General features: G+C 36.5%; 3 protein-coding genes across 3 annotated transcripts; all 3 read left to right on the plus strand.

The window, feature by feature from the left end:
* Positions 1 to 2,657: 2,657 nt before the first annotated feature.
* Positions 2,658 to 35,920, plus strand: LOC140137585 (secreted frizzled-related protein 3-like). Its single transcript, XM_072159310.1, has 7 exons — positions 2,658 to 4,475; positions 21,090 to 21,224; positions 22,229 to 22,300; positions 27,624 to 27,736; positions 29,792 to 29,953; positions 31,386 to 31,559; positions 33,057 to 35,920. The coding sequence occupies exons 1-6, from the start codon at positions 3,998 to 4,000 to the stop codon at positions 31,557 to 31,559; spliced, it is 1,134 nt and encodes a 377-aa protein (XP_072015411.1). The 5' UTR covers positions 2,658 to 3,997; the 3' UTR covers positions 33,057 to 35,920.
* Positions 35,921 to 42,993: 7,073 nt separating this feature from the next.
* On the plus strand, positions 42,994 to 54,705 carry LOC140137586 (uncharacterized). The gene is made up of 2 exons (XM_072159311.1): positions 42,994 to 43,102; positions 49,710 to 54,705. The coding sequence occupies exon 2, from the start codon at positions 49,923 to 49,925 to the stop codon at positions 51,933 to 51,935; it is 2,013 nt and encodes a 670-aa protein (XP_072015412.1). The 5' UTR covers positions 42,994 to 43,102; positions 49,710 to 49,922; the 3' UTR covers positions 51,936 to 54,705.
* On the plus strand, positions 43,362 to 43,907 carry LOC140137121 (uncharacterized). Its single transcript, XM_072158777.1, has one exon. It carries the CDS (start codon positions 43,362 to 43,364, stop codon positions 43,905 to 43,907), a length of 546 nt encoding a protein of 181 aa, XP_072014878.1.
* Positions 54,706 to 72,089: the final 17,384 nt, after the last annotated feature.

Below are 72,089 nucleotides of genomic sequence, written 5' to 3' on the forward strand. Positions count from 1 at the left end.
AAACTAATCAGGAAATGTAAGAAAAAAGAAGCTAAAATAATGAGAACAGAATTAAATAAAAAAAACATGGAAATGGGAAATCACAAGCAGCAAATAAACAAAGAAGCTAAAGGGAAATGTAAGAAAGAACAGATTTAGAAAATAATGGGAACAAGGTTAAAAAAATAAATAACATGGAAACGGAAAATCATAAGCTAAAGAAACTAAAAAAGAAAGTGTAAGAAGAGACAGGTTTAGAAAAATAAAATGTACCTTTTCAATGATTCTACCTGTTCAGTAATTATTCCTGTTATGGTGAACGCTCCCATCTAGCGGGGACCCGCGCGAAGCGCGGGTATCCCGCTAGTCTTACTATAAATAGGGGAATGTTGTATGTGTGTCCACGCAAAAGCTCCGTCAGTTTCGATCCAAATGTCGCCAAATTCACACGGATAATAGAGGAATATACCACAATGTGTTTAAAGTTTATTTGGTTGAAAACGGTCAAGTATTGGCCTCAAAATAAGTAAAAAGTGAGTTTTTCGGGCAAATTTATAGCGGTAGTTTGTTTACGGCCTATGCCAACCAACGCGTCCACATGTCTAGCATAAACCGCGCCGTTAGCGCGTCGGCGTACACGACGCGCGCCGCTTGACATGCACGCACGGGTGCCGCGAGTGCGCTTAGCCAACTTATGCACGGGGTTATGGTGATACGGGATAATGGGATAACGGGATTCACGGGCCTACGAAGACATAAATATCGTAAGGGTACGGGAGGGAAGAAAGAAGGGCACAAAATGGTAGGCCTACTTTGGATGGATTATAGGTCCTACGGGTACGGGGCTGTGGTTTAGGGTACGGGATGGGGTTACTAGATTACCAAGATGATTCGGAAGGAATGAGGAATTTTCAATGAGTCTACATGTACAGTAATTCCTCCTGTTTGAGTGAACGCTTCCATTTACTCATCTAGCGGGGACCCGCGCGAAGCGCGGGTGTCCCGCTAGTATTTCAAATTTCACATATTTGACATATCTTATGTAGGCCTAAGTGGATCTGGTGGCAACTAGATCCAACTATGTTATAAGGAAATGCTCTTTTAATAAAAAATATGTAAAAACCATTTAATACTTTCTAGTACATTTTTGCTACTAAACAGTAAACACACGCGAAATGCTTTCTTTTTCAGAAGACACGCGCATGCTCAAGATTAATATACCCACAAACGTCAATCATTATTTGATTGACGATGTAGCAACACTTTTAAAAACAATAATTGATGACAGTTAAGTGCTATTGAATAATTAGGTGTGAAAACAAAAGAGTTGTAACTGGATCATTAACACTAATAGTTTATGTATTGATGAATAGGTCATATTATATGGATGTACTCACAGCGTGTAAGCTGTTACCATAGGCTATGTGATTTCACTACAGGCATGACAGGCGGGCTACCAAACATTCATAGTACGAGCCTGTACAAATTTATGCTCCGTGGAATTTTGTTTAACATTTTTTTTTATTAAAACATCAAATTTGTTAAGAGGTTTTTTTTTAAATTATTGAAAAATATTTGAAAACTTTTATTCGAACTGCCGGAAACCGTATAGATTTACATAATTTTACACTAAATCAAGTATTAAAATATCATTAAAATGCCCCACCCTGGTTCCATACTTCCATGATATCTTATAACTTATGAACTTATGGCTTTTCTCAATATTTGAAATATAAATAAAGCAAACACACCCCTACACACCCCAACATGCACAAACCTACCGATGATGGTATAAGAGCTCTTGATCGATTTCTTTTGATCTTCACCCCAACGAAATGTCGCGTTTTCTTCCTACACTCTTAACGGGTTCCAAGTAGAACCTAAAATGGTTCTTAATTAATTAATTAAGCTGTCATGTGTGTAGAACCTCAAATAGATCAACAAAGAACTAAAAAGGTTCTGCAAAGGTCAGAAAGAACAATTTTAGCCATGCACTCGGAAAAAGGTTCTGTAGAAGCCAAAGAGAACCATTTTGGGGTTCTTTCAATTTGTTAGAACCCTAGCTGTCCTGATGTAGAACCTCTAGAACCATTTTCTCTATGAAGTAGTGTACATATTAAATACAGCCGTATATCTCAGTTTGGTCTCACATTTACACGTCCAAAACACCCTCGGCTAAGGAACTTCCCACAACGTTCATGAGCTTCAGGTATCCGCATCCGATCTCCATTTACTCCGGTGTGCCAAAACATCATCATCACACCTTATATACCTTTATGTGCCAAGTTGTCAACACAATCCTACCCTTACAACGTCGTCTCAGATTGGTGATAAATCGCCTGATTATTAAGTCAACAGCATCTTGTCTCCCGCAATCTAAATACCTACCACTGCTCTTGTATATTACATTATAAACATTGAATCCTGATTGACAGCTGCTTCTGAAATTGAACTTTTTCGTTATTTTGATCTTTTACTCTTTCAAAATAACTTTCTTATGGATGACTTCTTTATTATTGCAATTTAATAATAACTTTTTGAGATTCACACATTCATATTAATGTATTTTTTGAAAAAATAACCAGAATCTAGGGATGTTATTGGAATCTAGAAACACCGATAGTGTATAACGGACAGATGTCAATCATGGTGATTTGACACTTGAAGGCTAGAAGCCTAAGAGACTATGATGTTAAGGGCGGAGATGTTGATTGTTGGACCTATAAATTCCGTCACGTCAAGTGTGGCACTTAGCTATTCATCATCTTAAACTAAAATAAAGACATGCGACGGACCGTGTAAATGACATGTTGAAGTTTACTTGGCTGAAGACAGGGAACATTTTTTCCACCTGGTTAACCCTCCTCGAAGCCGTTCTAAATCTACGTAAATCTTGCCGGGAGAGCTTTTACAACAATTCAACAGATTGGTAATGCAGACGAGAAATTAATTTGGCGGAAAACAACACAAATATGTTTTCTTTTTTCACAGTAATACCTATTGACTGAAAGCACGTGGACGTGGTGACCCTTTTCCCGTTTTATACGCAAGTCTTTTTCAGCCTTTTGCTTTCTTTCTGGTGTATGACCGAACAAATCGGCAACCACATTTTTACGCTCAGTTTAAGCGGTAAGAATGACATCGGACTGGATGTGGCAAGCTAAGGTGTTTACTCTATTGGTATAGACGCATGAATTGAAATATTACCAGGAAACCAGGTTTGGATTGCCGACTACTCGTCTAAACATTAGTATGGATTCATCATTTTCGACAGCTGTCACGTTTTGGCCTGGCTGGCAAGATATGTTTTGATATAGCTGTCTGTTTTTAAAGGAGGCATCTGTGTTATTCAAAACATTGTAAACTGAGTTTTTAGAGAACGAAACAACGAACCACGTCTGAAAGGAAATAGTTTTTGTATACGGTATCTGTCGCTATTTATCATCAGATGTGGATAGAATACAACAACATCATCAGACGTTGAGAAATAAATTTTGTGATGATATTTTAATTGGTAAGAAAGTTTGCATTATGAATATCTTCGTGCGCATGACGGTTTAGGAACCATCAGTAGCGGATTTTAGAGTTCGTCGATAAGGCCTATAAGATTCTTAACATCTTTAAGGATATATAACTTAACGTGATTCTAATGAGGCGTCTGATTCTGTCTTTTAAGTACACCAAAAGCACTTGAATGATGAAGTGTACTCGATGAATATGACTCGCTCTGTCTAGTCGCGCCATATGATGAGTGCATTAGGGTAAATCTGGTCATATCACGATATTTCTGTGAATGGAATTAAGACACCTTTCAGCATCATCGTCTTATCATCATAGTTGAATTTGAGGAAGACGTGTATGTGGAAAGATACATGACTGGAAAATAAATTTCAATACCAATACATGATGCGTCGTTAGAACTAAGGAGAGTCAACTTACCGCGTACTGTTATACTCTGGTATATTTGGAATAATACTTGTTTCTTGAAAGAATTAAAAAATAACAACTTTGGAACAAAATGGCCGGCAACAATTATATCTGCAATACTGCAATGGTGACAATGATCACATTATTGTTTTTAAACCTATATATTTCTGGTGTGGACTCCGCTGCTTGTGAGCCAATCAAACTACCTATGTGTCACGGTATGCCATATAACATGACCAGAATGCCAAATTTATTATATCACAGTACACAAGAAAATGCCAAATTAGCTATTGAACAATTTGAAGGATTGGTTAGTATCAATTGCAGCAGAGTGTTGTTGTTTTTTCTTTGTACAATGTATGCACCAATATGTACTTTAGATTTCCAAATGGACGCCATTCCTCCTTGTAGGAGTGTATGTATGCAGGCTCGAGCGGGATGTGAACCTATAATGAAAAGATATAACGTCTCATGGCCAAGTTATCTTGCATGCGAGCCGCTACCAGAATATGACAGAGGCGTGTGTATCTCACCAGAAGCTATTGTCAACTCACCACCTGAAGTTATCGGTAAGTGCATTCATTTGTTTTATCTGGGTATTTGCCGGGGGTATTTGCTAAAATAATTTTGAGCCAAAATAGCCTCTTTCCATTGACACAGTCCATTAACCCCCATTAAATATTGATAGCTCAACTTTGACATTGAGTTGTGGAGTACGAATGTTTGTACCCAAAATATTGAAAGTCATTTTGTGGCTGTACAAACATACCGTAAATAATCGATAATAAGCATGTGTGTTACAGATATTTATAAATTAAAAGAAAAAGTTTAACAAACTTCCCTAAAAATTCGTTCTTGTCCGAGTAACTTGTTAATAGGTACATGCTTATTATCGATATGTTACGGTATGAGGGTTGAAGAGTTGTGTCCTGAGAGACGAAGCTAGAAGCTAGGTATTTTCGTCTCAGGCTAGAAGAGCATATCGTTTATCTTCCGGTTTGATTCGATTGAGAAAAGATAAAATACCAGTTTAAAAGATTATCATAAAAAAATCATGACAATTGACCCGTTATGAATTATTTTTATAATTTCCCTCTATGAGACTAATGGACGCTTAATTATAGGTGTCTGTGTGATAAACATGTGCATCTATATTTGTATTTCGACATTACCATGATTATTACACATGTCTATCCCAGTTATTTAGTAGTTGACTTGAAAGTATTCTAATTAAAATTGGTATAAAAGCAAGGTGATCTTCTTAGCTCCTGAACACATTGCATGAAGAACAACGCTCCGATAATCGAGCATTGTTTGTAATAAGATAATAGTCAACTTTGGTTCGATTTTGAGGTTGTTTTATGTGACACATAAAAGCCCGATATTAAAATACAAATAGGACTATCATAGATTCATATCCATGATAATGTTCTGTTCGAAGCCACTACGTACACTCTAAAAGTTTTAAAACTATGCAATGCCTAAACTTTTAAATGTAAATTAATACAAACTAATGCGTAGTGTTCAACAGTTAATGTTGACACTGTTTTTAGAGTGTAGCATTTAAATAGAAGCTTTAAAATGTCACATAAATATGGATACTTATCTTAATGTGTTATGCTATATGTGTCCTGTGGATTTAGCCATTTCTTCAGAAATATTTTTCTGTCTCAAAATTTAACATGTTTAAACAGAATACTGATATGTATTACTCATGGTAAAGAAATCGCGTCTTTTTGTCTAAATCGTGACTTTGAAGTTGGCAAATCTTCCTTGGAAACTAAATATCCCTACGTTTCACCTGTTAAGACGTTACCTCATCTGGCATCAAATACAGTGAAATTGATGACTTACACTATACATGCTATAAGCACTGTATAAGTCTTAAAGGTAAGTATTGTCCTAGTTATACAGGTAATATAATACCGTCAACTTCACCGAGTCTTTATCCAGTCAATATGAGAATTCAAACAGCAAGTTCGACTTCAACAAAACCCAACAAAAGCTATATTGTATAAGCATACTCTGATATATTTTTTGAAATTGAACTTTTTGAATAGAACAAAAACCCGATTGAGTTCAGGTATTGGCCATGTTGCTGGAGGTAGAAAGCCATATATATACACTTGGTTTCCTAAATGGGTTGTGGTGTTTATAAGGATATGTATTGAATGAATGGTGTTTCCTTCTATTACTACGAGCTAAGATTTTATTATATTATTACTTTTTAGTATTTCAAGATTTCAACAGATATATCGCTGTGAACATATCCAGCTATATCCTGACAGCACTATTGACCAGCTTGGAAGCCACGGAGTTCAGCACATAGCTTATCATTGCGCCTTACAGATTGGTCCTATCCACAGTGGTACACTTAGTTTATCGACACTCCTTAATTAATCATAAATCAATTTAGAATTATTAAGGGACGCATCTCATTAAGGACGCAGTACCTTATTCAACCTATGTAAAATTAACGCATTGAAGAGCTAAGATCACAGAAATTAAGGTGCAATAATAATATTACCGGTTTGTTCACAGTATTGCGCAGTTTAATTGGTAAAAGGTTGCATCAACATGATCAATGCTAGTAGTAGAAGAACAAAATAATTAAGTCATGTACCTAAAACATGCCAATTAAAACAAATAGTTTTAAACAATGCCAAAACCGTAACTTAAGCATGGAACATGGTTAAGTGACATTGATGCTCCTGTGTAAAACTACTGACATGATCAAACATTGTACATGCAGAATTCCGAGGTTATAACTTGGTCCAGCGATATTATTCAATTTTAATACCAAACAAGCTAGCTACAAGAGCATTATATATCATGCATGCTTGTGCAACATATTTTCAGCTGATCGTATAATGTATTCGTCTCATCAAGTCTAGGATCTTAAAGTGCCATAGGAGACCAATTGATATTAGGGATTGCATGCAACTAGGTTAGGACAAGACGACCATACATGTTGAGTCAACGACCGACCGCCTTGACAAATCATTTTGAGCTAGCCATGTCTCATCTCCGATGGCAATAGCCAATAACCTCCATTGAACAGCATAGCTGAAATTTTGACCTCATGCTGTGGAACATGAGTTTTTGTAGCCAACGCATCCAAAGGTCATTATTTTAGTGTAGATATATATTGATGTTAAGGAACTGTGTTCTAGAGATTGTCTTGTTTGTAACAAATGCGCGGATATTCTCAATATCATTCACAGAAAAATACACATAGAGAAAGTCTTGTTCGTTTTGATATTAAAGAAATAATATATATTTAATATTTTCTGTCACGGATCAAGGGCTTGAAATATGCAGGATGCGTGCTCTTAAGATATTGCTTTATTATTGAAACGAAAAATCGTTCGAGATGATATGACAGATCATGAGTTAGTTAACGTAATCGCGGTAATTGCCAAATTATTGTTAATGTTTGATCAAAGTTGAACGTGTTGTGATGAGAAGACTGAGAAGCTCACAAGCTGTATAAGTATTAATCTGAATAATAAAATTGCTTCGTGCGGGCCGGGGATCGTGCATGGTACAATAATATGTTACAAATTTCACAAGATGTATTCATGGTGTTGTTGAAATATAAAAGGTTGCTTCAAATCAAGTAAAGTATACAATGTAGAATCACGAAATAATTGAGGCATCATTAAACTTAATCTCGAAGTCCTATGTTCCAATATCTGTGGTCCAGCACAGATCCTGTTTCCAGGATCTGTGGGTCCAGCGATATTATTCAATTTTAATACCAAACAAGCTAGCTATAAGAGCATTATATATCATGCTTGTGTAACATATTTTCAGCTGATCGTATAATGTATTCGTCTCATCAAGTATAGGATCTTAAAGTGCCATAGGAGACCAATTGATTATTAGGGATTGCATGCAACTAGGTTAGGACAAGACGACCATACATGTTGAGTCAACGACCGACCGCCTTGACAAATCATTTTGTGTTAGCCATGTCTCATCTCCGATGGCAATAGCCAATAACCTCCATTGAACATCATAGCTGAAATTTTGACCTCATGTTGTGGAACACGAGTTTTTTGTAGCCAACACAACCAAAAGTCATTATTTTAGTGTATAGAAGTGTATTGATGTTAAGAAACGGTGTCCCAGAGATTGTCTTGTTTTAGCAAATGCGTGAATAACCTGGAACAGTGGAACACGAGTTTTTGTTGCCAACGCATCCACAGGTCATTATTTTAGTGTAGAAGTATATTGATGTAAAAGGAACTGTGTCCTATAGAGATTGTCTTGTTTGTAGCAAATGCGCGGATAATCTCAATATCATTTACAGAAAAATGCACACAGAGAAAGTCTTGTTCGTTTTGATATTAAAGAAATAATATCTATTTAATATTTTCTATCACGGATCAAGGGCTTGAAATATGCAGGATGCGTACTCTTAAGGGGGTACTACACCCCTGTGGTAAATTCGTGACTATTTTTGCATTTTTCTGAAAAACTAATAACACACTGGTAACAAAAGTTATGTATATTATTGGGGCAAGGAATCCAATTACTACACTGAAATTTCAGTGACTAAAGATAAACGGTTCAGTTTATATGATAGAAAATGAGGTACATTCTAGCGGTACCTCTTTTCTTATCACAAATAACGAACCGCTTGTCTTGGGTCACTGAAATTCCAGTGTAGTAATTGGATTCCTTGCCCCTATAATATAACTTTTGTTGCCACTGTGTTATTAGTTTTTGAGAAAAATGCAAAAATAGACACAAATTTATCGAGGGGTGTAGTACCCCCCTTGCTTTATTATTGAAACGAAAAATCATTCGAGATGATATGACAGATCATGAGTTAGTTAACGTAATCACGGTAATTGTCAAATTATTGTTAATGTTTGATAAAAGTTGAACGTGTTGTGATGAGAAGGCTGAGAAGCTGTATAAGTATTAATGTGAATAATAAAATTGCTTCGTGCGGACCGGGGATCGTGCATGGTACAATGTTACAAATTTCACAAGATGTATAATTCACGGTGTTGTAGAAATGTAAAAGGTTGCTTCAAATTAAGTAAAGTAACTAAATCTTGAAGTCCTAAGTTACCTAATTCACTATTGCTCCTGTCTAAAAGTATCACACATGGAGAATTCCGAGGTATTAGGCTATATGTTCCAATATCTGTGGTCCAGCGATATTATTCAATTTTAATACCAAACAAGCTAGCTATAAGAGCATTATATATCACTAGGCGGTTACCCGTATTTGGCGGTTCTCGGCTGTCGCGATTACCTGGCTGATGGTGACTGTACTCACCAACTTTTATGCCCATAGGACAGTTTTTAATAATTTAACATCAGATGACCCCTTGTGACCTCGAAATGACCTTCCAAAATTTGGCTCTAAATGTTGACTGTACCTACCACGTTTCATGCCCATACCACAGTTTTTAGTAATTTGACCTTGGATGACCCCAAAATGACCGTCCAAAAATTTGACTCTAAAAGTTGACTGTATCTCCGAGAAAATAGGCGGACAGACAGACAGACAGACAGACAGACAGACAGAGTCACAGACTACCAGTATTATTATATAGATGCTTGTGCAACATATTTTCAGCTGATCGTATAATATATTCGTCTCATCAAATGTATGCTTTTGATGGTCTAGGGTGTATTCATTGAAAGTTGTGTTGAAGTGAATCGGGATTGGTGATGTTTTTGTCATGAAACAATATGTTGCACAAAAGATGACCAATTCATGACATGCGACCAGATAAGCTTTTATAATTATGTGCAATATAATTCTGAATATTATATGTTTTTCTTATGTTTATTTCTTGTAATATGTATTTTAATAACTTTTATGTATAATATTAGTAAATAATTTTTTGATGTTTTAATATATATTGTAAAAAGTGACGCAATTTGGCTATTTGCCACGATGTTATTTTCAATAAATATGAAATGAAATGAAATCAAGTCTAGGATCTTAAAGTGCCATAGGAGACCAATTGATATTAGGGATTGCATGCAACTAGGTTAGGACAAGACGACCAAACATGTTGAGTCAACGACCGACCGCCTTGTCAAATCATTTTGAGCTAGCCATGTCTCATCTCCGATGGCAATAGCCAATAACCTCCATTGAACATCATAGCTGAAATTTTGACCTCAAGTTGTGGAACACGAGTTTTTGTAGCCAACGCATCCACAGGTCATTATTTTAGTGTAGAAGTATATTGATGTTAAGAAACGGTGTCCTATAGAGATTGTCTTGTTTGTAGCAAATGCGCGGATAATCTCAATATCATTTACAGAAAAAGGCACACAGAGAAAGTCTTGTTCGTTTTGATATTAAAGAAATAATATATACATTTTAATATTTTCTGTCCGGGGATCGTGCATGGTACAATAATATGTTACAAATTTCACAAGAGGTATTCATGGTCATGATCAAGGGCTTGAAATATGCAGGATGCGTACTCTTAAGATATTGCTTTTATTATTGAAACGAAAAATCGTTCGAGTGACAGATCATGAGTTAGTTAACGTAATCGCGGTAATTGCCAAATTATTGTTAATGTTTGATAAAAGTTGAACGTGTTGTGATGAGAAGACTGAGAAGCTGTATAAGTATTAATCTGAATAATAAAATTGCTTCGTGCGGGCCGGGGATCGTGCATGGTACAATAATATGTTACAAATTTCACAAGATGTATTCATGGTGTTGTTGAAATGTAAAAGGTAATTGCTTCAAATCAAGTAAAGTATACAATGTAGAATCACGAAATAATTGAGGCATCATTAAACTAAATATCGAAGTCCATATGTCATGTGTATGTTCCAATATCTGTGGTCCAACACAGATCCTGTTTCCAGGATCTGTGGGTCCGGCGATATTATTCAATTTTAATACCAAACAAGCTAGCTATAAGAGCATTATATATCATGCTTGTGCAACATATTTTCAGCTGATCGTATAATGTATTCGTCTCATCAAGTGTAGGATCTTAAAGTGCCATAGGAGACCAATTGATATTAGGGATTGCATGCAACTAGGTTAGAACAAGACGACCATACATGTTGAGTCAACGACCGACTGCCTTGACAAATCATTTTGTGTTAGCCATGTCTCATCTCCGATGGCAATAGTCAATAACTTCCATTCAACAGCATAGCTGAAATTTTGATCTCAAGTTGTGGAACACGAGTTTTTGTAGCCAACACATCCAAAGATCATGTTAAGGAACTGTGTTCTAGAGATTGCCTTGTTTGTAGCAAATGCGCGAATAACCTCAATATCATTTACAGAAAAATGCACACAGAGAAAGTCTTGTTCGTTTTGATGTTAAAGAAATAATATATATTTAATATTTTCTGTCACGGATCAAGGGCTTGAAATATGCAGGATGCGTGCTCTTAAGATATTGCTTTATTATTGAAACGAAAAATCGTTCGAGATGATATGACAGATCATGAGTTAGTTAACGTAATCGCGGTAATTGCCAAATTATTGTCAATGATAAAAGTTGAACGTGTTGAGAAGAGTTGTTACACAATGGTATGGGTAACTGAATAATGAAATTTGATCGTGCCCGTACTTTTCCTGTTTTGATTCTCAATTCTTCCAACTGTCCAATGCTTGTAAATATTATTATTATTGTAAATACCACATAATATTAAAGGTACAACCGCATAAACCAAATATGCTAAAAATTTTGAACACCTTTGTCTTGATATAAATAATGATTGAGTCACACTAATGTCACTTCAGGGCATTAATGGTATTCATGGTCATGTTGGTGGAAACGTTTGTGTCTGCCATGACGAAGTTTAATGGAGCAAGTTCAAATTAAATTTAGGTTAACCACATTGCAACATATTTTAAAAAAAAAAAAAAAACAAGTGTCCTTTGTATACATGAAGAATGTGTAGACGCACACTAACGATGGAAAGGAAAACCTAAAAATATCACATCATCATCACCATCATCATCATCATCATCATCATCATCATCATCATCGACATCATCATCCTCTTCATCATCGGCATCATCATCATCATCATCATCATCATCATCATCATCATCATCATCATCATCATCATCATCCTCTTCATCATCGGCATCATCATCATCATCTTCCTCGTCGCTATCATCCGCATCCTCCTCCTCCTCCTCCTCCTCCTCATCATCACCATCATTATAATCATAATTGTTCATATTGACTTGATCAACATCCGGAGGTCATCATCCTTGTAATTGTCACAAAAAGAACATAATATATAATTGAAAATGCTTAGTATATCGACAAAAATGGCCATTTTGAGGCACAAAATGAGACATAAATTATGATACAACTTGCTCTTTAATGGTTTGAGACACTACGAGTACTCAGACATACTTAAATGACGATGACAGAACCAGTCTTGGGACCACTGCAATTAACATTTAAAACGTCAAACCAAATCAAAGAGCATGATGAACAAATCGGTCACGTTTAGCCCGAAATAGATTTGTTTTAAATCCCGATCAGAGAGAGGTGATTTTCCGCAGCCGGCCACACCCTTGAGTAAAAGCAGTTGCAACTGACAATTTTAATACAGCTTTGAAAGTGATGAGTCTAATTTGTATATCTGGCTGTGTAATTGGCTTAAGGCTACAGAATCAAGAAAGCCAATTCATTTCTGAAGTCCAGTCTCTATCACTTACAATCTTGTAAGCATACGAGAAAATCCACGCGAAAATCCCATTAACTAAATCATGAGATACATTGACCGAGTTGGATAATAGAAACCGGTGCATGGATACAAATTCATCTCATCAGATTATTTTAAAACTGACATGTCGCATTGAGGACATTAGCCTAATTTTTCTTTGCATTACATTTCTCTGAGGTATTAATAGGTAGTTTTATAGCATAGACTCTCAATAAAGTCTACATGGATCTATGTACAATTGGTATGTTGTTAAAGTAACACTTTGCAGTCTCATTTTTTCAAATTCAAGTTTCTGAAAATGGACGCTATTTAAGGTTAGCAACTATTTTAAACTGTTGCAATTTGGTAGTTCACAGCATCTTGTAAATGGTAGTGAGCTTATGCAAAAATTGCATTGATCATTTCATAGCGAGTGTGTAGAAGGATTCAAATATCACAGATATACTTTTATAGGTGATGTGGTTTTTGAGTTATGCTGCAAAGAGGGCTGAAACAACAATACATAACTCATTAACAACAATAAATCAAGCAAGTTTTCAAAGTATATGATTTGTAGAGTGAACTTTTGCAAAACATCAAAGTGTTATTTTTCAATAATGTATTGATATAGATAATGAAAATTGATTTTTGGCTGCTTCGACCAACAATAATCTCGTCTACCCTTAAAGTAACACTTTGCAGTCTCACTTCTTCAAATTTAAGTTTCTGAAAATGAAAGATATTTGCAACAGCTTGGGTAGGGCAAAAATGATGTCAGAGGTCATGCAAAGGTCATTTAAAGATGGTAATTTGTAAATTTGGTGAGTGCAACAAACTTAATTTTTATCCATGGTTATTTTCATTCTAGAAGCGGAATGGATAGATGGGTGGGTGTGTTGCCCGGTGTGTTGTTTGGAATATTGTGCTTGGTTGGGTGTGTGAGTGATTCGGAATATTGTTCTATATGGAACTTCGTACATTTACGCATCTCTAGCCAGCAACGATAATCAATTATGAATTGAGAATGCGAAATCTTAACAAACTGGCCAGATCGCTGGATCCTAATGCCTACTTGCTTAGGTCGACTTGTCTTCTATAGTTCTCGGAGTCCGTTGATGGCTCTCCAAACAACTATGTTCTACATGCAGTTCCTAATGTCTTGTCTCTCTATCCCAGTATCCTCGTGTTGTTTAATATAGTTCTTCCGTGGTAAATTGTCCTCTTGATTTTTATAAGGCTGCCACAGTGCCACTCGAACAGGAAAAACTCTATAAGCTGCCTCTGTTTTACTTCTGGCACAGTGTCCAGTGAATCTCAGCCTTTTTGTTTTCAGTCTTTCGGAGATTGGGGAGAGGTTGCAGTACAGCTCCTTATTGGTGGTGTGCGACTGCCACGTAACATTAAGCATATTAAGCATGTTAGGTGTTTTTCTCAATAGTCTTGTGTAACAACCGTCAAGTGCCTTCCTAAACTTCGATGTAATTGTTCAGGTTTCTGCACCATACATAAGGAGTTAAGGGGGTACTACACCCCTGTGGTAAATTTGTGTCTATTTTTGCATTTTTCTCAAAAAAATAATAACACACTGGTAACAAAACTTATGTATATTACTGGGGCAAGGAATCCAATTACTACACTGAAATTTCAGTGACTCAAGACAAGCGGTTCAGTATATATGCTAGGAAATGAGGTACGTCCTAGCGGTACCTCATTCCTTATCATAAAAAACGAACCGCTTGTCTTGAGTCACTGAAATTCCAGTGTAGTAATTGGATGTCTTGCCCCTATAATATACAGAACTTTTGTTACCACTGTGTTATTAGAGAAAAATGCAAAAACAGACACAAATTTATCGAGGGGTGTAGTACCCCCTTAAGGAGTTCCTTAAAAGTTGGCCATGTATAGTCTCGACCTAGATTTAAATCTCAGTGATGCCATTTCGATAAATCTAACACCATTTTACGAAATTTGAGATAATGTTTAATATAATTTGATCATGGTTTAAAGATTATTGTTTACATAAATGGTGTAGATTTCCATTCTTTAAAATGCTGCGGTTGATTATCTTAAAGACTTTAATCTGCAAAGTCATGTTAAACATTTTAAAATCGCTGCATGCAATATTTTGTAACACGAGAAAATAAAGAAAGGCTTTAATATGAATCGATTAATCCTTGCACTAATGTGCTTCGTTGTTAAAATAAGATATTTATCTTAATCAATATTTTATTGAAAAACAACACTTTGATGTTTTGCAAAAGTTCATTCTACAAATCATATACTTCGAAAACTTGCATGATTTATTGTTGTTAATGAGTTATGTACGTTTTACAAAGTCTTGTTGTTTCAGCTCACTTTACAACATAACTCAAGAACCACAGGACCTACAAAAGTATATCTGTGATATTTGAATTCTTCTACACGCTCGCTATGAAATGATCAATGCAATATTTGACAAAGCTCACTACCATTCGCAAGATGCTGTGAACTACCAAATCGCAACAGTTGAAAATAGTTGCTATAACCTTAAAGGCCTATCAACGGCTTTTGTCTAAATACGCCACCATTCCACCAAACCATCAACAATTATAGTTTTAGTATACTTTTATTCTATAACTTCATTTTTTGATGTCAGATTGTTTTTCTCGTTTGCTATTTGCCTGCATCAGTAGCATATCTCTAATACTTGTTCCAAAAATGCAAATTTTGTCATGGTGTTCTAGTTCAGCTCACCGCTGAATAGGCATTTGAGCACACAATTACCTTTTTTACCGGACCCACATTTTCATAGTCTGAACAGTTAGGACGCGGGACTACCAATTCTTTAGAAATGCATAGTCGCGCTAAAAGTCGATCGATACATGTTAAAATCAGCACAATTCAGAGATACACCTTTTTGCTATGAAATTTATTTTCTCGGTCAAATATAAAGCAATATTTTTTTTTCTTCAGTAATGTCAGTTAAAGACATAGTGCTTGGATATACATTTTTTTAAATCCTGATGTTAAAATTCAAGCATCATATTTTGTCTTTTAGTGTGATATTTTTGATTTTTATAGGCCTTTAGTTCGCCCGTGACGTGAGCTTTTTACGGAATTCACTTTTTAGCGTCTCAAACTAATATAGTTTGCTAAAGAAAGATATTTCCCAACTCTGTAAAGCACATCGTGTGGGTCTATATATTATAGTTTTGTCAGAATTTCCGTTTTTATTTTACCCTTTTTCCCTTCATGCTCCGAAAATGTCAAACTCAGTACTTTATCTCCAACAACCAGCAGAAATAATCGATATTTCAATTGTTGTCAACCAGCAGTCAGAATTAATAGGTAAATTTTCACGGGAAAATTTTCTGGACACGTGACACCCATGGGCGCAGACATATTAGCATTATGGAATGTGACCCCGAGCACAGCGGGAGTTCTTCCAATGTATTTGAATAGGAAGAATTCCTACTTTGATGCAAAATAAGTTACTTGTCGCAAGTTAATAATATTATGGTAAGAGTTTCCGTAGATAAATATTTTTTTCGTAGATAGATATTTTGGAAATTACGTTTTGATAATATTGTGAAGAAATTAAGATAACATAATATTTAATAAATTTGCAATGCACAAATTTCTATCAAAATTGCGGTCAAAAATACTATTCCAATTCAAAATTACTAAGACTTGAATAGCGAGGTCACCGCCGGGGGTCAGAGATCAGGCTGGAGGTTACACTCACATTGATACGCATTGGTCACGTGTCCAGAAAATTTTCCCGTGAAAATTTACCTATTAATCTTGACTGACCAGGTCCCTTTTCCATTGAAAACCAGGATTGCCTGACCAGCGATTTGGTATCCCAAATCCCCAATTCTGGTAAATGAGGTGAATTTTGGAAATTTGCTCCCGTGATAGCCTGCAATTTCAATTTATAGGGGCTATGGATTCCATGATTATGAAAACCATTTTGTCTGTTTGTTTGTTTGTTTATTTACCTAGGATGAGGTCCTTGGGAAAATCCACTGTCCAAACCTAGAAAAATTCGCGTGTTATTAGAGGGGATTTTAATTTTCTGTCCCTCCTATCTCCAGGTGAATTTTGAATGACCCCCCCCATCGCGGGTTGGCATTTTCATTACACCCTTCAGACTTGCGTTCGGGTTTGTGTAGGCCTATTTGTCATAATTTAGCGCTATAGGACCTACTTTCTAAATGTAGGCTATAGCTATAGCCGTGCTATATAAATATTATAAGGTACCGGTATGTAATATTATGTAGGCCTATGGGGGTGGGGTGGGTACTCAACACATTTTAACCATGACTTACAATGCAAGGCTCATTGTTGCCATAAATGATTTTTCCTTTAGATCATTAGAATAGGTTGTTATAAACTTCCATGTTTAATCTTGTATTGTTTTGGCTGCTTCATTATGACTTTCGGTGGGTTTAAGCAATTTCAAACAAACACAAACAAAAGGCACTATAATACCCAGTCACCTTCATGACAATTGAAACACTCGGTAATTTCTTTGCTATATTGAAGTTCTGGCAACACTGTATCCAGGCCGGGCACCCAGAGATATCGATCCACAATGCTAGTATTAGCCTAAGATTTCACGCGTGGATTTGAAAATTTTTCAGCTGGTAGTCAAAAATTATGGAATCAAAACGGAAATTCTGACAAAACTATGATATATCGCTCACGGTGATGTGCGTTAGAAAGTTGGGAAAAATCCTTCTTTAGCGAACTATATTACTTTGAAAAGCTAAAAGATTGATCCAAAAAAAAGGCTCGCGGGCAGAGTTGAAGCCTATCAAAATCGAAAATCTTACACTAAATGACTGAATTTCACGACTAAGTTTAACACTAAGATTTGAAAAAAAAATACAGTATCAAGCATTACAGTTTTTCCTGACATTTACTGAAAAAATGAATATTATTGCTTTTCATTTGGCCGAGAAAAAAATTTTTACACTGAAAAGGCGTAACTCAAAATTTTGTTCATTTGAATACCAAATTCGATCGTTTGTATTGCCTTATTAAATGACCGAGTGAGCCTTACAGAACAATAACAATCGGTAATCCCGCGTCCTAACTGTGAAACGTAGATGGTTATTTAACTAGAGCGATAACCGCACCATAGCTGAACCATGTGGCTTCGGCAGTATATTGTGGTAGGCCTATACCACTGTCACCCTGAGTCTGTAATGGACATAATCTCGAAATGCTACGAAGGTATGACCGCCCGAGTGGTGTTAATGAAAGAGGAAAAGTAAAGAATATAAAATGAACTAGAACAACTGTGCCCTTTGCAAGGGCACGAGGTAAGTTAGGCTGACAGATGACTGTGACGATCTGATCAAGCAGCAATACTGTATTAATTTTAATAAGACTGTTTCATTAATTGCCGTTTTAATATACCTTGATCGTGAGAAGCTGGCATTTTGAAAACTTGACTTTTGACCTCTGTATGACCCCCTTAATGACCTTAAATGAATTTTAAAATATTTAAAACATGTTAAGAATGTCATAAGGATTATTGCATTTAAATTTCAGCTGAATTGAAGCATTTTGAAAACTTGACCTTTGACCCCTTTATTGCCCCTTAATGACCTTCAATGAATTTTAAAATATTTTCAACATGTTGAGAATGTCATAAGGATCATTGCGTTTAAATTTCAGCTCAATCGGACCATTTTGGAAAACTTGACCTTTGACCCCTTTATTGCCCCTTAATGACCTTCAATGAATTTTAAAATATTTTCAACATGTTTAGAATGTCATAAGGATCATTGCATATAAATTTCAGCTCAATTGGAGCATTTTGAAAAACTTGACCTTTGACCCCTTTATGACCCTTTAAGGACCTTAAATGAATTTTGAAATATTTTTTAAATGTTTAGAATGTCATAAGGATCATTGCATTTAAATTTAAGCTCAATCGGACAATTTTCGGTTAAAATGACCTTTTTTGACCCCTGTGACCCCTGGATGACCTTCGACGTTTGGAAATATTTTTATTATATTCTTTATGTTTTCCTCTTTCATATGACACCACTCATGGGGTCATACCTTCGTGGCATTTAGAGATATGTCCATTTCAGACCAAATGGTTAGTCAGTTAGTAAGCTAGTAAGTAAGCTAGTAAGTAAGCTAGTAAGTAACATTCACTCCTATAGGCTGATACCATTTCATGGTTCAGCAAAAATAATGTATGCGTAGCGAATAATACATTAGCATCATGAGCAATGTTTTTATTGTTTTATATACTATTTTATACTCTTTCTGAGCTCATAGGATGTTTTGTGCTTTAAATGGTCTGTGAATGTGCTCTATAAGCTTGATAAGCATGGTAAGAACGGTGCCAAATTTCAAACAAACAAATTCTTAGTTTGCTTCATTTTCAGCTGCTAAAAGCTGTTTGCTTTTTTTAGCTGGTCAGAAATTACCTTTTACCTTTTAATGGACTGCACACTCTCTAATAACGAACATGCTACAATAAAAGTGGAAAGTGCTTCAACATGTTCAAGGGAAGCTTGCTTTTGTGGATCACGTGTGGCCGAGTGGATAAGGCGCCCGACTCATAATCCATAGGTTGCGAGTTCGAACCCCAATTGTGCCGACGTGTTATGTTCTTGGGCAAGGCACTTTTTCCTCATTGCTACGTAGAGTGGGGTGGGGTTGGATGTTTGTATAGTTGTTTGTTTCAATGTTGCAATATTAGCGCTGATTAAGCTGCTGCCTGCAAATTGCATAATCACACCTAAACAGAAACAATGCAAATTGCATTGTTTCTGTTTAGGTGTGATTAATGTTAATTTGACCTACGGTTCACCATTAGCGTCTGAAATAAAACCTTAGTTTTTTTTAAAGCTTATAGTATATGAATTTAGTGGGCAATTCTCTCGACCGAGTCCTTTGCTAAAAGACGTAAGGGGGAATTCTTAATTCAAACTTAAAACTTTAAAAAGGCTTCCCGTAATAGAATATTGATAAAAACATGTCCTCAAACCAAAACAAGTATGGATATAGAAACAATCATCATTAACTACGAAATTTTACAAACAACATAACACAATAAGGACAAACTGATCCAATTTTGGAACAAATATCGCGGACAATGACACAGACATTCTGGGAGACCACTTAAACTTATTGACATCTCTGTGGATACCAATTTATTAATTCACCCCAAGCGTTGGAGAATTTACAACAACTTTTGTTCGTATATAAAATCAGAGTATTTGATTTTGTCTGATTCAATAACAAGATGGATCATGGAGGGGAGAAGCTGGGGAGACGAGTGGGTGGAGATGTGTGTGGTATATTGAACTCGTCCGAACTCGCGGGTGGGAGGGGGGTGCAACGCGCTTGGTTGGTTAATGCAGTGGTGCGCAAGTGTCTCGGGCAATGTATTGGATGCCGGGATGCGTATTCGCCAGCGAAGTGTTACGTGTAATCCGATTTTCACTATGTCAACTGGATCACATTTTTAAGTTCTGCACCACGATCGAAATGATCGCAACACAAAGTCTATGGTGTGTACTACCAATTCCAAAAAGTGCGTGATCCAGTTACTAGAAAGTTATGTAACCACTTCGCTGGCGAATAGTGTGTGTCTGTTTTTTCATAGCCATGTAGTGTTTAATCGATGTCAGTAGATGGATGGGGATGAGTGAGGTGTGTATGTATGTAAAGTAGGGGTTTGGAGGACTTGCGCATGACAACAAACCGACAACATGAGGACCAAGATGGGATTGGAGATTGGACAACACAGTTTTCATACCAACCATACTGCAGTTACTGTCCGTTTTCCTATACATAATACACAGTGCTCTTTCCCATTGACGCGTGACCTCTACAAATAGCCTACGTTAAAAGTATGGGGATACGCCTAGTTAACGTCGCTGTGTGAAAAAATAACCGGCCAATATTAAAAGTACTCTTCTAAAGTTCTAGAAAATATAGTTTTGTAACATGTCCTAAATTTTTAGCTAATTTAGATGTTTGGAAATATTCGCACTTTGGTTTTTAGGAAGGATATGTAAACGACAGATAACACCAAAAAATATGAAGAAATTATTTCCAAACCGTGTTAAGTCTGCAAACCACCATGTTTCTCATTTTCAAGAACGCTGGTTAACAATAAGCACGTATTGTCTCATTTCGTAAACAAAGACCACACACAATTGTTCTCTAGCGCTCGCTTTATAATCGTTCACCCAACTGAAAGTATAATCCCAGCGCATTGCTCCATTGTACGTGTAAAAGCAGAAACATATGATGTGTGTATTTAACCAGAGAAGATATGATTTAATCAGTTGAGCTGTTTTCAATGAGTGTTATCTTGGTTTAATAGCTTTTAATGGGGTTTAAGTCCTGCAAAGGTCGAATTGAATTCTACTGTAGACATGACTGCATCATGCAACGACAACGCTGCAAATATAACCCAATAACTTTGCAAATTAAATCAAGATCAAATATATTAAAACGACAATAACTCTTCTTTGTTTCCCCAGATGAGGATACATTTCGTGTTCCCATTAGTCCAGAGAGACCAATATGGCCCTTCTTTGAAGGAGTGGAGGAAGATAACAATGGTGGCAGACAGGAGTCAGAAGACACTTCAGCTTATGGCAGAGCTAAAAAGAAAGGTATGACCAACGGAAAACACCAGGACTGTTTAATTATTGAATTATTTATATCTGCTAAACAAGTCTAGTTGAAACATTTACTTTGTGACGCGTTTCAAAGGTTTGCATATCTGCTCATTCCTTCATCCAGTTGAGGTACTGATCCACATGAGTTGCGCTATAGTTGACACTGTACACTCAACTGTAGCATGTCTAGAGGCTGTAACTAACCGCAACTCAAGTGGATCAGTGCATCATTTGACAGATGAAAAAGAGCAGACATACAAGCATTTGAAACGTCCCACAAAGTAAGTGTATCAACTGGACTTGTCTAGAAGAATGCAGATATTTTGTTCGCATGTAATAGTTATCAACATAGGAAAGATCAAAATTACGACGTTTAGACATCGATAAATTCCTATTTTTGGCTTCTCAGGAAAAAATACATCTGGTAAATAATTGAATTTATTTAAATTAGGCGCCTAAATTAAAGTGGGTGGTAAATAATTGTACATCGACGGTAAAGTGTGCTTTTGTGTGCTGACGAAGACTCAGTCACACCCGTGGGCTGTATGAGAACCAAAGGTACCTCTCGCTCAAGAGGGCGCTTTTACATGACATCCTTTTGATCACTTATTGACAGTAGCCTGCCCGGTAAAACGTTTTAAATACGCTGTCGGGTTAGTTACCGATTTAATGGCGGAACCCTTTTATCCTGAACAAAAGGTAACTCTCGATGAATAGCTAGCTTGTCGGCAAATCAAATCGGCGCAAAGGAACAATGCGTTACGTAATCTAGATTGGATTGGCTGATTGTCTTCTTCACACCTGGATGGTTTAGGTGTTTCTAAAACTCATCCGCTATCATGTTAATTGAAAGAAATTACGACTATTATGTTGGCCGCGTCTTCAAATAGCAAAAACCGTTCTTCTGCATAATAAGTTTCCTTGTTGGAGGAATATCAAGTACCGTATGTTTTATGTCCTTTTTATCTTTTCCTTTTTGTGGTTTATAATAATTACAGGCAGCTGTAGACAGTGTCCTAATACCTTGAAAACAAAACAAAGTGTATACATCGACCAGGCATACGAATATGGTAAGTTAATTCAAGTCATAATTATATAGCTTATAAAAGGATGTCAACGGCAATCACAACATTATGCCTTACGTGTTAGATAATTCATTATCGAGCACAAATCACGTGGTTTTATTTTAAACAAACTCATATTGACCGTAAAACGAATTAATACAGCCGTCTCTCAACACGCGTTATTCAAAATTCCCGGGCGCCGAAATTGTCCAGTGCAATGACGTCCAAGTAATACAATGAAGGCTGACAACAATTGGGCACAAGTAACCACGACGTCATTGCACTAGACAATTTCGGCGGCGGGAATTTTGAATATTGCGTGTTGAGAGCCGGCTGTTTTGATTCGTTTTAAATAAAATCATGTGATTCGTACTTGATAATTATTTTTCTAACATATAAGGCATACTGTTGTAATTGCCGGAGATATCCTTTAACTGTTGTTGCAGACAAAGCTTGATGATTTTATACGGTAAATCTCGGTGGCCAAAGGGTAGTCATCGTAGCCACTCTTTTCAGAGTCATCGAATCTTCAGTAGATCAGCGGCAACCGTTCTTCAGTAGTAGGGAAAGGGCACCTACCTTTCATGACTCTTTTCAGAGCCACCATTTATTAAATAGACAGGGGACAATATAGTCGTATATCATTGGGCAAATGGCAGCTCACTATAATAGTTTTGTCCTGACGAAAGCTTGACAGTTTCATATTTGTTCGACGGCGAACCTGATGAAACTTGATTCTTTGTAATTAAACTCCGGGATTATCCATGTTAAAATCAACTATTACATTTTAAACAAACACTAATAACATAACATTAAGTAAAGCCAAAAATATAAACGACCGATTCTGTTTTCGAAAGCACTCATGACAATGTGCCTGGTACAATAAGCCTGTGATGTTTAATATTGCTGATAATGATACAATCGGCTCGAGGCTTATTCTCGCATCAAGTGTTTGTTCAGTGAACATAGTTGGATGTTCAAAATATTTATGTTGGCGAAACACTCCAGAATCATGAAAGGCAAGGATGCAAGGATATTAAATGTCTCGTTGATATTCATAATGGTTATGGTTTTGTATATTTGTCACATTCCTGACATTTAATTTCAACAATATAATAAAGAACGGAGAAGCAAATTAGAGATTTACATTAAAATACTCTCAAGAATATTTATTATAAAGGGGTGCTTATATATAGAAGAAATGGTAACCACTAGAACTTTTAAAGTGAAATTCATTTTAATAAGGATTAGATTTATTAAATCGTGTACTGGAACTTCATTGTTACTGGCAGTTAGAATTTTTAGCAATTACTTTATAGTACTGTTGGTGAAAAGATATACATGTATCTTCAAAAATGGGACATCTGACTAATCTTTTACGAGATCAAACGCTTCATTCTACAACATGTATAACACTTGTTCAAGGTGTTTACGAAAGATTGACACCGGAACTAATTTGGTTCATTTGCTTACTTCCAAGTTGTATACGGTTTAGCATCGAATTCACTTTTGTGACTTAGGAAATACGCAGCGATTTACCGCGATTCTACCGTGATTAACCGTTATTTGAGTTTTTAAAAGCTGATATTGCGCCCTCTATAGTCCTTATAATATAAAGGGACAGTTTTGTAGCTACCTGTGATACGTCAGTATGCAGTGATCATGACGGGTTGTGGATTTATTTTCAGGCAATTTGTCATAATGTAGTAAATTAGAATGATAATATTGTGGTTATCTTACTTTTATTCAAACTAAAGTAAAACACACCACCAGTATCTGCTTGTAATGGACTAGTTCAGGAAAAATTGCACTGTGCGAACCACCCCTATAGAGGAGTAACTTTTCAATCAAACTAAATGTCTAGATGTCCAACTTTGCTTCCTGAAAACGACTGGAATTCCAGTCGCCAATGTTACTAGTAAAAGCTTGAAAAACACAATTAAATGAATGACAACTCACGTAATTATCCAAAACGAGTCTCTCAAATTGAGGATTTCTGATGTGAACTATTTTTCTGCTAGATTTTAACACCCTTTGACACTAATAAAAATCCGGAAATCCGAACTCCTGTATAAGGTGTGTATTTCTTGGAAAAAAAAGGCGCAGTGATTTAGTGCGCTACGCACAGGCACAACGCCTAGACATTGATCCACAAGCCTCAGCACACTTTACAGGTTTTGCCCAATGAACAGGGCAGATACTTCATTTTACCTGGCAAGGGGGCACAAAGAGAACATTTACCCAAACCATTAGAGAATCAAGAATGATATAAGGAGACAATTTATTGTGGCGACACCTTTAATGGACTTTGCGTGTTGTTTTTATAGGATGAAACGTGCTTGGATGAAGTTCAATTGAATTCCAATCTAATCGACTCAACACATTGCCATTTTGCAATAAATTGTGGTGTGACATTTTTCAATTTTAAAATGTCTCATAATGTTTATATTGACTTAAGTTGCTGATGGTTTTGTCATTTTTTGAAGTTTCATTCAAAATTTACACAAGAATTGTACAAACTATACTTGTATTGTCTGTGCATTTAGAAGTAATAACATATTGGTTATGTTAACACTAAAGACAAGTGTAATAGCACCTTTTGAGCAACACCTTTTAAACACATTGAAAAGAGTGTGAAAGTGTAACATGACGAGTGTTGAAAATTTAACATGTTTATTTTCGAATTGGTAATGTTAAAATGTTAACGATGTTAAAATGTTAACGCAATGTCTTAATAAAGGTGTTAAGTGTTAGAAAAGCGTTGCTCATATAGGGCCCAGTGTTAATACATATTAGGCCAAGGAAAGTCGATTTTGAGTTTCCCGTCACCCGCCCTCACTTCATTTTCTGACCTACACTTGAATTCATTATTGTGATTTTCCAAAAATACCAATAAAAACTGCTTATATTTGCAACAACAAAAAATGAATATCCCTTTATTTTTTGTGGAAAAATCAAAATTAAAACATGCATTTTGCTGTCAACCTTGCAGACTCTTTTTAATATACTTTTTAATCTCATTTGGGCTAAATATCCATCTCCAAGTGAGTGAGCGGCAAATAACAACACATTTTACATGCGCGTTGGTCATATAATGAAAGGCAGAAAAATAATGAATAATGAATAATGAAAAAGTTACCTCACTTGTTTTCAGAAATTATGTGACGGGAAACTCAAAATTGACTGTTAGGGGCCTTAACACTTGTTTTTATAGTGAAGGATAATATGGGTGTCTCCGTTCTAATTTGACTGAACATTAGTTTTGACAATCTGGTCTCAAAATGTCAATTTAGTTTTACGTGTTATAGGATTTATCTCAGCAATATGAGAAATGCGATAGATTATAAGAAAAATATAAGTTGAAAGTGGTGCTAAGAGTTTTATATTGCTGAACTTACGAACTTTAAAATAGATCTATTGGCTGATACGAACATGCGGTTGTCTTTTACAATGTTTATGATCATGTTGATCTGCAAACACAGTTCAATCTTTCAGCACATAATTTGAAGTAATTTGTCATTATTCTGAGTCTGATAAAATGACATCTTTATGAAAATTATGAGGTAATATATCATTTGCATCTTACAATGTTTATTTTCACTTGTTTCTGACAACCTCATACCTTAGTAATTGTTTATAAATTGACTTGAAATACAAAGCATTTCTATTGATTTAATTTACAATTAAAACTTTATATTTTATGCGTTCAATTATTATTTCACAAAAAAATTAAATGAACGAGGCAATTAATTTGATACAGACATCACATCAAACCTTTCCCTGGAAGTACGTCGCGTCACTAGCCTAAATCCTTCTGGCCTCTAATGGCGGGCGCCTTTTAACCCACAATCCTTCTATTCGATACACAGGAACGGTCGTGCGTGAGTATTCGTGAACTGGAGGATCGAGCCTAGCACATCACTAGGATCGTAAGCACACTCAACTCTCAAGACGCAGTTCTTTGACCCCAATATACGCATACTCATATAATGACCTTAGAATGTATCCCGGGAATGTATATTGGTACAAAATGTTCGTGTCAGCTTCTTTGCTATGGTTGTTGATTGGAGGTTAATGAACATTGTTACTGAAAAGGTGACAATTCAAGGAAAATATATTTTTGCGAGACTGTGGTCTTTCTTGGAGACGGTTATTTCATTTCTTTGACAACTTGTTTACGTCATATGATACCAACAGCTTTAGCACAATGTTTTTTGGCATCAAAGATCACTAGGCAGTAAGCATACATTGAAGAGACACATTTCGACGCACATCACACATAGTGACCCGTCACGTTGTTAAAATTGAACTCTTAGATTTCTGAACCAAGTTAAAGAGTTTCTGAAATACCTTAAAATGACATATCAGATGTAATAGTGGTTTTATGACACAAATATATGGAGCAAAATGTCTTATTGTTCTTCATTTAGTCATACTATTTCCTTTTAGTTTGTTGTCTCTAAATATGCCCTAAGATCCATTTGCATGGATCCGCCATCTTGCTACCAAAACGATGCCCTCCCTGGAAACGCATGCGCAAATAGTGCATATTTGTTCCCGCGAATTTTTTTTAATTCGCGATACAATACAAATTTTATGGCAAATTATTAAAAATTGATATTAACTGACTTGAAGTTAACTTACATAATCAATGATGTGTTCTTACAGTGTAATGTATTAAAATGGGAGGAAAAGCCGTTCATCATTTGACAATTTTGACCTTTCGCATTGAAGATTGACATTTTTTCAAAAAAAAGGCCTAAAATATTCAGGCGTTTTGTACAAACATTGCTATCCGATCCCTTAAATGACAACATTGATGTCAATAAAAGATGCTGTAAACCTGCTGATATCATGTGGAATAAACAAGCTGTCAAAGAAATAAAATTATCACATCGCGGAAAGACCACAGTCCTAGAAAACGTGATTTCGGGACGTGACTGCATTAACCATGTTAACATCAAAAGTTGATTCAGGTCGACCAGAAACGCGGCACTAGCAAGTGCCAACCACAACTACATTCGATTTCTTATTTAATTTGGGTGAATAACTCAATGTTTCGACGTATTTCTCCCATTATGTAAAACGTATTCTTTATTACCAACAGATTACTCGGGCTTTCCTTGTAGCTCCTTATCTAATGGCTCCAGCTGCCCCATAATAAAAATGCAATCAATGGAGAGAGCTGACATTGTTCGTTCATGATTTTCTTCTACCGGGGATCGAACCCAAAATGAATACCTTTGCACCTAAGATCTAACTGCATGTGCCATATGCTGCTTTATCAGATATGTATAATACGAATTTGTTCTTCTTTCCAATATTACAGTTATACGAATGAGGGTTGAATCTTTCACAAGAGAAAATGAATTTACAATGTACACTGCTGTGAATGTAATTGATGTTCTGGTACACACGGATATTTTCATCCCAAATGGCGAGGTAAGTTAATGCCCCGGTCATATCATAATGAACCGAGGGTCCGTAAAGCACCAGGTACATCATTTTTGTAAATTAGTTGATTTTGACTGAGGAAAATCATTTTTGATCCCGTGTTATGTTAAAACGGAAAAAAAATCCAAAATTTTACAACAAAATTATGTACGAACAAAATTATTTTGGACCATGAAACATCATGTCGATAATAAGACAGAGGAAGACAAGAGCTGGGCGAGATATTATGTTTGGACACGGTTAATTGGTTATTATTTAACTAATTTTGTTGGCATTTTAGTCATTTTAATGACATGCACTTTACTCTTTGCCGTTCCCATTTTACACATGAAAAATTTCTGTTGGGGAGGCAGTTTCCCCCTTCCCGGCTCCGCTCATGGCTACGCCACTGGAAATCACCCTAGCACGAGTATATTGACAATGGCAAAACGACTTCCACTGAAAAAAAAACACCTGAGAATGTCGCCCTCATCGGTACATAGAATACGAAGGACTAGTTTGACACTATGAGAAAATCACAACAAATATACCCAGCCAACACAAAATGTTTTTGTAACGTTCTTAATTGGGTGCACAAAGGTGGCCAGAAAACGTTTCAATGTTGGATTATAAAAAGGTTATAAACGTTTTAAGAACGTTTGCAAAATATTTGCAAACATTTACTTGATTTCAAAACGTTCTTAAAACGTAGTTTGAATTTGCTTGAATAATTTGTCTTTCAACACAATGTGTCTTTAAAACACGACGAACGCTAAATCGGTATTAAAATCGCACCACTCCTTCTCAAATTATGAACATGAATGTTTTGATCGAATGAAATTATGCTTATATAAATCATGTCGCGCAACATAATAAATTTCAGTTGGAAAAAACCCTCCCATCTACTACTGGTAAATGTAAACTGATAACATTGGTAAAAACAAGTTCGTTCCCAGCTGCAGGTCTTGATCAGTAATTTAAAACGATAGTTTAAATTTCTTTCGGCACTAAGTTTTTATCGCTTCATTTTTTACATCATAATGCTTTTGTCGCTATATGAATTCCATCGATTTGATTATAATGCCATGATAGATAAAAAAGACAAAAATGCTTTCTTAACACAGGAAGTAATATATTTTTTTTTGGAAAGGAAGAGGTAAACACACAACGAATAAGAACAACCATAATTAAATCACCGTCTTGACTTGAAATTCTGAGAAAAAAACCCGTTTTGTTTCTCCAAAATTTCGCTGTTATTAATTATTGATATATTTTCCCCGAAGCTATAAGCCTTTCTCATCTTCGTAGATATATCAGATCTCAGTTCGAGTCGATCTTACCATTATAACAGAGGCGTACCCGCGCGGCGATATTTTTTTTATCCTGGTCAACATTTGCATCACATAATACATTTACATGATGTACATAAGTATATGAGGCTAAATTGCGCTGTGTTCAGTTTTATAAGACAGATTTATGGCCATTATTTCTTCTTATTTAACAAAAGAAAAATAAATCAATTTGAATTTAAATTCTACCAGGGTTCGAACCCACAACCTTTGGATCCATAGTCCAGAGGCTACACTACTATATAATACTGCGAGTCGCAGTTCCAGAAAGGCGTTTGTTCAACAAACTTAATGATTACGGAATAAAGGACATACACGCGATATACTATTACTTGTCTGTTACTAATAAATATGTATATAATCTCCGATCAATAATGAACCTTGCCTCTCACGATGCGGTTCCTATGCAAATGTTTATAAAAAATATAGCACCGGGAACCACACTACCCATGTGGAAGATTTAGCTAAAGTCTTCCACAGAGGGAGTATGAGTTTTAAATAGAATAGACAATGGGTAACTTCCATTTGAAATACTCACTCTAGTTGTGGGCGACATAGGTAAAGCCGTAATACAGTGGGAGTATGAGTTTCAAAATGATTAACCCTGACAAATTACATTTGAAATACATACTCCACCTGTGGAAGATATTTTCAAAATCTTCCACAGGGGTAGTGTGGATTTCGACTGGAATATCCAAATTTTGTTCATTTACAGGTGCTGTTGTGGACTGAAGACTCTTGCGTGTGTCCGAAGATCTATTCCAACGTGGAATACGTAGTGATGTGTTATCAAGATCTATACAATGGCAGGTTATTATTACAAGAAGATTGCATCATAGAAGAGTGGTCATCTAATGATTGGCCTCGGTTGGTTAAGGTGAGTTTGGTAAGGGAAGTGGGATATGGCAGGAGCACAGACTACTACAGACCATGTATAAACAGTCAAAGTCTCGGCCCGTGCATGCATTGTATGCTCTAAATTCTTGCATATTCATGAGGGCCGATTGTTCCATCGTGCCGTGTCTAACAATCACGCCAGTGTGCCTTCGCGTATACGCGTTAGAGCGTTGCGTGCCTTCGTGATTACGCGATAGACCGTAAAAATACGCGGTAAGTGCGTAGTAGTTTTGCCAGTCGCATTTTATGGAACAATCGGTCCTCATTATCGGGTGATGCTGAGACTTTGACTGCTTGTACGCGGTCAGTTATCTTTTTCGTCCAGGGGCAGGAGCCATATTTGCCACTATTAGCAATTTAACTAAAAAAATCTTCATAATAATACATTTTATATTTCTTATATGAAATGAGTCAAGGAAGCCAACCACATGTTTGGCCCATTCCCAGTGAATGGGTTCATTACGGTGAAACTTTAGAATACCTGAAATCTCGATATTTTTTTTCATGAAAATGTAAGTAAACATTGCAGATACGATTTGAAAGCAATGAGCTTAGTAGAATTTACAGCTCATGCATATTAATTTACATGTAATCTCTGCGGAGAAAATAATTTACGCTACCGTTTTACAGCCTTTTTACGACAACTGATAAGTGCTTTAGGAAATGTTTCTACTGCTGCATGGGGTTCAATAGTGAACTAAACCACACAATTATGATCATTATGACTTATTGCAGTTTTTAAAAATGTATTACTTTGATACAGAGGCCCTTAAATAATTGGTAACGTGTGAAAAAATTCACACGAAAGAGATCCTGACTTCAAAAAATTGAATTCATTGAAGAGACAATGCCGATAAATATTTCATAATAATAATAATAAATTTGTATAGCGCATTTTTCTAAAGGATTCAAAGTGCTGCACTGATAGCCAGAATGGGGTCAACTGACACTCAAATTGAAGTAAACTAGCACTGACTTGCAAAAGGAGTCACCTGACTGTCACAAGAGAGTCAGTTGACGCTATCCGTGGAGTCAATTGACTTCCTGTACACTGTGTACCGCGTCGCTGACTCTGAATGTAGAGTCAATTGACTCCACGGGTAGAGTCAATTGACTCTGTAGTGAAAGTCAGTTGTCCGACTCCTTTTGAGAGTCAGTGTCTAATAACTACCACGTCGTGCACGACTCCGCAGGTAGAGTCAATAGACTCCACGGATAGAGTCAATTGATTCCACGGCTAGAGTCAACTGACTCTCTTGTGACAGTCTGGCGACAACTTTTGAGAATCAGTGTTAGTTGACTCCACTTTGTACTTTGAATATTTGAGTCGTAGGTTATGCTCCTCTCCGACTCTGTTCTAGCCAAAAGTGGCCCTAATGTTTTGATTACAATGGCGTTTTTTCATATTTCAGAAATGGAACAAAAAATTAAAACGCGCCCAAAGATTGGCTCAAGAACAAGTGGTCACGACAAGAAGACCGTCATCGAACGACCGACGGAGGACGTCATCTAGACGGAGTCGGCATGGGAGAGACAATAGACAGAACACGCAAAGTAGGAGGGAGAGGGCGGCGGTTTACACATAGGTATGTTTACAAACACATGTTTCTATTATTGGTAACTTTTTGAACAAATTCCTTTTGATAACTCTGATATGATGGGCGGATGTTCAGCATCTGGACTTAATTTCAAACTTGGAAGTAAAAAAAGTCATAATTATAAGATCGTACATTTCAAAAAATCAAAACGGCTCTTTTCAGAGCCACCACATCTCGAAACTATTGACCGTCTCTACTGGTTTTAACTCCAATAAACGGTAAACACAAACGCCATACCACGATTTATATTGCTCCTGCATTGTGCACCCTCCCAATATTATTTTTCTCTTGCTTAAGCTTCACACTGTACAAGACGTTCTCAGCTAGATCATTCTTTTTTATTTCATTTATTGCAAAGATCCGTCTCTGCCTCTAAAGTAGAGTTCACTGTTCAAGATTATTCAAATAAAATCTATTACAACTGTAAATTCGTAGAAACAGGGAAGTGCCACCACGAATCAATGTCCACCGGCGGCAGTTTCGGCTACGCACCGGGTAACCGACGGTCAAGTTTTGACGTCACTTCCTCGATTTCGCCCTGAATTCTAAAGATAGATTAAATTAAAATTGAGTGCCCATATTTTTTCAAAAGTGTTTAGTGTTTGTTAATGACTCGTTTGTGTGTCTATAGCCACACGGGCCTCTTTTATACAACAAAAAATATGACAGCAAACCAGACTCGGAGACGAGTGGCTATTATATTGTTTGGGAATACAGTTGTCTCCCGAGTTGTCTCTATAAGGTACAATGCCCAAAAGGGGGGAAAGTATGCACGCACATACTTCTAAGATGATTTTATGTATTATGTATACGGAAGTTATATATAGATAAACCTATTAGGTACTTAAGACACTTTCAAATTAGGAACCCGCCTGAAGTACTTCAGTTTTAAAATATATAGTCAATCTTTTGCCCTGAAGTAAACTTCAAGTAATGAGCTTGTGCGACCCGGAGATGTTACATACTCCGAGTATGAATAAGCTAGACATATTATAACAGCATCAGGTGAACGAACTCGGAACGCGGTACGTAAACGCGCGTTATCACGTAATGCCACTGTATTGCAGCCAATCGACGCCCCTGAATTGCACCCAATTAACCTGTGATTTTTGTTCGTTTTGAACAATTCCAACTAAAAACGATGGTGATTTACTCACGTTTTAGTGACGTTTCACAACTACACTAGTGGTTTCATCAGACTGGCAACGCACCACATCTGGCTACTTCCTTTTATAGGGAACAGGATGCACCGTAGAGGGCGTGATGAGTTGGTCAAAGATGTTGTTGAGTGCGTAGGCCCCCTCGTCTTTATTTAGAGTGTCATGTCCTTTTCGGCGGATCCAAATCCAAGTCACCTGAGCACCCAATTAATATCACACGTTTACGTATCGCCGCGTTCACGTTCATTCATCTGTCTAATTTTACAAGACACACGCATGCAGTCGTATAGTGAAATTTGTTTTCCTTTGTTTTTTTTTGTTTCAGAATTTCACACTTCCAGATGTCATCGTTGACTTGGCGTTTGGTGCATTATACTTGCGCTTGACAGAAGACAGATTGACTTCAATGCTCAATATACCTATAACGACGAAGAAACATTGTACAATTGTAATGTCAATGATAAAAAACAATTTTATAACTAGTTTACAAAATGATATATATAAATGAGATATGTACTAAACGCAATATTTGTATAATATTATGTTATATAGTGTATTGCTGTGAACGCCATGTTTAAAGATACCCAGCGAACACAAAAATGTTCTTAAAACATATAATTCAAAACGTTTTAATAACATTTAAAAAAAATTAATATGTGGGGTCATATAAAGATTACAAACGTTATTGTAAATAAACATTTTTGCTAAAATATTTTGTCCCCGAATTTTGTCAACAGTATAACATTCTGCTAGAATGTTTTCCATCACGTTTTTAAAAAACGTTTTTATACCCTTTATATAACCCGACATTTGAACCTTTTCTGTAAAACCTTGTGTGTCTGCTGGGATAAGCATAAATTTATCAAATATGTTACTATTATTATGTATAGTGTGTAACAGAACTTCTGTGCTTTGGCTAATACCGGGTGTCCCAAATGATAACGCCCTGTGTTGTGTGTTTCCATGTTATTTGGAAGGTATACAATGGTATACTAAATACTATTGACATTTTATGAGATAACAGTAAGAGATGTATATAAGACCCTTCTTTGTTATGAGTTTGGGTGGCAAACATATAAAAATATATAGGACAAGAGAGGTCTATTATGTGAAGACCTTGGTACATGATGCGGCTGCGGTTTGCCTTATACGATGACGTTTGAATCATAATTGCACACAAAAAGAATCTGTACACTTCAACAGATAATTTAGTTCTGCGTATTTTGACACTCCGTTCGGGACGATGCGACTTTATCCCGTCAAGTTACACCAATTTGAAAAAAAAAAAAAATGAGTATGTCAAAAGTGACACATATTTCCTCTTTCAGGACGATTCCCATTGAGTTTTGTTACGTGCTCATTACAGCGTGACAGATCAACATTTACTCACTGTGCTCATAGTCTACGTAAATCTTTGTCACATTGGTATAACTTGGGAATATAAAGTCGCGTTGTGCCTAATGAGGTGTCTAAATAAGGATATCAAATCATCCATCTATTGATTACTTTATTTGGTAATTTAGGTTTAGTGTCTTTAGGATATTGCTTTTGTTTTAAGTGTACGGATACTTTTAGTGCTCAGTATAATGGTATATACGATGACGTTTTAATAATTCTTCGCTAGACTATAATGCCGAGAGAATAATGCTGAGCGTCCAATACGGCGGGAATTACGGTACTATTCTTAAACACTCGAGAAAGTTCCTGCAATCTTATTGGTTCTTAGCCGTGTGATATGACACGATGTAACAGGGTTCAGCGCCTGCGAGTCGATGTAATACTCGTACTCACTATTTGAACCAATCGGAGGATAGCAATAACGGGACTGATCGATTCTAAGCCATATATGTAATTACTTGTAAAACAATGTAAAATGATTTGATTATATTAAATTTTGGTATGCTTATGATTAATATTTTTATTCAAATTTAAATGCTTAAGAATGAGAATAAAGGTATTGTTTTTAGCCGTCAGGCATCATCTCATTTGTGACTGGACACTACGAATGAGCCGTAAACTCGGCAAATTGTATTCTGAGTTACAGTGCGTGAAGATCGTATTCATAGGTATATCAATTCGTTGTGACAAGTATCTCATCAAACACTGTTTAAACCAATCAATAATCCTGTTGCTGAAGAGGATAATAAGCTTCTACCTATTTCTATAGAATCTTTAAATAGTTCCTGTCTTTGTTTGCTTTGGCTCAATCCTGTTCAAGTGGTGGATAACAAAGCATTGTATTTTGTCTAGGTTTGTATAACCAACAATTAACAATGAGAGGACATTCCTGAACCTCGTTGACTTGGGGATGATTTGTAATGACCGCCAATTATGACTTTTTGATATTTTTTACCAGAAATGTGGAAAAAGAGACATATGTAGAACCGAAAAAAGGTACAATTTTGTTGAAGGAACAGAGTTCAACAAACCATAATCCCGCTTCTGGATATCGTTTGAAGTCAAATGATATAACATTTTAAAGCTTATGATATATATTTTCTAAACACGAAATAAAACAAAATTGACCGGGCCGACTTTACGGCTGATTCGTGGTGTCCATCCATATAACACGGGCGACGTCATTATATTGGCGTAAAACAACTCTTTTGATGTCGCCTGTGTAATATGAGACGATAGATGCACGACAGCGGCTAAAAACAATATCTTTATTCTCTAAGGCCCTGCATCCATAGGCTGTTCCCTTGTGGCGTGTGCCCTTGTTCCGTGTTCACTTGTTCCCATGTGACCTGCCACACAGACAACCTATGGATACGGCCACTAAGCAAAACAAAGGTTCGTTGTCTGTGTGGCAGGTCACATGGGAACAAGTGAACACGGAAGAAGGGCTCACGCCACAAGGGAACAGCCTATGAAATACAGGGCCTTATGATACATTACTATGGTTTGGTGTATGAACAAATTTGGTCCAAAACATAATAATGATTAAAATGGATGCTTTACGCCCAATATTTATTGTCTCGCTATGAGTTTACACTATCAGACTTGACTATGTCTCGTGCACAAACACTCACAGCTCTATACCAATAAATATGGGCTCAATCAATTCAATTTTATATTAGTGATCAGTGTGAGACAACCTGTATACATCATATATATATAATATTTGAACATTTTATCACGCTTTAAATGTTAAAAATAAAAGAGTGAAATTTCAATCATTAAAAATAATACTGCATACAGTGATCACTCTATTTCACTCTTTTGAGAGTGAATTACACTCCTTGTTCACTCATTCCAGAGTGAATTTCACTTTTCAAAGTGGATTTAACTCATTCCAGAGTGAATTCCACTTTTGCAAAGTAGATTTCACTCTTTCTGGAAAGAGTGAAGTGATCACTGCATGGGAACAATCTTTTACAACGATATCAACTATTCTCACTCTTTTACATAAGATTGGGCCGATATGACATAATACATTGTAGATTTCATTATGAAGTTCGATTTTACAATAACATAATGAACATGAAACTGTGAAAAGTGGCTGAAATATGTTAGATAGAGAATAAATATATTGTTTTTAGCCGCTATCGTGCATCTATCGTCTCATATATAACACGGGAGACATCGTGGCTAAAAACAATACACTATTCTCTAAATAAGATTGCAGGAAACTTTTCAAGTGTTTAAGAATAAGGTATACAATGGTATAGGTTAGATAATAATACAATATCTCAAAAAATGTACAATCCAAAGAAAAAGAAGTATAAGCCTCTTTGTTTACCTGACTCATAATGGCTTTTAAAAGCGAAATAATTTACTCAACACAATTTTTGCTTTTATACATCCCATTTGAGCACCTACATCAAAGAGTATGGGAATTTAGGTGAATTCTGTCATGTTCCAGTATATTGACTGTCACTTAAAAAACAAAGGCTCTAAATCATAATCTTTTCCTCAATATCCTTTTTTTAGTCGAAAACAAATAAATTGTAACATTTTTGTGATACACCGGACACCCTTAGTGTATAAGGGAAATTCAACTTCTAAATGTCTTAAGGTCCATTCATACTACCACCGCATTTCCGATGCGTTGCTCTGCGATGCCGATATATCGATTACTTTTGCCGCAACTCAACGCAACTCGTCGCATTTCCAAGTTAAAATGTATTTAACTTTATTGCGATATCGCAATGCAGTAGATGCTGTGCGACAACACACCGCATCGCAAAGCAACGCAGCGCAAATGCGGTGGTAGTATGAACGGACCTTTAGAAGGTTAATTTGCCAACATTGACACTGCACTGATGGCCATTTTTTCTTATAATAGCCGGAGCATAAGTGGGGTTTCTTTCATTTTACCTCATTATGTCGGTCCGGGGGTCTTCCAAAAATTTGTACGGGGAGGTGCCACGCAGACTTTCGGATGCTGACTTTATCTATACCTACTTTTTTTTTTTTTTTTGCTACCCATCAGTATACCAATTTTCAGCAAAAACCACACAAATTTGCCCTAATCATGCTAATTGGGCAATTTTAAGGGTACTTTGCATTGGTCTTCCCTGAAAACCCACCCCATCGATATACCAAACGGAAAAGGTACCCCAAAACCGTGGCACCCCCGGGATTTCGGTTACAAAAATCGGTCTGACAGTTGTTACTAATATTATATTCATAATTTTAGGCAATATCAACATTTAAAGTTTGACCGAAATCGTATGTGAAATATACATAATAAAGATATCACGATAAAAAATGTCTTGAAGAATCATTTATTACAATTATTAATATTCGATTAATGAGACCGCTGCGCACTGCCTTACAACACTCGCACATCATACTACCACCGCATTTGCGATGCGTTGCTTTGCGATGCGGTGCCGCACTGCATCGTACTGCAAACTACTGCATTGCGATATCGCAATGAAGTTATTAAATACATTTTAACTTTTAATTGCGACGAATTGCGTTGAGTTGCGGCAAAAAGTAATTGATGTATCGGCATCGCAAAGTAACGCATCGCATATGCGGTGGTAGTATGAACGGACCTCAAAGATCCGTTGAGGCGTCAGTTTACACTACGCCGCAATTGCTTTGCGATGCGGCGAGTTGTCGCACTGCTTTGTACTGTAAAATACTGCAATGCTGTACCGCAATAAAGAGTTGCGGTAAAAAGTAATCGATATATCGGCAACGCACCACAACGCAGAGCAATTGCGGCGTAGTATGAACGGACCTTAAAGGTCAGTTCATACTACGCCGCAATTGCTTTGCGATGTCGATGTTGTGCGTTGCCGATAATCGATTGCTTTTTGCCGCAACTTGTCGCATTCCAAGTTAAAGTCCGTTCATACTACGCCGCAATTGCGGTGCGGTGCGATGCGTTGCCGATATGTCGATTACTTTTTGCCGCAACTCACCGCCACTCGTCGCATTTCCAAGTAGAAATTTATTTCACTACCGTATTTTAGCGGGAAGTGTTAACTTTCGTTCGATATCAAAACTTTTCTGATTGGATGAAGGGAACATTCGGGGTTTTGGCAAAAACCAATCACAGATGTCGTATATTTTCTACTAGTCACCAGCTAGAAGCTCGTACAAACAAACCCCACACCATCACCCACCGTCGACGCGTCGGAGAGTGTGGAGAGGACTTAATATACAAAGGGGAGCGAGAAAAGGATGCGACTTTAAATTTGTGTCTTTGTAGCTGTAGTGAAAATTAATGTACAGAAGGAACTGTTAACTCTAATAACAGAAAGTGTATATGATGACGCCATCGAAAATTTGAATTATCGTGCGTTTAAATGCAAATTTTATAAGAACACCGAAAATATCCACTACAAACACTAATGTTGTGAAATAACATCTATACATTCCAAATTCGTGGAGGTTCGAACTTGTACCAGGTTTTTGTTGTTGAAATATTGAACTTAACTTTCTACAAGAGTCTGCGTATAGAACCGGGAAGTTTAAAATGCAGACGCAGGGTTTTTGGAAACTTAGGCCTAACCATGACGAAAAGTGAAATCGCATTTCTTATTAATTTATCATGATAAAGTGAGTATGGTGAGATCAGATTAAAATCCAAACCCAGCTACACGTTAGTACAATAATTTGTGAGGTACTCGATCAAAATCGATAAAATAAGCAAACGATTTTGCCTAGCAAATTTCAATGAAAACTCAACCCGGAGAAAAAGGCCGTAATACTTTTGGCCCGAAATATTTCCATAAAAACTCCTTTTTGGAGCTCCGTTTTTCAATGAGAAATTATTCAAACATAGGCCTACATGTATTATAGGACATTGTAAATAAAGGTAATTTAATGTAAAAAACAAATATCTAGCACGGGTCACAAATTTCAAAATCATTGCTTACCATTTAAATTAAATAACCCGACTTCATAAGCACCATTGCCACTTGTATTTGTTCTCTAATTTCTTATTTAAATAAGTTTAATCTAGTCTCACTTTATAAATTCAGAAAAATTATAATCTATGTTAAGGCGATTTCACTAGTTACGCAGGTTTGAATAAATGATTAGCTGCTTGTGTGATAAGACGTGTATTCTTCCCGGATAAAGTCATAATCGTATAATACTGAGGAATATGAGAAGATTTATGAAGTTTCAAGTTGAATTTCATTCGACTATGGATAAGTTGTAACCTTGTATCACGTGTATACATAGCAAATCTTTGTGGGTAAACCAAGCATGCCTTGTAGGAATATTCCATCGTAGCGGTCATCTGTTGTGCAAGCGCAAAACATTGGCCCTTCCATGCGTGGTTTGATCACCGTATCACATTGCACAGTGCGCAAATCCTTGGACCTTGCTTGTGTGCTTTGATCACAGATATCATATTGCACAGCACCATCCATGGCATGCATGGTTGTGCACACTGCAGTTAGATGAGTGAAACCATATGGTGAAACTTAATCTGTGTGCCACGGGTTTCATGTCACGGATACTGACAGAACAGGGTCAGATTGATTAGAGGCCATTAATTCCTACCCGGGATAGCCGGGTAGGCCAAAGCTAACATTAAACACGGCGCCTCCGCCTAAGTGTTGTACAGACCCCAAACCAAGGAAGGTTGCATCGCATGTGACATCAATCAAATGGACTGCATGGCTGATCCTTCACTCCGCTCATCAGTATTATTACAACGGCATGAACGGAAGCAGCATTCTAAACAACTTCAAAACTACCTGATCCTTAATACATGTAATTACTTGAAGTTGATCTCAAGCAGAAAATGCGGCTTCAGACTAGACTGCGGAACTCAGGCCACATGATAGTCAGTCATTTATCTTTTGGTCATTATATGACTATCATTTGATGACTGAGTTCTTACGATACATCTTTCGAGGTGCAGTTTCAGACAATAGCTTGGGATTATTGGGGCAGAGGTTATCTATTGAATCCTTTCATGACCACTGAAGCATAGTCAAGTCTGCCAAGGACACTCGGCACGAATTGAAAGACCATGTCACTCTCGACAAAAGAATGCATGCATGTCAAAGGTCATACGACACCAATTTGGTGTTTGTTATGCTCCTCGAAATATGTACCTTAAGGTCTATGTCTGGCTTCAGACCAGATCACAGCACACAATATCCTGTATCAGATGTGGTCACTGGAACACGTTCCGGATTCTTGGCAAGGGTGAAGAAGTACGTCAATCAGCCTGGTCATAACGCCAGATATCAAGGGAGCTCTTGACAAATTCTTGCATCGATGGACTACGAGGAAATCCAATGGGGGTATCTGGAAAGAAAAAATGGAGAGTCAGGATCTGAAAGTCTGCGCGGCACATCTCCTTTACATAACATAACAATAAGAATTTATATGCGCCTTTGCCTATAGGGATAGGATTCAAGACACAAGAGAAAAGAAAACCACAATATTCAAAAATACAGAAAGCAATGGCAGCAAAAATTAAGGAAATAAGTGAGTTTTGATCAATGACTTAATTGAGTCCAAGCTGATGTTATTATTGTAGATGGTAAAGCCATTCCAGAACTTTGGAGCAGTTACTGAAAAGGCTCTATCCCCAGCACATTTCCTGGTGTGACATGTGCGAGGAATGGTAAAATTAACACACTCACTGGACCTAGTACTCATATCATATGGAGCTCTTGACTGTGAGAGAGTTGGAAATGTACTGAGGAGAGAGTCCATTCATCAGGGACTCCAAACGTGAGCATGGTGAGTGTCTTGAACTTAATTCTCTCATGAACTGGTAGCCAATGAAGATCTCTTAAGAGTGGGCTCACATGATCAGACTTGGGCTTATATGATATATCAGCTTGGCATATTGTTATTTCTGTTGTCTGCAGAGATCTTTCTGTGTTATTCCATTGATCAGGCAAAATGCTCCAGTAATAGACACGAGTGAATGAGGGTTCTGACAGTATTGTGACAAGTATTGACATCCAAATATGGACGAATTCTGTTGATGTTTAATATCTAATGAGCCCGGTGACTGATTTATATAGTTGGGTAATGTGAGCAGACATACACATTTGACGATGAAAAACAACCCGAAGGTTACGAACAGAGAAGTGGTTGGGAAAATCTCTACACCATAAGCTAACATATTGGCAATATTTTTAAAATGATGGGTAGATATGCTGCCAGAAAAAACTCTTTTCTTGATCTTGATTTTAGTTTGAGCTTGTTTTCAATAATCCAAGCGCTGTATGTCTGCAACATATCTAGAGCGCTACCATCATGCACATAATGTACTACATCACTAGGCAGATAGGAATTGCCGGATCTACCACCAAATAAATATGGATATCATCAGCATGGTATTTCACATTATGTTGACGTAGGATTCTCCCAACAACATTAGTTTTGTACACAAAGATCATTGGCCCAGTTACAGACCCTTGAGGGAGGCCATACTTCAAATGTATATTAGTATTCTAATGATCTATATTGTCAAGATATGAGCTATACCAGTCATAGGCAGAACATAACATCCAATACCAAAGTCATATTTGAGCCTTGCATTAAAATGTTGTGGTACATCGTCGGATCGTGTCAAAAGCTGATGCTGAAAGATCTAACATCAACAACAAGACAACCGTTTGGTCATCCAATCCACGGTAAGATGTCGATATGTCCCTTCAAAATATTTGGAAGACCCCCGGGATGTGTGCAGCAGGAAATTTTAATGTTTCCTACAGTTTCTCTATCCTTCATAGAGCATTATCGAAAAGGTGCCCAAGAACTATGTTGACCGCATCACTTGCCGGTGCCGTTGCCCCAATGCACACCTTTTATAACTTTTTATTGACCTGCCAAGAAAACCGTTTTCCCACACTCAAAGCCTTGCCAAAAAGAATTTTATAATTCATCCAGGGTACACATAATGCACCATCCTTATTCCCAGATCAGTTTATTAAGCCTCCAGCATACTTTCCTGCCGCTTGCCGCTGCGGCAAGCGGAAGGGCGTTTCTACCAATGATAAGCCTTTATTGTGTCCGTTTGTCTGCAATGCGGGTGCGCCACGCCGCTCAGCGGCAAGCGGCAGGGTAGTATGAAACCAGCATTAGGGGTTTGAAGCCCGGGTTTGAAGCTCGGGCGGTAGTACCCCGTGGCGCAGCTGCCGGGGGGGGGCAGGGATTTGCCTATTAGGATCCCGCCCCTATACGGTAGTGCAAGGAAAAAAAAGAGGGAAAGGAGGAGAGAGACTGAGGAAAAAAGATAAGTCATTCAAATTGTCATTTGGTTTTTTTTTAATGAAAAATTCAGTTAGGTTATTTATTAATGTTATTTATTGAAGATCGTGTTAAAAGGGCGTTTCGTGATCCACAGCCTCATCCCCCTACTTTTCTCAAAAAAAGTTGAGATTTTTATATCACTGGAAACCTCTGGCTACATAATGTTTATGTACAAAATATTTCTTGCAGATTAGCAAAGATATCGTGAAATTTGAATCACCAGAACGAAATTACAACGCATTGTCTATGGAGCAGTGTAATACACATAATCATGCATAACTCGTGAACGCAAAATCGGAATCAACTGACATTTTGGGAATAGGTTTTTTCGTGGATATCTAATGACAAATGACATAAATAGAGGATGCTAGGATCACGAAATACTCCTTTAAGTGTCAACCGGTATTCTCTGAAATTATTTCTTCATTTTTCGTACAAAACTCGCATTTATGACCGATGTGGCTTGCCATAGTCCCTGCCTGCCAGCCTCTGCCAGCCAAAAATAAATAAATAAAAATTAAAAAACTTTTGGTGTTATGCGCCCTTGACTCAGGCGCTGTACGGCCATGGATATCTCTGACGACATCTACAGCTGCAGTGGTTGTTGGTGTACAGAAGCTTACCAAAGATAACGGAGAATGCGAGCTACAGAATGCACAATGCCATTATATAAGATTGGTAGGTATTACTAGTAAATACAGGAAAGTTTCCTGGTAAGCATATCGCCACAGCAGAAGACATCACAACTCTCCAACATGACCTTGATCTCCTCCACCAATGGACTAACACATGGCAGATGAAATTCAACACGGACAAGTGCCACTCTATGCTGTTCTCCTTGCGCCGTAACACAATCAAAAATGACTACCATCTTGGAAGTAGTGTACTTTCAGCAGTCTCAGAGTACCCATACCTAGGCCTGACTTTTTCCACCAACATGTCATGGACCAAGCACACCAATGGAGCAACGGCAAGAGCTAATAGAATCCTTGGCCGCATCCGACGTAACCTTCGTGGTGCCTCCCAGAAGCTCAAAGAACGGGCTTATGTATCTTTGGTGCGCCCACATGTTGAGTACTGCAGCCCCATATGGAATCCTTACACCACCAAGGCCATCAACAGGATTGAAAATATCCAACGTCAAGCTGCAAGGTTTGTCCTCCACCGATACCACCGTCGTGAGAGTGTTACTGCTATGTTGCAGGAGTTACAATGGACTTCACTAGAAGAGCGGCGTAAAACATCCAGCCTCCTTCTCTTGTACAAGATCAAGCACAGCATTGTGGCAGTAAATCCAGCCTGTTACCTCACTCCAATGGCTCCATCCATCACAAGGTCTTACCATCCAGACAAATTCCAACGTATTCCATCACGTATCCAGTTGTATCGCTACTCCTTCTTCCCACGTACAGTGGTGTGGTGGAATACCCTTCCAGCGAGCACCTTGTCATCACCATCTTATGAGGTGTTCAGGGAGCAGTAGCTGCAGCCAACCCATAATTTCCCATGGTCTTTTTACTCGCACATATGTAATTTTCTGCACTGATGGCACCTTCACCGCACATGTACAACCTTATTCCTTGGCGGGAAATCCAAGCTGATGGACTATGCCAAGTATTGCAGTAGAAGTAGAAGTAAGCATCTAGGGCTTATAAGCAATGAAAGCAAGTCGATTATTCTGTGCCAACGCATGAACAGTGATGCCAACGCCGCGCCTTAAGGTCCGTTCATACTACCACCGCATTTGCGATGCGTTGGCTTGCGATGCGGTGCGTTGCCGCACTGCATCGTACTGCAAACTACTGCATTGCGATATCGCAATGAAGTTAAATACATTTTAACTTGGAAATGCGACGAGTTGCGTTGAGTTGCGGCAAAAAGTAATCGATATATCGGCATCGCAAAGCAACGCATCGCAAATGCGGTGGTAGTATGAACGGACCTTTAGGCGCACAATTGGGCTACTTGGCGATCACTTGCCGCTACTCAAAAAAGCATGCCGCTACTTGCCTAAAATTGGGCTACTTTTGTCAGTCTCAGGCCGCGGCAGCAATTTGATGTATTTTTCTTTCAATTTAGCCGATTTTCGGCGATTTATAAAGGTTTTGAGTTTTTTAAGCTCCATTGCAATTACAATGGGTTTTGTGACCATTTATTGATCGGTCGGTAACTTTCCAGTAAGTACCGGAAGTTTTAAAGTCAAGTGCTTTTCCGCCCAATTGGGTGTTTTGCGTTCTAAATTCGGGTAAATCCGCCCAAATATCCGGTATTGGGTGCTTTTTTTGGAAGGTTAAAAATTGGGCTACTTGAGAATCCTTTACCGCGGCCTGGCGAGTCAATGCGCCGCGCCTTGACGCTGAAAAATTTTGGCAACACTGCGCATGAACGGTAGGCTTACCCATTAGCCTTGGGGACCGTCGACGTACACGTACATGCTCATTGGCATTGCCACTATATGTCCACCGATAGTTTATTAAAGCTGATCGGGTAAAGGCTTCTCTACATACCAACATATACTTGATCAACTTTTCTGAAATCGGAGAAAAAGAGGTCGCAATGAGCCTTATGAGGGCCTCTTTTTTTTCCGGACACCCTGTATTAATAACGTATCACTATATTAAAGTCAACTTTAATTCTACATACTGTTTGTTTTGAAGAATTTAAGGCGATATTAGAAACATTTGATGGTGGCACTTGTGTTTAATAACTAATTGTGCCATAAAGTAGATCGAGATTGGAGAGGATCAGGATATGAAACGTAAACCAAACATAGAAAATTTTTTACAAGTTTGCATTTGTGAAATTAAACTCGTGATTGTGATTCTGATTATAATTTCCTTTGGAAAGCAGGAAGTACATTTAGGCAGAACGCCGACAGTCCAGCTGTCCATGCTTTCGCAGTGTGGCGTGGCGTAGCGTGAGTCATCCTATTTGGGTGGGGTGGGAGGCACCGACCATGACCAAAATGAGGGGGGTACTAGTTACAATTTGTGGGATTTTTTAAATTTTTAAATCAATGATGCTTACTAGGGGTATATTTATTTATTTATTTATTTATAGTTTAAAAATGGTAATATCTCGCAAACTACCAGTACCAACTTAACAAAACGAACATAAAACTCGGGGCGACTTTACGCTAATTTCGTGGTAGCAGGTCACATTAATTGGAACATGTCATTTTTTGTCAATAGACCTTTTCAGAAGACCAATGACCCACTTTATAATTCTAGTTGCCATGGTTGGGACTTTGTTTAATTTACGTGTCACTGGTGAGCACTTACCGTATCTAATTTATGCGAGCGACACATGCACCGGGTGCATGTGGCCTGGTTTTCTAGACATTTTGTTGTACCGGTATCATATTCTTATTCAATGGGTGCGTCTTGTAAAGAATTCACGTAATTTGATTGGTTTTCTGGTTTATAATATCTCACAATAGTTGATAGTGATATTAGTCAGGGCGTGCGCCGCCACGCAACGGCGGCACGCTTGTTGCTCCTCAATGATCGCGCGATAATGCGTTCGCGTAATACACATGCGCATGCGAGAACTAAGAACGCGATTCGGTGGCTTAGATGTTCGTGATGGTTTCGTTCATTTAAAACAACGGGGGTGTCCTCACAAAAGTAACTTTATTTTTTTCTGAAAAAAGGCAGTTTTTCTCGCAAAAATTACATTAAAACTGAATAAGAATGAGAATAAACAATAGGATTTTGTCTTTTGCCTATCCAATATTGTGTCATAATGTATCGTTGTGAATACCGGCTGCGCCGGCATCCACTACTCGAAATATTGGCCAGCCCATCCATTATGACACGATATTGGATAGGAAAAAGACAAAATCCTTATTCTCTAACTCTTAGACCCCATCTTTTTTTGCAAATCTACCACCCAGTGACCACTTTTGTCAAATGCACCCAATCCCATATAGGCTAAGTAGTCATAGGCTGTACAGCCCCCCCCCCAAAATGGGTGATGTTTCAAAAAGTTTAGGGTACCAGTTGAATTGAAGCAGCTCATCCTCATGAGCATTTTGACACCTTTAAAAAAAAAAAATTGGTTGAAATATCAGACAGTGCGGGCCAAAAAACTATGCATAAGGGGGCTTTCTTGGGACCCCCCTATTTTTCACCATTTTGACAATTATGGGCATTTTCTTTGCAGCTGTTACGTATCCCCCTATTGAAATTTTATCATTTCTTATTATCAAATCAAAGTTACCGTACTGATAAATAACAGCATCTGTCCAAATTTGAACTCTTACGCTTATTTCACTTGTACGTAGTACATACCCATTTGAAAATGTGTAGAGACGCTTCCATTGAATTACATGTGATACAAAGTTCGCTGACCCCTGTATATATTGCTATGGGCAGGTTACCCCTATAGATATTAAAAATTAGCGTCACTGCCACACCAAATGTGATAAATGACTGAAAATTTCAGAATGTGGATGATTGTCTCTAGTATGATTAACGTAAATAACAAAAATTGTTGCGAAAGGGGTCACTAAGGCCGTATAAAATTAATGTTTTGGTTCTCGTCCCCTCCCTCCTCAATTTCTGGGATTTGTCAGATTTTTATATTTTTTTTATAGATTTTTCAATTATTTTAGACTTTGGAATGATTTATGAATTTTTCATACATATAGATAAGTTTATTAGAGAACAAGGACCACTTCCAAGTCTTTTTGTGGTACTCTAGGGGGTTTATACCTCAGAATCTCACATTTGAAAAAAAAAAAAAAAAAGTGCCTCATCGTTTCCTCGAGCACTGTTGGAAAAGACCGAAAACTACAGACAATGCTGATTTTACACTGAAAAAAAAACAAAAACAAAAAACAAAACACCTCCCTCCCTCATCAATTCATGACAATCCTCTGGACGAGAACCAAAATATTAATTTTATACGGCCTAATAGGTAAAGCGCCCTTACAGCCTAATTTTACCCAAAACCGCACATTTGAAGGACACCAAAATGTTCATTTGACACATAAACAATTGCATAAATGACCTTCCTAGACCTAAAACTATGTAAGTAGATACCAAAAATGCATTACATAATCCTTAATGTGATAAAATTCCCTTAAAAGTAGAAAATAACTGGTCAAATCTCCCCCCCCCCCCTTGTGTGTCGTTATTTGGTTGGCACTGTCTCAATTTTTGGCAGATTTCAATAAAATTGGTGTCAAATTATTACTCGGAACAACAAGCTGCATCAAATAAGCTGATACCCTAAGCTGTTTGCAACATCACCATACAAGCCTATCACTAATATAATGGGCTATGCAATAAAGGAGGGTAAAAAAAAAGGGGGGGCAGGCTAGAAGTTTTTGGCAAGCCAATATGGGGGAGGGGGGGGGGGGCATATTTGATAGGGGGTAAGCAATTGGCAGGTCAAAGGTGCAATACTTATAGACCATTTTATACGATGCCACAACAACACATAGTCATGCCTAGTAGTACAACCGATACATGGAATGTAGCCAACGGATTCATAGAAAAGAGTTCTCACTTCCCACGTCCAAGACTATACATTGCACACATATATGGCTGTATAACTATGGTGCGAGAGGTTGCGGGTTCGAACCCTGACGGTGCCTAGTTTGCTCTCGTGGAAAAATTGAGTTAGCTTGAAATTCCCCTGGACAAGGAACTCACTGCTTATTGTCTCGTTGTAACCCGTATGAAACTCGTGGAGCTGATCCTGGTTGCGAAGGTTATTTGTGGAATGTCTAGGGTGTGCGCTCTTGAAGCTGTAAAGTCCCTGAGTTGTTGTTAAATGGTTTATGGAATGATGTGCATGGGGCCGAAGTGGTCAGCGACAACCTGTAAAGTGTGCTGAGGCTTGTGGATCAACATCTAGGCGTTGTGCCTGTGCGTAGCGCACTATAAATCACTGCGCTTTTTTTTGCTTTTTTTTTATAAATACAAGTAATGAATACATTACTAGGATTTTCATATGAATAACTTCACACAATGTTCTATATATATTTCCAAACAACCTTAGAATTTAACAGAGATGTGGAACTTATTTCCAACATTGTGGCTAATTCCATAAAAAAGTTCAGATTCATGGAGTTCATGTCTTACTTAAATTGCCAATCATCACACAGAATTACTAGTTATATAGAGTACCATATTTGGTTAATGTTCAATTTGAAACTTTATGTTGAAAAAAGCAAGGTTCTAACATGACAGCCATTTTAACTTCTACCAAAACACCACAAACACAAGGAGCAAAACTTCTTTTTGTTGAAATACACTTCAGCGTTTTTTATTTTTTTTTAAATCGCCAACCCTGTTAAGGGATCTGGAATGAGCGTTTTGAGTGTTTCGACAGTATTTTTTGTGGGACATGAGAGCACATCAGACATATCGAATTGCATTCTGAATACGAAGAATGTCTTTCTGATATGAAATAATTTTAATTTTTTTAAATTCACGATATAATACAAATTTTATGACAAATTATTAAAATTTGATATTTTTCACATTTTTGATATATAAGAGTCCTCGAAGTAAATTTTATAAATCTAATGATGAGTGTATGTAGCTAGGAGGAAAAGTCGACGATCAATTGAAAATTTTGATCTTTCATATTGAAGATATGGATTTTTTCCCCAAAAAGACCTATTTTCTTTTGGTGTTTTGGGGAAAAAATTCATATCTTCAATACGAAAGGTCAAAATTTTCAATTGATCGTCGGCTTTTCATCTCACCTACATACACTTTAAGTATAAATCATCAGATTTATAAAGTTTACTTCGAGTACTGTTAAATATCAAAATATCAATTTTAATCATTTGCCATAAAATGTGTATTACATTGCGAATTTCAAAAAATCAAAATTATTTGATATCAGAAGGACATTTTTTTGTATTCAGAATGCAATTCGATTTCGATATGTCTGATGTGCTCTCATGTCCCACAATAAATACTGTCCAAACGTTCATACCCCAGACCTGGTGGGTCTTTCGTGTTTGAAGGTGTAGCAAAACTGGTAAAAACATGTAGCTATCAAAGAGAATCAAATTACATGCTGAGTAATTCTGCATTTCACCATTATGCATGGGCAGCAGAGTGTTACCTCTCCAAGATCTATATTAGAATGCCCAGAACAGTCCGTCGTGCCCAATACCGGATATTTGGGAGCTTTTACCCGCATAAGTAGAATGCATGTCACCCAATTGGCTGGAAAAGCATGTGACTAAAAACTGCCGGTAGTAGCAGGTAGTGTTGTGTTCTTAATTTATTTGTTTTTATGTGCTTTGGTTCTTTTACAGATGTGCAATCACTAGCACCTGTTCCTGTGTTGATGAACACAATAAACAACACATATGGTGAAACAACTACATGTAAGTTCAACCAAGAAAGCTACCAGAAGGCAACATGGTAGTTTGAACAATGCCTTATGGATTGATTACGGAATATATTGCACACTATTGAACACGTCATCGTCAACAGATATTGAAGCCTGAAAACCCAACTAGATCATAATGAGATACTTGGCAACTTTTAAGTGTACTTATTGCAAAAGACACTTCTCTTCTTTTGAGTATTTTAAAAGACATAAAAACCGACATCAAAGAGGCTGCTGTAGCACGATTCCTTCAGTAATAGCTAAAACGTTGTGTTACACAAGTAAGTCTGTGCTTAAAAAGAAATACAGCAAGGGGAGAGTAAAAATCAATGTACCACAGTCGATGCGGAGTAGTAAGAATAGTCGATACTTGACATCGGAGACAGAGCTTAACACATTGCTCCCAACTCTGCAATGTCAGCATAGTGACATTGATGAACACCTGAGAACTACATATACTAGTACCTGTACATACTGTGGTCCAGGGTATAAATTCAAAGATGTGCAAAGCCACATTTATCATGAGCATTACTGTTTTTATTGCAAGAAATATTTGAAAAAGAATGACCTTAAAAATCATCAACAATCTGAGCATAATGATTGCAAGAATTATGTCATAGAGGAATATCTCAAACATCATCTAGAGCCTGGCCATATTTGTATGTATTGCCAGCAGTTCTTCACAAAAGAAAATCTCAAACTTCACCTCAAGTCCGAGCATAATGTTGTATGCGAGTATTGTGAGAAACCTTTCAAAGTAGAAGATCTCAAACATCATATAAAGTCAGAGCATTTTTGTGTGTATTGCGAGAAGTTCTTTACAATGGAAGACTTCAAACATCATCTCAAGTCCAAGCATTTACATGCAGTATGTGAATATTGCAAGAAGCCTTTCACAGAAGAAGAACTCAAATGTCATATAAAGTCCAAGCACTGTTGCATGTATTGCGAGAAGTTCTTTACAATAGAAGATCTCAAACATCATATCAAATCTGAACATTTAAATTATTTATGTCCGTATTGCAAGAACCCTTTCACAAAAGAAGATCTCAAACTTCATATAAAGTCCGCACATTTTTGTGTGTATTGCGAGAAGTTCTTTGCAGTGGAAGATCTTGAACATCATCTAAAGTCTGAACATTTACCTTTTGTATGTCCGTATTGCAAGAAGCTTTTTACAAAAGATCTCAATCTTCACATGCAGTCTGAGCATTTTTGTGGGTATTGCCAGAAATATTTTACAAAGGGAAATCTGATACCTCATCTCAAGTCAGTACATTTATGTACGTATTGCCAGGAGTTGTATGCAGTGGAAGATCTTAAACTTCATCTTGAGTCCAAACATTTACATTTTGTATGTCCGTATTGCAAGAAATTATTCACAAAAGAAGATCTTGCACTTCATATTAAGTCAGAGCATTTTTGTCTGTTTTGCGAGAAATTTATCACAAAGGAAAATCTGAAACTTCATCTCAAGTCAGTACATTCATGTACGTATTGCCAGGAGTTGTATGCAGTGGAAGATCTTAAACTTCATCTTGAGTCCAAACATTCATGTCCGTATTGTAAGAAGCTCTTCAAAAAAGAAGAGCTTGCACTTCATATTAAGTCAGAGCATTTTTGTATGTTTTGCGAGAAATGCGTCACAAAGGAAAATCTGAAACTTCATCTCAAGTCAGTACATTTATGTACGTATTGCCAGGAGTTGTATGCAGTGGAAGATCTTAAACTTCATCTTGAGTCCAAACATTTATGTTCTGTATGTCCGTTTTGCAAGAAGCTTTTCAAAAAAGAAGAGCTTGCACTTCATATTAAGTCAGATCATTTTTGTCTGTTTTGCCAGAAATGCATCACAAAGGAAAATCTGAAACTTCATCTCAAGTCAGTACATTTATGTACGTATTGCCAGGAGTTGTATGCAGTGGAAGATCTTAAACTTCATCTTGAGTCCAAACATTTATGTTCTGTATGTCCGTTTTGCAAGAAGCCTTTCAAAAAAGAAGAGCTTGCACTTCATATTAAGTCAGATCATTTTTGTCTGTTTTGCCAGAAATGCTTCACAAAGGAAAATCTGAAACTTCATCTCAAGTCAGTACATTTTTGTTCATACAATGTATTGCCAGGAGTTCTATACAGAGAAAAATCTTAAACGTCATTTTGAGTCCAAACATTTACGTTTTGTCCGTATTGGAAGAAGCTTTTCAAAAAAGAAAATGTCAAACTTCATAAAGTATTAGTATTGCAAAAAGCTTTTGCAAGAAGCTTTTGAAAGAAGATCTCAAACTGAGCATTTTTGTGTTTATTGCCCATAGCAGGCCTAGATTTCGTCTTGGTTTGCGAGAATCAAAATCCATTATAGTCACTGCACTTACTGTATGATACAATGATGCAACCCGATCTTACAAGAATCGATGCTGTGATTCTCGTTGAAATCTAGGCCCTGTTGCCAGAAATACCTCACAAGGGAAAATCTGAAATTTCATCAAGTCAGTGCATTTCTGTACATGTATTGCAATCAGTATTTCAATAGGGAAATGCTCAAACCTCATGTAAAAGCACAACCATTCATGTGAGTTTTGCTAAAAGTTTTTCACAAATGAAAATCTGAAAGTAAGTAAGAATGTGATCTCGAACTTTATATAATGTCATGGAGCATTTTTGTGTTTATTGCCAGAAATACCTCACAAGGGAAAATCTTAAATTTCATCTCAAGTCAGTGCATTTCTGTATGTATTGCAATCAGTATGTCAATAGGGAAATGCTCAAACCTCATGTAAAAGCACAACCATTCACGTGAGTTTTGCTAAAAGTTCTTCACAAATGAAAATCTGAAAGTCTACATGTAAGCAAGAATGTGCTCTAGAACTTCATGTCAGAGCATTTTTACCTTAGCCAAATGGCATTTGGCTAAGGGTCTCTTTTTCTTAGATTCTGATTCTTTCTTTCTTTCTTTCTTCTACCAATCATATAATAAGCCATCGTAGCCATATGCATTTGTCAATTTTGACGAAATTTGGTTATTATGACCATTGGGGGGTGCCACAAATGTCACGTGAAAATGTCTGGCGCAAATGTCATGTCAAGGTCATTATAGCCCAAAACGTGTTTTTCACTTAAAATGCTACCCCTTCCCCATATTACATAGCACCGTGACGTCACTGGCACACATGCATCGTCTATAGCCAGTGTCTAAAAGTTGTACACAGAATTGGGGTCAAAGGTCATTTAGGGGTCATTTCCGGCATGTAACCAAATACCTTAAATCGGACATCGTAGCCATATGCTTTTTGCCATGTTGACCATAGTTGAGCACTAGGACCATTGGGTGGTGCCACAAATGTCACGTGATCATTTGCGGTCAAAGTTCTTCCACTTACGGACAATGACCAAAAACATAATTTTCACTATAATTTACTAGGGGGCCCTATGACCCCCCATGATTAGTCTACTGTAGTGGACCATTTAAATTTATTATCCCTCTAATCCCACCATGGAAAATACACCAATCCTGTTCTGATCCAACAGCTATCTATCCTTTTTTCTCTGGGCAGGGCAGTCACTGGGGATGTGGATGTGTTGTGTTTTAATGCATGGAATGGTATGAATTGTTTAAAAAAGGAATGCAAAGTAGTCTACCCCATGATAGATTTGCACACAAATATATCATCCATACAGCAAAGATATCTAGTCCTTACAAGCCCATTGTGGTTCAATGAGCCATGTAAAATAATAATTGGGCTGATCATTCCTCATTATGTGTACTTTAAAGTATACATTATAGTAAGAATAGGTATGTCCTTGCCAGGTTTTGTACAGATAGGTAAACAATCTTTACAGAGCCTTCCAAGGATATCTGTGTATTTACCTAGCTAAGCTAGGTCTTGTCTTTCTGTCGGATTCTTCTTCTTTCTTTCCCCAAATACTTTCAAAATGCTGCTGCTCCCGTAAATTACATAGTAGCCCTATGTTGTCACCACCATGAACCATAGGCTGGTGGTACAAATGTCGCATGAAGAATTCTAGGTCAAACTCAAAGGTCATAAAAAGATCAACATCACTGGCTAAGGGCCGTGCTCTGTGAGCACAATGTCTAGTTGTGTTTATTGCCAGAAATACCTCACAAGGGAAAATCTGAAATTTCATCTCAAGTCAGTGCATTTCTGTATGTATTGCAATCAGTATTTCAATAGGGAAATGCTCAAACCTCATGTAAAAGCACAACCATTCACGTGAGTTTTGCTAAAAGTTCTTCACAAATGAAAATCTGAAAGTCTACATGTAAGCAAGAATGTGCTCTAGAACTTCATGTCAGAGCATTTTTGTGTTTATTGCCAGAAATACCTCACAAGGGAAAATCTGAAATTTCATCTCAAGTCAGTGCATTTCTGTATGTATTGCAATCAGTATTTCAATGTCAATTTCAAACCTCATGCATGTAAAGCACCCATTTAAGCTCATTTATGTGAGTTTTGCCAAAAGTTCTTCACAAATAAAAATCCGAAACTTCATCTCACGTCTAAGCATAAATGTGTGTATTAATTTGCCAGACCTATATGCTATACAATGGAAGATGTTAAAGTGCATATGAAGTCCGAACATTTTTGTACTGTTTATTCTGTTTGTAATATAAGAAAAAGCTCAAATACCATTTCAATGGCCATAATGTGTGATTTGCTCCACAGCGACACCGTCAATTTTTCTTGAATTTCTACTTCTTGCATGATTGTAATGCCAATTGGTGTACTAAAATACTAGTACATGTACCACATGAAAGACTAAGCCTGTCATAGCCTGTAGTGCTGAATTACAGTAAAGTTTAAGTTTTTATATTACATGATTAAATCCGGAGATCTCTGGTTTTATTCAGAGTTCATTGATTGAGTGCTTGCTATAACGTCTCGTGCGTGTGAGCTCATGTTATACATTTTGATTAAGCAGTGAAGCTACGTTAAATAATATATGATCGGTGAGCTAATGCACAACCATTTATGTAATGTAACTATTGCCAGATGTTCTGGACCACAAAGGAACATCTGAAAATTCGTAGCAAGTTTAAACATAATGTAGATGTATATGAGTATTTCAAGAAAATTTTCACAGAAGATCTCAAACATCATATAAAGCACAACCATTTATGTGAGTTTTGTAACATGAGTTCCTGGGGGAGGGTTAAATTGTGGGGGGGGGGGGGGCAAGAAATTTTGGTAGACCCGAAAGGGGGGGAAGCGATTTTTGGCCATCCGAGAGGGGGGGGCATGCAATTTAAGGTTTACAAATTGGGATCCAAAAAATTTGGCATGTGTAAGGGGTGGAGGAAAAGAATTGTTGGCGGGTCGAGAGGGGGGCAAGCGATTTTTGGTGGGCCGAGAGATACCAAAATAATTGAAATTGGGCAATCTTAACCGTTTAAGTAAAAATGCACCTAGCCGAAAGTGTGACGGTAACGTATCTCCATAGCTTCATAATCAAAGGTCGCAGATAGAGCAAACTATACCTTCGTGGATTCCTTATGACCAAGGTAGTATAAACCCTAATTTCGTATTGGAAATGATTTTTTATTTAAACCCCAGTTTGACCTTTAATTGACCCTACCAAAAATGCCTGACGTTTTGAATAGGCAGCCCAAGCCAGATTACATAAGGGGCTGTGCAATAATTATGAGCCCTGGGGGAGGGTCAAATTTCCAAATGGCTCGTCAAAAATCGCTTGCCCCCCCCCCCTCGGCCCGCCAAAAAATCTTTGCCCACCTTTGCACATGCCAAATTTTTGGGATCCCAATTTGCAAACCTTAATTGGTCTAGATATATGTTGCGAGTGCAGCGAGCAGGAAAATTTGCATTAAAGCTTTTCCGTACTGTTTTCCCAAGGCTTTTTAGAGCGTTTTATTTAAAAGGCGCCCCATGAATGTGTGTCAAAAATCGCATGCCCCCCCCTCTCGGATGGCCAAAAATCGCTTGCCCCCCCTTTCGGGTCTACCAAAAATTTCTTGCCCCCCAATTTAACCCTCCCCCAGGGCTCATAAATTATTGCACAGCCCTTAAGCATTTTAAGTTAGTTTCAGTGGAGTGATTTGGTGTTGTGCGCCCTGTAATAAAACTCTGCCATGGCTCTGGATTTGGTGCTGTGCGTGCTGCATCATTTCCGGCTGCATAATCGATCGTTAAATAAACACAAGATCTTTGATAAACATCGCGTTGCATTGCATTGGACGGTTGGACCACCATCATAGATTACACTTATGCATGGAGACAAGCTAAAGAACCCGGGCTATATAGTCCATACAGGACCAACGGAATATTTAGCACCATAATCAACGCCGTCAGGCGTTGGTCCTTACACATTGGGTCGCTACCCCCAGCAGTGCACCCTCATTATAATAAACAGTGACCAAAACCAAACCAGTCGATGAGTTACGTCATGAATCCAAATATGGAAAATAGCCCCGCCCACCATTCGGGCCATCATTCAACCGCATCTATTACATAACTGGGACTCTCAAGTCATCTCTAGTACTTGGTATCTCAATCGATTGATTTTGATAATGCAATAAAAGCAATACAAACTTTTGAGGTCGCTTACCAGTGCATAGTAGATATCTACTATTTCCATGACCAGTGTAAATCGGGCTAGTATGAATTAAATGAAAGTTTTTGTTGCTATATCAGTGCAGAGATAATGTAGGCATAATCAGTGTTAACAAAAGTCATTTATATGATTCTAGGTTTGTTTTCTTTTTTATTTAAAATTGTCACATTTGTCGATAGGCCTAACCGTGATACAATTAAAAAAGCTAAAAGAACATTAATTCTACACACCGTTTATTTGGACCTGAACTTTGATTTATTAAAGTCATAATGTACGATCTTATATAAATATGAATTTGGTTTTTTTTTTTCAAACCTGATTTTTTGGCATATTTGTAATGTATACACATGTCACAACTTCCACCTGAATGGAATCAGCCAAATTTGTTGTGTTTGTATGTAAACAGAGCAAAGTTTGACATAAAGTCATAATTCAAGAATTATGACTTTATGTCCTCCTATAGAACTGCGTGTTAAACGGCCAAAATAACAAGCAGTGTTTACCTCGTTATTTCCGCTCAAAATGGACAGAAACCATTCCCGATAATTAGGGCCTATTACTGGTATTATTTCAGCATTTTGAATATATAATGACAAATTTAAAATTTGAAGGAAATCGTACATTAAGCCTTTAACACCTAACTGGAAATAATAGAGTGAGTAAAATAAAACAAAAGGCGATACAACTCGCAAGTACTGTTGATATTTCAAATGCATGTGAAAAAAAAGGAACGGAAAAATTACAGTATATTTCTTTAATCCCGAAGGCATGAAAGGGCCTGTGATTACTATTTGAATTTAGGGTTTTGATTTAAACTATTTTAATATCAACTCTTTAAAAAACAACATGGTCCTCTCGTTTTAACCGAGGGCATGGGATTCACCACTTTTAATTGATCAATCGAAAAATGAATTGATGATTTAATAAAATAATATAAATTTAATGTAAATAAATAAATATTTTCTTTCTATAAATAAATGGATAAATAAATCAACAAATAATTCGAATAAAATAAATAACAACCATAAGCCTGATAAATGGCAATATATAAATCAATAAATGAATAGAAAATAAATAAATGAATAATAAAACCAATACTGATGAATAGAAATAAATATATATATTAACGAATAATTAATGAATACACATTAGGTTAATTCCTTTTCTTCAAAATAATAAGTTCAGCAAGTTCTTTCTTTCTTTCCTTCCTTCCTTTTTTCTTTCTTTCTTTCTTTCCTTCCTTCCTTCCTTCTTTTCTTTCTTTCTTTCTTTCTTTCTTTCTTTCTTTCTTTCTTTCTTTCTTTCTTTCTTTCTTTCTTTCTTTCTTTCTTTCTTTCTTTCTTTCTTTCTTTCTTTCTTTCTTTCTTTCTTTCTTTCTTTCTTTCTTTCTTTCTTTCTTTCTTTCTTTCTTTCTTTCTTTCTTTCTTTCTTTCTTTCTTTCTTTCTTTCTTTCTTTCTTTCTTTCTTTCTTTCCTTCTTTCCTTCTTTCTTTCTTTCTTTCTTTCTTTTATGAGTGAAACCCAAAGTTTTTATGAAGCGTGTGTCCTCCAATTCTATATTTTTCTTAAACATGTTAAACGAATAGGCCAACTATCACAGTTAATAGAGGTTGTGCATATGACGTATCATATACCGTAAATATGGCGGACTACTCAAATCCATTCAACAAAAGCATGAGTGCAATCTACCGAGACAGTTCGTCTCACATACATAACAAATGCACTACGATCAAATAGGTTGATTACAACATTTGATTAAATGGACTGCACTTGCCCATGATTACGGTGAAGGACACCGGTTCAAATCCTTTGTTTGTAGCCAATCACTAATTTCAAGCACAATCTCTATACAAAAATAGTAACGAATCGTGGTTAACCAGGACAATATTAAATGTAGTGATGACAAACAAAAGGAATTGATTGTGTGCAACCTACAGGTCAGTGAACTGAGGGTAAGAAGAAAACCGAGTATTATAATATCATTAACACATATCAACTGAAGAGGATTAATAATCAATTTCGTTACGCAATACTTGTGTCAATCCCAAGCTAGAAGCTAGTGTTCTGGTAGCAGGTAGGCAAGCCACACCTACTGACAGCTATTGATGATATTCAGTCAATCGGATTGGCTGAATATCACTAGTAGCTGTCAGTAGGCGTGGTTAATCAGTTTGACATTTCCCTCGACTTTCCGGGAAGGATATGTCTAATGTAGAAGGACCCACGCCTGACGGCGTGGACTATCGTACTAAATGGAGCGTGGTCCTCCTTGAAGGACTAGGGCTATATGATAGGTAATTATAGAGCTTTTAAACCAATTCAGCACTACATTTGAATGATTTATGTTCACTCCAATTTCATTTGATTTGGGTAGACTTGAGCATGTGAGTGAGAACTGTACTTACCGGTACCGTATAGTACTTAGTAGTACATACATGTGTAGCTCGTTCACGTAGCGGTTTCGTTGTCCCACTGGCCTACTTTAGCGTAGATTGCCTGGCGATCGGAGTGTTATCGTCAGAGCACCTCGGACTAATACATGTGGTACATGGGTAGCAAGTATAGTGGTAAGCTTACCGTCCGTCCTAGTATTAATTGGACATGCGTTTTCAGTTGGGCCAGTAAATAGGGAGAGATGTAAACATGCACGCTAGTTCACCACAAAACTTGTATGGCATCGTATAAGTTCCTTGTACTACATGCGCGCGACATTTTAGGGTTCGGTTCATCTTTTTAATTTTCTCAGTTAAAGGACATTTCGTGATCCACAGCATCATCCCCCCACTTTTCTCAAAAAAAGTTGAGATTTTTACCTCTGCCATAGGCAACTTCATGTTCAACTTACTATATGTAAGTTCAAACTTCATATTTTGGACAAAAAATTTCAAAATACTGTGAATAATTGTTATGACTTGAATTTGTAGGCCTATACATGATATGACATTCTTGTATTTTAGAAAAGTTAAGTTTTCTAGGCAGAGCATGATTTTTTGAATTGGAATGTTTTCATCCTTGCGCAATTTGAGCACCGTAACAGGTAGCAAAGTAAAACTATATATTTTCTGAAAGATTTTGATGTGGGGAATGCAAAACTGGAGTCTATTTTGATGTAGAGTAAGGCATTTAAAAAAATAGGACCACTTGATCTTTAGTAATTTAAAAAAAATGTCCCTCTATAACTTCATATTCGTAGCACTGCCCCTACATTGTACATCAGAAATAACAGCATTTTTGGATTCCTCATGAAATTTCCTTTCAGAATGTATACTTGACCTATACAGGTACTGAAATACCGTAATTAATTTTAAACAAAAAATGGCGCGATTTCCCCAAAATATGCAATGTCCGGCAAAAATCCCCCAACTCAAAACGCATGGCCTTATGTACAAAAACATTCTTGCAGATTAATTCGTTTGGCAAAGATATAGCTTAATTTGAATTTTGTTCTGGTATACCAGATATATATTTTTTTTCCTAAAATATTTGGTATTTTCAGTGGTACCTTAGTGGTACACCCTGTGCCATTTTAAAGTGCATTTTTTGGATTCCTTGGTTCATTTGCAGCAAGAAAATGTATACTTTTATATATATGTTGGGTATATTATGTGAAAGATACGCATATCTAAACGAAAAAACATGCAATTTTCATCTCGCGAAAACATGTAACGCATTACCGGCCCAACTCAAAACGCATGGCCAATTACAGTTAACAGTTCCAATTATTGGAGCTACTTTTGTAGACCAGTTGTACTTGTAGTAACTAAAAATTACGACGGTTTGATGACTTGATTGGAACTGCGTCCTGACCAATTTTGAAACAGTCCATGAGTCTTCAAACGATCTTGATCAAGTATTATTTTGAAGTTACTGCCAAGTGCCAACCATATAGTCAGTGGCGTAAGGGGTGCCCCGATCTGCCCTCCCCCCCCCGCTCATGATTGCCGTCAGTTCATACACCATGAGCGTTGGTGAAAAAAATAGGGTCAACAATAGACAAAATGTGTGCACTGCTTAGGGGCTGTGCAATAATTATGAGCTGAAAGGGGGGAGGCAAGTGATTTTTGGCACACATTCATGGGGCGCCTTTTAAATAAAACACTCTAAAAAGGCTTAGGAAAACATTACGAAAAAGCTTTAATATTGAAATTTTCCTGCTCGCTGCACTCTTCACACATTTGCCTTTTCTAATCTCATCATTCGACAGGGACATATGTTACACCATAATTTATTAATCTACATGTTTTAACCATGGTGTTTAAGGTTATTAATTATTTTAAACTGTTGTGATTTGGTAGTTCACAGCATAATACGAATGGTAGTGAGCTTTGGCAAAAACTGCATTGCTCAATTCATAGCGAGCGTGTAGAAGAAGTAAAATATCACAGATATACTTTTAAAGGTGCTGCTGAAACAACAACACTTTTGTAAAACGTACATAACTCATTAACAACATTAAATTAAGCAAGTTTGCAAAGTATACGATTTGTAGAATGAACTTTTGCAAAACATCAAGGTGTTAATTTTCAATAATATATTGATCTAGATAATGAAAATCGGTTTTAGGTTGCTTCGACCAACAATACCTCGTCTACCCTTAAGCGGGTGTTTCTAATTTTTTGTTTGTTTGTGTTTTGGTGTCAGTTTTACAGATATGGAAACAACACCGGTCGGTACCTGTTCCAGAGTTAAATACATGTATTATGGTGAAACGGACTTACCCAAATAATGGTATCATCAGTTGATGACTATTAAAACAGTCAATGACTTGACTGTGAGTGAAAAGAGCTTGATGATAAATTGAAGCCTGATAAAACCAAAATGAGGTATTTTGCAAGTTTCAAATGCACTTGCACAAAACATTTCTCTTCTTTTGAGTATTTCAAGAGACATAAAAATCGGCATCAAAAATTCTACCATCGCAAGGCAACTTCCCCCGCAATTTCCACAATAACTAACAGTTGGTGCCACTCGAGTAGGTCTGTGATTAAGAAGAAATGCAACAGAAGAATTCACGTGAACCTGCCACAGCCAATGAAGGTATACTTCGCAAGTTTCAAGTGCACTTATTGCACAAGACATTTCTCTGCTTTTGAGTATTTCAAGAGACATAAAAAACGACATCAAAGAAGCTACTATGGTAAGATGTACTCCACAGTATCTAACAGATCGTGTTATTCGAGTTGGCGTGTGTTTAAGAAATGCAACAGAAGAGTACAAGGAAACTTGCCACAGTCAATGCAGGGAATTGAAGTAAATGAAAATAGCCAGTACTCAACATTGGAGGTGGAGCCGAACACGTCGCCTCCAAACCAACAACATCATCTTAAGTGTGATATTTGTTACCTACTCATACCTGAAGATCAGTTAAATGAACACCTACAAACTTCACATACCTGTACATACTGTGGTCCTGGGTATCAGTTCAAAGATGTGCAGAGTCATCTTAATCATGAGCACTACTGTGCGTATTGCGGAATGCATTTTTCAAAGAGTGATCTCAAAATTCATTTTGAGTGTGAGCATTTCTGTATTTATTGCAAGAAACTTTTCACAACGGAAGATCTCAAAATTCATCTCAAATCTAAACATTTATGTGTATGTGTGTATTGCAAGGAGTTCTTCACAAAGGAAGACCTCGTCGTGCATCTGAAGTCTGAGCATTTGTGTATTTATTGCAAGCAGCTTTTCGCAAAGGAAAATCTCAAACTTCACCAGGAATCAGAACATATGTGTGCTTTTTGCAAGAAGATTTTCGCAAAGGAAGATCTCAAACTCCATCTCAAATCTGAGCATTCATCTATTACATGTTTGTATTGCAAGAAGCGCTTCACAAAGGAAAGTCTCACCTTGCATCAGAAGTCTGAGCATTTATGTATTTATTGCAAGGAGTTCTTCACAAAGGAAGATCTCAAACTTCATCAGAAATCAGAACATATGTGTGCTTTTTGCAAGAAGATTTTCGCAAAGGAAGATCTCAAACTCCACCTCAAATCTGAGCATTCATCCATTACATGTTTGTATTGCAAGAAGCGCTTTACAAAGGAAGACCTCGTCGTGCATCTGAAGTCTGAGCATTTGTGTATTTATTGCAAGCAGCTTTTCGCAAAGGAAAATCTCAAACTTCACCAGGAATCAGAACATATGTGTGCTTTTTGCAAGAAGATTTTCGCAAAGGAAGATCTCAAACTCCATCTCAAATCTGAGCATTCATCTATTACATGTTTGTATTGCAAGAAGCGCTTCACAAAGGAAGACCTCGCCATGCATCTGAAGTCTGAGCATTTATGTATTTATTGCAAGACGTTCTTCACAAAGGAATATCTCAAACTTCATCAGGAATCAGAACATGTGTGTGCTTTTTGCAAGAAGATTTTCGTAAACGAAGATCTCAAACTCCATCTCAAATCTGAGCATTTATGTATGTATTGCAAGAAGCCCTTCACAAAGGAAGATCTCGCGTTGCATCTGAAGTCTGAGCATTTGTGTACTTATTGCAAGCAGCTCTTCACAAAGGAAGATCTCAGACTTCATCTCAAGTCTGATCATTTATGTGAGTATTGCAAGACGTTCTTCGCAAACAAGGGAGATCTCAAACTTCATCTGAAGTCTGAACATATATGTTCCTATTGCCAGAAGTCCTTCACAGACAAAGATCTGAAACGTCATCTCACGTTAGAGCATTTATGTGTGTATTGCAAGGAATATTTTGAAGTTCTAAAACTCCATCTTAAGTCTGAGCATATATGTACGGTGTGCAAATCGCATTATATAACAAGGGAAGCGCTCGAACTTCATCGCAAATCTGAACATTTATGTGAGTATTGCCAGAAGCCTTTCACAAAGGAAGATCTTAAACTTCATCTTCAATCCGAGCATTTATGTATATATTGCAAGAAGCTTTTCACAAAGGAAGATCTCAAAACCCATCTCAAATCCGAACATTTGTGTGCTTTTTGCAAGAAGATTTTCGCAAAGGAAGATCTCCAACTCCACCTCAAATCTGAACATTCATGTATTCAATGCGTGTATTGCAAGAAGCCTTTCAGAAAGGAAGACCTCACCTTGCATCTGAAATATGAGCATTTATGCGCGTATTGCCAAAAGTCCTTCACAAAGAAAGAAGACCGGGAACTTCATCAAAAATCTGTACATGCACATTCATGTGAGTTTTGCCAAAAGCTTTTCACAGACAATGATATGAAACTTCATCTCACGTCGGAGCATTTATGTCAGTATTGCAAGAAATCTTTTGAAGTTCTAAAACACCATCTTGAGTCTGAGCATATATGTATGGTGTGCAAATCGCAGTATATAACAAGGGAAGCGCTTGAAGCTCATCGCAAATCTGAACATGATTTATGTGAGTATTGCCAGAAGTTTTTCAAAAACGAATCGGATCTCAAACTTCATCTGGAATCTGAACATTTATGTGACTTTTGCAAGAAGCTTTTCACAAAGAAAGATCTCAAACTTCATCTCAAGTCCGAGCATGTGTGTGAATTTCATTCATGTGAGTATTGCCAGAAGCTTTTCAAAAAGGAATCGGATCTCAAACTTCATCTCAAATCTGAGCATAAATGTGACTGTTGCCCGAAATATTTCGGAACCAATAGAGGTCTGAAAATGCATATGAAGTCCAAGCATGTACTATGTGAAGATTGCAAGAAATATTTCACAGAAGCGGGTATTATACGTCATCTCAAGTCTGTGCATTAACATGATGTGACGCTGCCAGAAATATTTCCCACAGGAAAATCTCAAAGTTCATCTACAGTCTGAACATAGTGTGTGAATATTGCGGGAAGTATTTCATACAAGAAGATCTGTAACTCCATCTTGAGTCTGAGCATATTATCATACACATGTATTGCAAGGCGCAATATGTATCAAGAAAAACTCTTCGAGTCTCAACCTTCATCGAAAATCTGAACATAATGCATATGCAGCATATTTTTGGAAAGGATGATATCAAACTTCATCTCAAGTCCCGAGTAATTGTGTGAATTTTATAAACCGTTCTTCACAAGGAAGATCTCAAACTTGAAAAGTTGTTTAAGTACTTATTGTCAGATGTCCTTATCAGACAAAGATCTGAAACGTCATCTCAAGTCTAGGCATTCATGTCAGTATTACAAGAAATATTTTAAAGTTCTAAAACGCCATCTTGAGTCTGAGCATCTACATGTATGCATAGTGTGCAAATCACAAATATGGTCGCATGTCATGAATTGATCATCTTTTGTGTAACATAATGTAAAATGAGAAAAATATCATCAATTTTGATTCACTTAAACACAACATACATTGTACATGTATAATGAATACATTTGTAGACCATTATAAGTACATGTATATATATGGAAAGCTTATATTATAAGGATGCCAAATCAATTCAACTTAGTATAACATCATAATACAGGGTACAGGTTGGAACAGCAACAAAATTAGCATCTTTCTTGTCATGATGAACCCCATATTTTCAATTCTGAAAGCTATGAAGCTCAAAATAAATAAATACAGATTCAGAAAGATATTGCATGGGCCCTTCAAACAAATTAGGAAGAAAGACTTTGGCATGCCTTTCGTTAAACATACAGGGTGGTCATAAATTGTAAAAAAAAATTGACATTACCAATCAAAACTTTTTTGTCCATTTATGGCACTAAAACTAATAGCATAATAGATAGATTAGATAGATAGATAGATTTATTATTATCTTTTCACTCATTACATGATACAAGAAAAATACATAAGAATAATACATTATAAAGATATAAATAATAATACAAATATAATAATTATGGAAATGCATAATACAACGATGAGTGAAGGAATTACAGTAAAGGCCCAAAGGCCTGTAGCTCTGTAACCCCTTGATACAGGTACATGTATATGGCATTTATTTGACATGGCAGCAGGTTGGTAGACAACAAAAATGCCGAGTCCAACCAACCAGCTGTCATGTCCATCAATGACATATACTATGTTAACATTTAAGGAAAAAACAAAGAAAAACAAAATGCACATATCAAAAACTAATTATTGAAGTAAATTAATGAAATTAGTGAACAAAATATTGGTGAGGTACACATGATTGAAAGACTAAGAATAGCTTTGCATAAGATGTTGTTTATACTTTTTCCGGAATTGCTTCACTGATGACGAGCACTTGATATCAGAATCAATAGCATTCCAAACCTTTATACCTGCATATTTAATAGATTTCTCACAAAAGACTTTCTTGACTCGAGGTAAGATGAGATTGTTTCTATATCTAGTGTTTATAGCGTGAATTTCAGAGTGCTTTGTAAAAAGGTCGTCAAAAACATTGGGTAATAAGCAATTTGTATGTTTATACATGAATGTCCCAAGCTCTAGAGCGTACATATCTTTGATGCTTCAAGTATTATATTTAAGTAACAGAGGATTAGTTCTAGATCTGTGATTACTGTTACTAATAATACGCAATGCTCTTTTTTGAATTTTAAACAGATTATGAATATATGAAGAGCAGGCACATCCCCATGCTAAAATACTATAATTCATGTACGGCAAGACTAACGAACAATATAATGTATACAAAGCTTCACTGGGTAGAAAATGTTTAACTCTGTTAATAACGCCGACATTTCGAGAACAAGTTTTAATGACATTTACAATATGCTCCTTCCAAGTAAGATTTTGATCAATTTGAAGGCCTAGAAACTTTGTGCTGGTGACTCTTTCAAGAGGGGTGACTTCACTATCATTTGAGTCAAGACAAAGATGTAGAGTATAGTCAGAGCATGTATTTTTACCACTGCCAAGTAACATGTAGTTGGTTTTTTGGCGTTTACAGATAGTTTGTTTACTTTAAACCATCTGTCTATATGAGTAAGCTCTTTATTCATTACTGTTTCTACCTCCTCAAGTTGGCTGTGTGAGAAAAACAAGTTGGTATCATCTGCAAAGGATATAACATCGAGAGAATTTGTAACGAGATGGATATCATTCACATACAGAATAAAGAGCAGTGGCCCCAATATTGACCCCTGAGGCACGCCACAAGTGATATTTTTGCTCTCTGATGAAACACCATTGTAAGTTACAAACTGTTTTCTGTTACACAGATAGTCTTTAAACCAGTCATAACATACACCTCTAAAGCCATAATGGTATAGTTTACTAAGAAGTATTGAGTGATCAATTGTATCGAACGCTTTCGATAAATCCAGGAAGATACCAGCAGTAAATTTGTTTTCATTTACTGCGTCCGTAATTTTATTCACCAAATCTATCACTGCCATATATGTACTGTGGTTCTTTCTAAAACCATATTGGCGCTTATACAAAACGCTATGTGTATCTAAGTATGATACAGATCTGTTGAATACAAGACGTTCAAGAATCTTTGATAGAATGGGTAAAACAGAAACAGGACGATAGTTTGAAAACAAATCACATTCATCCTTCTTATACAGGGGAATGACCTTTGCTATTTTAAGACTGTCTGGTACTCTGCCAGTGGAAATGGATACATTGAAAATGGTTACAAGCGGATGCACTATTCCAGGAGCTACCTTTTTGATGATGAATGAACCAAGACCATCCTGGCCTGGACTTTTATTTGAATCAAGTTTATTGATTATTTTGAGAATTTCATGTTCAGTGATGGGTGTAAATAGGACGCTGTTGTTGTTCGCAATCTTACTCTTTGAAAGAAAATGTGAATAGTCAATGCCAGGAATACTGTCAATTGATTGACCTAGATTTGGACCAATGTTTACAAAGAACTCGTTAAAGCCATTAGCAATATCCTTTGAATTAGTGTAAACTTTATTTTTGTCCCGAAATTTATTAGACTGTTTTAAAACTTTATTCTTATTCAAAATATTTTTAAAGTTTTCCAAGTATTTCTCATATCATGCTTGTAATTTTCTAATTTATGAGTGAAATAATTTTTCTTAGCTTTCCTTAGCACTGAATTTAATTTGTTTCTATAAAGTTTATATCGATCTTGTTTATCGGCCGTTCGGTGTTTCAGAAACGATTTGTATAATTTATTTTTATGATTAATTGAATTCAGAATACCTTTAGTTATCCATGGCGAAATCGGCTCATTTTTCCTCCTATTTTTTAATTTCTTGGTGGGAATACACTCATCATATAAAATACTAAATTTATCCATGAATTTATTATACATTGCGTTAGCATCATTTGGTGATTGACAATTTAAGAATTCATCCCAGTTGACTAAAGAAAGTCTGTTGTTTAGTAAGTTTATGTTATCATCTGTAAATTGCCTTTTATAGTTACTTTTATTTTCTTTGCATAGATTTTTTTTTTTACTATTTAAATCAATATTAGTCCTGGCAAAGATTGGAAGATGATCACTGATATCTGCTACAAATATACCAGAATGATACTGAGTGTTGTTATTCGTAATTATGTTGTCAATAATAGTAGCAGAAGTTTTGGTGATTCTGGTTGGCTTATTAATTATTGGATGAAATGTATAAGAATATACCATGTTCAGAAAATCGCCTATTGGTCTATGAATCTCTTCCTTCAGCAGGTCTATGTTATAATCACCGAGTAAGTAGCTGATTTTATTCTCATTCGAAATTTTATTCAAAGTATAATCAAACTCAGAGTTGAAATGGGCAATGGGGTTATCATTTCCCGGAGGTCTGTAGATAGCTCCTACAATAATATTCTTGCAATTTTCTCTTTCAATTTCGACAAACACTGATTCAAATGTCTGAGATGTTGTTTCAGTTAAGTCAGATCTAATTTTGAAATTTATGTCATTGTGAACAAAAATGCCAACACCACCTTTGGGTCTATCTACTCTGTTTTTATACACAAATTGGTAACCTGGTAGCTGAAAATAATCAGGTGGTGTACATTTAAAGTAAGTTTCGGTGACGGCAATGATCGAGAACTGTTGGTTGATGGATTGCAACAATAACTTCAGTTCATCAAAATGCTTGTTCATACTGTCTATATTAAGATGAAAAATTGAAAGACCAGATGTACCTTCACTGATTGAGCTCGAGTTGTTAACATGACTGTTAAAGCTATCATAGGTGAAATAAGTGCTGTTACAGTTTGTGTTTTGCTCGCTTTCATTTGAATTGAGATCATCATCATCTCTTAGAGGATTAAAACACAAGTGATCATAACAATGAATATTATCAGCATTAACATGAAAGTCTGCATCTGATCCTTCAATAGCATCAGTGAAATCGTCATCATCAGTATAATGATTAAAAGGAAAATGAACTATTCTTGTGGTACATTCAGAACAACTCCAAAGATTTGAAGATATTTCATTCCTGTTTACAAGGATGCAATCATTGTGAGCATAACCATGACATACAATGCAGTAATTATGGTTGTTATCAATTTCATTAACATATTTGGAACAAATAATACAGATGTGTGCATTCAGCATTTGAAAGTAATTTAAGCTAACTAATAAGATAAATAATAAAACAAATTTACACAAACAAACAATATACCTGCAAAATTATTTTTTTTTTTTTTTTTTTCTCTCGACCAAAATGAAAGTTTTTAAAAAACATGTCTAAGCAATCAATTTTAAGGAACTGAGCAAATCAACACAGTAAAAATTTGTCTTGCACCTGAGACAGTAATTCAGATGATTTTAAACTAAATATACCAACATTTTATGAAAATATAAATGAAGCAAAATCGTTTAACTGGTTGACCATAACCATCGATGAAAACAACTAAATAGCAATATATAAAACGAATTGACAAATATATCTTGAAATTATCGATGTATGTAGATGGCTGATGCAGATACTGGTATATTATCGAGTGCCGATAATAGGGTTATGTTTACAAAAATCACGATCAACAAAATAATGCGTTATCACATCGAATAATGAATACATGCTACTGGGCAAAGTACGCAACAAACAAGTTAATCAAAATCTCATAAATTATGGCACTCTCAAAAGAAGACAGATTTGAAGTGTTAAGTGGTATAAACTGATGATCAATATAATACACTGTAAAACTCAACCACTTGTATAGAACATGGTGAACTAATTTACTCAAAATCATTGCACAAAACATAATGAGGTAAATCATATGGAATAGAAAATAAGTTGAAATCATGGAAAATGCATGCAAGCCGTAACGTCCAAATTTAGTGCAAAGGAGGAAAAATGCAAACAATTTCGTAGACCAATTGAAACAAGGGCATTCACACTGTAATTAGGAATCCCGTTCTGGTAAACATAAACAATACCTTGCACAATATGATTCAAAATAAACTTCAAACACATTTAATTTGAACATGTGTTAAAGAAATCACAATTAGATTGAATATGATTGATCAAACCCCGGATCAAACAAATAATATGAACAAAAGAATTCAAACGCAGTAACGTGGTTTTACACGAACTCATTGCATAAAATGGAATGATGCATAGCATATTGAATGGAAAAAAAAATCATAATCATGAATTCATGTACCATAACGGGGTGCCAAATTTAGTGCAAAGGAGGAAAATGCAATAAAAGGAGGAAAATGCAAAAAACAATTTGCATAGACCAATTGAAACAAGGCCTTTTACACTGTAATAAGGAATCCCGTTCTGGTAAACATAAGCAATAACCTTGCACAAAATATGATTTAAAATAAACTTCAAACACATTTGATTTGAACATGTGTTAAAGAAATCACAATTAGATTGAATATGATTGATCAAACAAATAATATGAACAAAAGTACTCAAACGCAGTAAACTGGTTTTACACGAACTCATTGTACAAAATGGAATGATGCATATCATATTGAATGGAAAAATAAATCATAATCATGAATTCATGTACCATAACGGGGTGCCAAATTTAGTGCAAAGGAGGAAAAAAAAAAAATTTGCATAGACCAATATTGAAACAAGGGCATTCACACTGTAATTAGGAATCCCGTTCTGGTAAACATAAACAATACCTTGCACAAAATATGATTCAAAATAAACTTCAAACACATTTGTTTGAACATGTGTTAAAGAAATCATAATTAAATTGAATAAGATTGATCAAACAAATAATATGAACAAAAGTACTCAAACGCAGTAAAATGGTTTTACACGAACTCATTGAACAAAATGGAATGATGCATATCATATCATATTGAATGGAAAAAAAAAATTATAATCATGAATTCATGTACCATAACGGGGTGCCAAATTTAGTGCAAAGGAGGAAAAATGCAAAAAAACAATTTGCATAGACCAATTGAAACAAGGCCTTTTACACTGTAGTTTGGAATCCCGTTCTGGTAAATATAAGCCATACCTTGCATAAAATATGATTCAAAATAATCTTCAAACACATTTGATTTTAACATGTGTTAAAGAAATCACAATTAGATTGAATATGATTGATCAAACAAATAATATGAACAAAAGTACTCAAACGCAGTAAACTGGTTTTACACGAACTCATTGTACAAAATGGAATGATGCATATCATATTGAATGGGAAAAAAATCATAATCATGAATTCATGTACCATAACGGAGTGCCAAATTTAGTGCAAAGGAGGAAAAATGCAAAAATTTGCATAGACCAATTGAAACAAGGGCATTCACACTGTAATTAGGAATCCCGTTCTGGTAAACATAAACAATACCTTGCACAAAATATGATTCAAAATAATCTTCAAACACATTTGATTTTAACATGTGTTAAAGAAATCATAATTAAATTGAATATGATTGATCAAACAAATAATATGAACAAAAGTACTCAAACGCAGTAAACTGGTTTTACACGAACTCATTGTACAAAATGGAATGATGCATATCATATTGAATGGGAAAAAATCATAATCATGAATTCATGTACCATAACGGAGTGCCAAATTTAGTGCAAAGGAGGAAAAATGCAAAAATTTGCATAGACCAATTGAAACAAGGGCATTCACACTGTAATTAGGAATCACGTTCTGGTAAACATAAACAATACCTTGCACAAAATATGATTCAAAATAATCTTCAAACACATTTGATTTTAACATGTGTTAAAGAAATCATAATTAAATTGAATATGATTGATCAAACAAATAATATGAACAAAAGTACTCAAACGCAGTAAACTGGTTTTACACGAACTCATTGAACAAAATGGAATGATGCATATCATATCATATTGAATGGAAAAATAAATCATAATCATGAATTCATGTACCATAACGGGGTGCCAAATTTAGTGCAAAGGAGGAAAAATGCAAAAAACAATTTGCATAGACCAAATGAAACAAGGCCTTTTACACTGTAATTAGGAATCCCGTTCTGGTAAACATAAGCAATACCTTGCACAAAATATGATTCAAAATAAACTTCAAACGATTTGAACATGTGTTAAAGAAATTGAATTGAATATGATTGATCAAACAAATAATTATGAACAAAAGAATTCAAACGCAGTAAAATGGTTTTACACGAACTCATTGTACAAAATGGAATGATGCATAACATATTGAATGGAAAAATAAATCATAATCATGAATTCATGTACCATAACGGGTGCCTATTTTTTAGTGCAAAGGACGAAAATTGCAATAACAAAAAAAAAATTGCATAGACCAATTCAAACAAGGCCATTTACACTGTAATTAGGAATCCTGCTCTGGTAAACATAAACAATACCTTGCACCAAATATGATTCAAACTAAACTTCAAACACATTTGATTTAAC

This window comes from Amphiura filiformis, chromosome 17, assembly GCF_039555335.1.
Source record: "Amphiura filiformis chromosome 17, Afil_fr2py, whole genome shotgun sequence".
Lineage (NCBI taxonomy): Eukaryota > Metazoa > Echinodermata > Ophiuroidea > Amphilepidida > Amphiuridae > Amphiura > Amphiura filiformis.

Bases quoted from the DNA above. Each gene is read 5' to 3' on its own strand.
- LOC140137121 (XM_072158777.1), top strand. From the start codon at position 43,362: ATGTCATGGACCAAGCACACCAATGGAGCAACGGCAAGAGCTAATAGA.
- LOC140137585 (XM_072159310.1), top strand. From the start codon at position 3,998: ATGGCCGGCAACAATTATATCTGCAATACTGCAATGGTGACAATGATC. The intron at 22,301-27,623 runs GTAAGTTAATTC...CCAATATTACAG, and splicing joins CGACCAGGCATACGAATATG to TTATACGAATGAGGGTTGAA. The intron at 29,954-31,385 runs GTGAGTTTGGTA...TTCATATTTCAG, and splicing joins ATTGGCCTCGGTTGGTTAAG to AAATGGAACAAAAAATTAAA.
- LOC140137586 (XM_072159311.1), top strand. From the start codon at position 49,923: ATGAGATACTTGGCAACTTTTAAGTGTACTTATTGCAAAAGACACTTC.